This window comes from Xyrauchen texanus, chromosome 21 (assembly GCF_025860055.1).
Source record: "Xyrauchen texanus isolate HMW12.3.18 chromosome 21, RBS_HiC_50CHRs, whole genome shotgun sequence".
NCBI lineage: Eukaryota > Metazoa > Chordata > Actinopteri > Cypriniformes > Catostomidae > Xyrauchen > Xyrauchen texanus.
Window position 1 is genome coordinate 15,194,147 of NC_068296.1, and position 60,948 is coordinate 15,255,094.

The following is a 60,948-nucleotide window of genomic DNA, read 5'->3' on the forward strand; positions in this document are numbered from 1 at the left end:
CATTATCATTCTGCAAACTCACCTTGCCTTCTCTCATCATTTGAGCTCGCCGTGCAGCCCCAACAACACAAAGCAAGGGCTGCTACAAACTTCCACTCATCTCTACACTATAACACTTTCCCTCCTCCCGTCAGAAACAATGCTTCACGAAGGTAAAATCAGTCTATTATTTTATTTTACTGACAGTCTTCTCTACTTTTCCTCGAATCATTGGATTACAAACTTTTATCTTCAAGCTTGATCCTACAACTTTATTGTTGCATGATTTTAAGTGTTCAACAATCTGTCATAATTTTATGCTCCACGCAAGTTTAAAGTAACCGGTTTAAATCGACTCTGAAGGATTCAGCTTGGCACTTTACTTTATTCTCCAATATTTCTGTAGAATTTATTAAATGTCATCAATACAAACAAGTCATTTTATTCATCACACTACTGCAAATATTGCTCTTATAGTAGCAATTAAATCCAACTCTCAGGGACAAACTCTTACGATTTCATATGTACTAGTCAAACGAGACGAATCACCCCGCGCCAATAATATAGAGGTATGAAATGACTCTCATGACATTGGAAAGCAATCTACAAAGTTCCAAAACATATGCTTAAGTTATAAACATCAGACTATGGTTTTCATTTGGGCACTCGGTTTCAGGTGCCTTCAAATTTTATGACAAACCAACTTTAAATACCATGATTTCTATTGGCTCACCACATCCCTAAGCAGCGCAAATGCACCATCCAAGCACCGCAACTCTGGTGTCTTTAGGGTCACACAACAAACTCACCACTACACCACAAACATCTCAAATGTGCCGTCCAAGTGCCGCCACCATTCACGTGCCACAACCGCAACACATCTTTCAGACCATGTATCTCAGCCTCCATGGTTTCGTAACCAATATTATGCCACTCATACCAAATGAACCATCACTCACCTAGCAACTGACAACAATCGGTTGTTTCAGGTCTTCCTTAAACATTTCACCATAAGCCTGCATTGTATGCTCTTCCATTGAATGCTGTGTGACCAAATCTCCTACTGCACTGCAAACAGCGCAAATACGCTGTTCAAGCATTGCAACCGTGGCGTCTTCAGAGCCATCCGACAAACTCCAAATACACAGCAAAAAAGCACAATCGCACTGTCAAAGCGTGAAAACTGTTCATGTGCCACAACCATGGCACGTCTTTCAGACCATGCGTCTCAGCCCCCATAGCTCCATAACCTATACTGTGCCACTCATACTAAACGAACCATCACCACTTAGTGATTGCCAATTGGTCCGCTTTTGGTCTATTATTTACATCTATTATATATATTATGACCGTGACTCACAATAACCACAGCAATGTGATCAACCTGCAAGAACAAACTCAATTCAACATGCTCAATTTTGGTGTAAATCACCCAGAAGATATGAGACATTTCCTTATTCCAAATTTTTTATATTATGTTATTGCATCGCCATGACAACAACGTTCAATATATCAAAAATCCTTTCGCATCGTCAATGTGCATCATGTTGTTAAACCTCTCTCTCTCTCTGTCTGTCTGCGCGTGTGCGTGCGTGCGCGCGCGCTTGGTTGGGCGTTTGGTTGGGCGCTTGGTTGTGGATTCGGTGAAAAAATATCCATTGTGCAAGTTTGTATGACTAGCCAAGGCGACATTCCTTAGCAGACCAGACTTCTAGTGGGCGCGTAGCTCTGCAGAAATGATTTAGATATGCTGGAGCAGACCCAGTGACTGTTCCCTTTACAAAAAGCTTCACTAGGATACTGCGCTGAGAAAAGCGCTTTGGGAACAATCCTACATTGTGACCAGCTGTGAATATGTGTGTAACACTTCAATGAACATTGACCGGAATTTATAGCCTCGCTGGTGAGATCATTGGATGCACCTGTGGTCAGGCTCCCAGGAGCAGAGAAACTGGGGAAAAACACATACAGACGCATTCAGGGCCATGAATCCGCCATCGCGTCCAGACTCTTTCTCTGGAAGGGGAACATGTTCTATGGCCTCTTAGACCAGGAGATTTTGCAGTTCTTTTCACAGTAGAAATGTCTGCTCCGGTTTACGGTAGTGGGGACCACGCCATTGAAACACGGTGGCCGAAGGACCCGCCCCCTGAGTGCGGCGAGGGAGGAACTGCTCGAAGGCCTCCTCGTGGCTTTTCGTCTCTTGGAACCTGGAGATAACCGTGCTCATGGCGTCTCCGAATAGGCCAGTAGCCGAAACCGGGGCATCAAGGAGGAAAACTTTATCCTTGTTTCTGATGCCCGAAAGGTTGAGCCAAAGGTGCCTCTCTGCGCTGACCAAGGCAGACATAGACCGGCCAATAGCACAAGCTGTTTGCTTGGTCGCACGGAGAGAAAGATCTGTGGCTCGACGAAGCTCAGAAAAAACTTGCATGCTGAGCGCAGCACCCACACTCAGGTCGTCCCGCAGGTCAGCCTGGTAAGCCTGTAATACAGACATTGTGTGCAGAGCAGCACCAGCCTGACCTGCTGCTTGATAAGCCCTCCCCACTAAAGTGGAGGTCATCCTGTAAGGTTTTGTGGGGAGAGAGGGCTTTTTAAATGACGATGCTGAGCCTGGCGAGAGATAGCCCGCAAGCGTCTCTTCGACCGGCGGCATCATTGAAGATCATCAAAGAAGGAAGGGACTAATATAGCGTTCCGTTTTTTTTTATTTATTTTTTTAGCCACCAGTTTTGGGGGGGGTCTCTTGTTCGCGTCTAGTTGTAGTCTGGCCACAGCCCGAGTAACCACCTCGAGTAATTTCTCAGCCGCTTTATTATTATGCTTGGAATGTACAGAGGTTCAACGCCCCCCTCGTGAAACGAAGAGGCGTCGAGAGGGACCCCTCTAGCCAAGACTTTAGAGGAGGCGACCCCTCTGGTGGAAGAGGCGCTGAGGCGCGAGAGCCCCACGATGAAATAGTGGCCGTTGATTCCCGGAAATAAGCGAGCGCGAAGCATTTCGCCCGAAAGCAGATCGCAATGCTCGCACCCGAACAGGAAGGACCTTCTTTCTCAGGCATAGCGCAATGTCTCCTCTACTTCTCCCTGTGTCACCCAGCCCCCCCTGGGGCTGGAAGCGGTGGCGCATACATGGCCCAGAATGCGCCTGTATGCGTTTCCCTCTATTAAAAGTTCATATGCAGATCCTGTTAACTGCCAGATTGCTTCAGTTCTGGACATTCTGCAGGAAGAACTGTCAGCAGGCACACCACTCTCTAGGTCTTTGTAGCCGCCATTTCGGCTTGCCACGCCTTGATGGACGGGGTGCCCTTTGAGAGGCAGACTTCTAACTCTCAAAATGTTTTTTCTTATGGCGATTACCTCTCTAAAGAGAATTGAGGAATGCTGCTGTGTCCAATCTGTGCCCTTTAGACTTATGTCCACCGCACTAGCCAGTGGCATAAGTCAGGGCAACTATTTGTTTGCCATGGGAGCCGCAACCGGGGGGCGGCCACCTCCAAGCAGACTATGTCGTATTGGGTGAGGGATGTTATTGCCCTGGCCTACGAGGCACGCAGTCAAGCTTCGCCAGTAGGTGTCAGGGCTCACTCCACCAGAGGGGTCGCCTCCTCTAAAGCCTTGGCTACAGGGGTCCCTCTGCAGCAAGTTTGTGATGCGGCAGGCTGGTCCTCTCCGCACACATTCATAAAATTTCATAGTTTGGATGTTCATGCTACTCTTATGTCCTTGAGTCGACATCTCAAGCTCATGTCTGAGACCTCTCGCATTCTTTTGAGCACACTTCACATCTGTAGGGGTCCGGACAGCCTCAGTGCGGCGGCGTGGGTATTCTCGTTCCCAAAGCGCTTTTCTCAGCGCAGCATCCTAGTGAAGCTTTTTGTAAAGGGAACGTCTCGAGTTACGAAGTGTAACCCTTGTTCCCTAAAAAAAGCGGAACGAGATGCTGCGCTTCTTTGCCACACTGGGATGTCCCGGGACTGCTTTTCAGAAAAAAATATAGCTGACGACATGCTGGTGACACGTCTATTTATAGCCTGCCAACAGGTGCATCCAATGATCTCACCAGCCAAGCTATAAATTCCAGTCAATGTTCATTGACGTGTTACACACATATTCACAGCTGGTCACAATGTAGGATTGTTCCTAAAGCGCTTTTCTCAGCGCAGCATCTCGTTCCACTTTTTTCAGGGAACAAGGCTTACACTTCGTAACCTGAGACGTTCTGTATGCCAGCATCAGAGCCATTTTGAGAAATATGATAAACTTGCGTGCCCCGCAGATGTGCACAGCTAGACCAAGCGCTAGACGGAAAAAAAAACAGAAATAGCACGCTGCTCTTAAAGGGGTGGTACCAAATTACACCTGTTACATGTAAATAGATTATGCTGTTTGGATATGAATCACCGGTTATCCAAGTCTCTCTCTCTCTCTCTCTCTGTGTGTGTGTGTGTGTGTGTGCGTGCGTGTGTGCGTCTGTTGGGTGCTTGGTTGTGGAAAAGATTATCCATTGGGCAAGTTTGTATGTCTAGCCATGACTGCGTTTCCTAAAAGCATTGCAAGCTTATGCTGATCATAGAGATCATGAAAAATGTGTTATAAAAGCCCCAGGTGACTTCTGTCAGAAGATCCCAAAAATTAATGTAACTGAAAGGGTTCAGAAAGTACAAACATTTTAGTTAGGGTATTCCATTTGCATACTGTGCTCCAAAATGTGGTAAGGCTCAACAGGTTGCATTTTGGGTGATCTGATCATAAATGTACAAGTGAGACACATCACTGTTACATCTGGTCATCTCTTTTTTTTTAAACTTAATTTTTTTTTAATTCTTTTTCCTTTTGAAAAACAAAAACAAAAAACAACAACAAAAAAAAAAAAACAGCCACAACAACATACAATCGTTCAGAACAATCGTTCTGTCACCAATATATTCCTACATAAAACAAAATTGATTAAAGTATATATGTCAGATGGTACATTGGTCAATAAACATGTCATGAAGTCGTAAACACAATCCATCTTTCCCAATACTGCAAATACTTATCCATCTGTAGGTTTAAAGCGAAAGTCAGCCTCTCCATATTTTGGACACTGGTCATAATGTCCAGCCATTCAGCCTTTGTTGGGGGTTCAAATTGTAGCCACTTTCATGTTACAGCTTTCTTGCTGGCTGCTAATAATATCTTTAAAAAGGTACTTGTCTTTCTTCATCAAATGAGCTGCTAAGTTGCCCAGGTAAATTGTAGAAAATGAGCAGTCAATTCCATCACCGAAAATAAAATGTATTACTTGTATTACCTCCAGCCAATATGACTGAATGGCTGGGCAGCTCCAGAATACATGAAAATGGTCTGCCAGCTGTTCCCCACATTTCCTCCAACATAGACCACTTCCCTTCTCGCAAGACTGAATAGATTTTAACTTGGGGGTTATAAAGTATCTAATAAGATTCCGCCAACAGAATTCTCTCCACATACCCGAGCTGGTAGAAGTCGCCTGTACAGAACAGATATTCAGCCAGTCTTCCTCTGAAATATCAAGACCAGATTCTTTTTCCCATTTTAATCTAACTTTATTTGTTGATTGTTTCTTTATGGATTGAATGGCTATATATAGTTTTGAAATAAGTTTCCTATTATCTTTATTTTTATACATGTCAATAAATAGATCAATTAAATTGGTGTCATGCTTCTCCATGTATCGTATCTCTTTGTTAAAATAAGTCCTAGTTTGTAAGTACCTAAAAAAATCGAGTTTTCCCAAACCATATTTATCAGAGATCTCCTGAAAGCTATCTAATTCTCCCTTTGATGAAATTGAACTAAAAGAGGTGATGCCAAGCCTATACCAGAGCTGAAACCTCCCATCAGCCCTTGCTGGTTTAAAGTCGGGGTCGAAAGCAACCCATTTTAATATTCTAGATTGTCTTTCAAGTAACGGAGATTTGCATTCTTTAAACCAGATTTTAAAAGGAACCTTAGTCCATTGATTTAAACTTTTAGAATACTGTTCATATAGTGGTCTGCTACCCAGCACTGCTTGCAATGGTACAGTCAACTGCGAGATCTCCAAATCCTTCCACTTTGCTGTATACTCTGGGTTACAGCAGCATGCTAAAGGTTTTAGCTGGGCTGCTTTGAAATAATCTGATAAACATGGCAGTGATCTGCCCCCTTTCTCTTTCGGAAGCTGCAGTGTTTTAAATTGAATTCTTGGCCTCCTACCCCCCCATACGAATCTTGAAGTCCACTTATCCCATTCATTAAATTGTTTTAAAGGGACTTCGACTGGTAAGGATTGGAAGAGGTACAAGAGTCGGGGGAGCATGTTCATTATTACTGTATCTATCCTGTTATGCATCTCTAAGGGCAGTTGGGACCACCTATCTATATCTGATTTAATGTTCTTACTTATAGGACCATAATTGCTGTCAAACAATTTAGAAATATCCTTTGTTATTATAATCCCCAGGTACTTAATACTTGATGAATTCCAATTAAATTTTAATCTACTCAGCATGTCATTCTGAGGGGTGTAGTTATAACTTAAGATTTGTGTTTTCTGAACATTTAATTTATATCCCGAGTAAGTGCTGAATTTTTTTAAGATGGACATCAACCTAGGGATACTAACCTCTGGTGCAGCAACAAACCTGTACGCATTTGTCTGCGTACAGACAAATCTTTTGTTCGAAACCTCGAACCGTAATTCCTTTTATCTCCTGTTCATCTCTAACTGACTGTGCTATGGGCTCAATAAATAAAGCGAAAAGGGCAGGGCTGAGAGGGCATCCCTGGCGGCAGCCTCTTTCCAAGTTAATACTCTGAGTGAGATGCCCATTAATCCTTAATCTAGCCTTTGGTGACGAATACAACATTTTAATGCATCTAATAAAATCATCCTTAAAACCAAATCTTCTCAATGCCAAATACAGGTACTCCCAGCGAACCGAGTCAAATGCCTTCTCGGCGTCTAAACTGATTACTACTGCTCTGATGTTTTCTTTAGTGACATGATCAATTACATGCAGCACCCGCCTAATATTATCTTGTGTCTGTCGTTCACGTACAAATCCTGTCTGGTCTGAATCCACTAATTCTGGTATTATATCTTCCAATCTTTTAGCTAATATTGATGCATATAATTTATAATCCATGTTTAATACAGAAATTGGCCTAAATGCACTACACTCCTTTTTGTCTTTACCCTCTTTAGGAATAATTGAAATTATTGCCTCACTCCATGTTCTTGGTGGTTCACCTCCTTTAAGTGTATAGTTAAAGCAATCAAAAAGTATAGGGACTAATTGATCTTTAAAAGCCTTATACCACTCAGTTGGAAAGCCATCTGTTCCCGGCGCTTTATTAACTTTTAATCTAGAAATTGCTTTCCTTATTTCCTCCTTTGTGATCTCTGCCATTAGGGCTTTATTTTGTACTTCACCTATGGAAGGTAAGTCAAGTGATTCTAAAAATAAATGTATTTCCTGTGAGCTGGTTGTATTTGGTTCCTTGTATAGATTTTTATAGTAATTTTCAAAAATATTGTGAATATCTTCTTGCTTATGACAAATTTTTTCGGTTTTGGGATCACTAATTTCATATATTGTATTCTCAGCCTGTTGCTTCCTTAGCCTCCATGCCAACAGCTTCAAAGCCTTAGGGCCATTTTCATAATATCTCTGTCTAATGAATTTAGCTTTTTTCTCTAATTCTTCCTCATATAATTTATTTATTTCCTTTTTAACATTGTTTATTTGATTTAATATATATGGTTTCTTCTTCTCAACATGTTCTCTCTCTAAGAGGTTCAGATTTTCTTGTAGTTCAAGCAGCTTTTTACTTCTTTCCTTTTTTCTATACGATGTGAGAGCTATGAGTTTTCCCCTGATCACTGATTTTAAGGCATCCCACAGGACAATTGGTGATACTTCCCCATTATCGTTGTTATCCATATAATCTCCAAGTTCTTTTAGGACATATTCCTTACATGTACTATCATTCAAAATGCTTGTATTAAGTCGCCACAACATATCCTTCTTTTTATTATCTAAATACAGGGTCAAGTAGACAGCTGAGTGATCAGAGACATCTCTGACTCCTATCTTGCAATCTATAATTCTGTGCCTGTCTGATTTACCAATAAATCTGGTCATCTCTTTTGACAAAATTAATATGCATAATAAAAAATAAGTAAAGATATATAAATAATTCTACATGAGTTACATATTAATCATAATAAGATATATAGACAACACTATTCTATATAACAATAAGTGAAAAGTTATATAGATAAGGCACAACCACAAGCCTTCATGTAAAATTTTGGGGTATAGTCTTCTGAGCATTATGAGAGGAAGTTTTTGACCTACTATAAAGGGACATATTGTAATATTAAGAGTTTATAAGGAGTAAGATAGACACAGGAATCTCTGAATGGAACACAAGTTATAACAGTAACAGTAGTAGTTTTAGCATTAAGCCTAATTATTAACAAATCATTCTCTGTAACTGTATTTAGGGGCTAAAAAAAGTTTGAGCCACTGCCCCTCAAAATGTCTGTGCACGGCCCTGCTTAGGATGTTCTTGGTAAATTTAAATTGGTTCAAGAAATGGGGTATCTGGATGCTCGGAAACAATTAGGTAATTCTACATGAATAAAATTGAGATTCAATATCTCTTCATAAAGATTACTTGATTAAATATTTATTGTTGCTTTGTACTCATCATTAGTGAGGCAAAAACGTGTGTGAAAAATCACCTCCATTAATCGACCATTTTGTTGAAAAAGAAGCAATCAGGCCCTATTTTGTACCCTATTTGTGGAAAGTGCTAAAGAATGAGCTGTTATCTTTAGGCATGCATATTCATATTCAGGATTTTTACGTCTTTTGCTCTCAGATTGAATTGGAGTGTTCTCTGCTTCACAGCATCTTGTCACACTTTGAGTTCATCCAAATGACTATTTGCTTGAAATTGGTTTCTTTGCATCCATCACACACACATTTCTGCAAATTTACATCCAAAGTACATGTCTAATTTGTATCAATGCTATCCAAATCCAACAGATTTTTATGAAAACCAAGGAAAGATTCTAGTATATTTATGAGCCTTGGGAATTCTAAGTGGACTAAACATTTGTAAAGTCATGTTCAGGCTGACCAGCCAATTCCTGGAAACACTGGGGTACAAAAATATGGTCAGTGTTTCTAATTGGCTAATGATGAATCAATCACTTTTCCGGCAGCACTCTCCGAACCAGAAAAACACTGTGCCATTCATGTCTCCAGACGGTGGAGCGGCAGTGGGTAGCTGTAGTAGGTGGGAGAGCAAGTTGGCCAGTAATCGCAGTGTTGGCTGTTTGATTCCTGGCCCAAATGACTCCACATGCTGAAGTGTCCTTGGGCAAGACACTGAACCCCAAGTTTCTCCCAATGGCAGGCTAGCAACTTGCAGCTCTGCTGTCATTGGTGTGTGAGTGTGTGTGAATGTGTGAATGAGTCACAGTGTAAAGCGCTTGTAAAGTTATATAAGTGCAGACCATTTACTGTGTCTGTTTGAAGTTATTTGTGGCTAAATAGTTGCAAAATAAACAGTCATGTCTAGTTTTCATCCTGTTTCATCATGTATAAGGTCCGTTTTTAATGGTAAAAAAAAAATGGCATACAACTTTATTTATCCATCAAAAAGTTTGCTGTATAAGTCAGGTCTGCCAGAACCAGAAACTCTTCATATTCTAAAACTCTGCTTTAGAGTGAATGGGACCTATGCTAATATTTTTCTGTTGGTTTACCTGTCCCCATCAGGATACATATGAGCATTTTGAATGGGAGTTTGTGCACGGCCCGGTTGAAAACTCGCAAGTCCACGATCGGTCGTAAGTTGACGCCTTTCTTGGGTACGATGAAGTAAGGGCTGTAGTAACCCTTCTTCATCTAGGCTGGAGGGACAGGCTCTATTCCGTCTTTTAGTAGAAGGGTCACGATCGCCACATGCTGGGTGTTGGCGTTTTCGCCGTGCACCGAGGTAAAGCGGATGCCGGAGAAAGGGGGCGACAGCCTGGAGAACTGAATCGCGTAGCCAAGTCGGATGGTCCTGGCCAACTAGCGCGAAGGGTTGGGAAGTGAAAGCCACGCGTCCAAGCTCTGTGCGAGGGGCACTAAGGGGACGATCATTTTCGATGTAGCTGACGAGGCTTCACAGTGGGGCGGGGCAGGTAGTGTGGCGTCGGGAGGCAAAAGTGCATCCCGAGGCTCTCTTCTCTCAGCACTTACCTTGCTCAGCAAACCCGGCAGGGGACGGGTTTGTGACTGAGGAGGTGGTCCCGTGTAGGCATCCTCTGTACTCGTCAGAACCGGCCGCCCTGGGGGGCCTTCGTGGGCCCGGAGGCAGGGGGGTCCGCGTCCGGGGTGCTGGGGGTGCTGAAGTGTGGCTTGCCGGGTTGCCGCGAGGATGGTATTTGCGGGCCAGGTGGCCCAGGGAGAGAGGAAAGTGCTTTATTATTGAGAATGTGGGAATCGCAGCCTGAAGGGCTGCCGAAGCCCACTCCAATGCTTTTCCAGTAAGCAAACATATCATTAAAGCACATTTAGCTCTCTTGATTAAAGGAGTCGGGTTGGTGAGTGAAATAAATTGAACATTGCCTCAGAAATCCCTTGCATTTGTTGGCTGATCCATCAAACTCTTCTGGCAGTGCCAGTTGTAAAAATGAACCAAAACGTTATTATATTACCGAGGCAGGATTCAAAGGCAGGATTCAAAGCCAGGCCACCGGTGTGATAGCACTGTTTCTTTACCACTAGACCAGCAGGGATGCATACAAGTGTATCCGCCCTCAACATTACATCGACTCCCAGACCCACACCCTCGGAAAAAATACAAAATTAACAGTTCTATCGGGAAGACATGCAGGCTTGAGTGAAGTTTGAGATGCCATTTATTTGATAGATGTAAAACGGGAGGTGATGACTCTCTCTTTGGCGTAGGCCCCGTCCGGCAGTCCGAGGTATCTGTACCCGGAACCGTCATGTCCTGCCGGAGATTGGAGGCAGGGGCGAGGAGCCTACCCCCCTGTGGGACAGGGCTCAACTGGTGGTGGGGAGGTGGAGGTTGCAGAGTTAGCACACCGAAACAGCAATGTGATAGATTGTGAGCAGACTTATAAAGCATTGGCTTACGTGCGATTGGCTAGGAGTTACCCAGCTAATGATGTGATGATGTGCACCTGCTGGTCTTCCCGCTTGAACTACGCTCCACTTCCATTTCTATCGGGAAAACATGCAGGCTTGATTGAAGTTTGAGATGCCATTTATTTGATAGATGTAAAACGGGAGGTGATGTCTCTCTCTTTGGCGTAGGCCCCGTCCGGCAGTCCGAGGTAGTTGTACCCGGAACCGTCATATCCTGCCGGAGATAGGAGGCAGGGGCGAGGAGCCTACCCCCAAAAAGAGAGAAAGTAGTATACTATCCCCAAAAAAGATGATCCAAAGAGGGAGCCATGTCCGATAAATAGGGGCGTGTCATCCAGAGATTCTCGCCAGCCATCATCGATTGGTGGGTAGGAGAGGCTGGCGGAGTAGCCTAGAGGAATGATAAGCATGGCAGAATTTAGGTGGCCTGATAGGGCTGGAGATTGCGTTAGGAGACCCGAACTGACCAGGCAACGACGTGAAAATAGACCTGATCCTGTCATGTTTTTTTAGGGGGGAAGCTTGCGTGGTTAGAGAATATGTGTGATGTCTAGAATTCTAGAGACGTGGCTCGTTGTGGGTTTTTTCTCTCTCTCTCTCTCGCTCGCTCTCTCTCCTCCCTCTTATTCCTCGAGCTGGAGCAAATACGGTGAGAAGAATAATGTCTCAGCTCCATGAGAGTTTAGTTGTTGGCTGTCAAAGGAACATAAGAGTCTACATGTACTCCTGGATAGAGCCCTGAAGATGCAGTGGACAGTTAAGTTTTTGAAGGAGGTGTGCCCCAAAACATAAAAAAAATGTGTGCATGTTTGTGCAAATCATCTTGCACAAGACTGCTTTGTTAATGTGTGTTGATGTGAATCGGGATCTTCAAGAATGTAATTCTCGAGCATGGATCAGAGCTGTTCATGTCCAACCTTTACGACCTGAAGATGCAGTATCGCACTTTATATTTTGTGAATATTTGCAAATCTCCTTCCGAATGTGCTTGATAGCTGATTCGACGGCTGATGTGCCAAGTTACCATTGTCTCTGACATATTCCGGAGACCAGATACATGCACGCCTAAACATGTATGGCTGAATTCCGGCATTTACGCTGTCGATCATATTGGTTCTGATTATTTGTTGCTGTAGTGGTCTGACCACGATGAGTGAATGATTTGTGAAGACATGCCAGCAAATTTCTGCTCTTTGATGATGCCTGAATGATAATAAAATGGAAGTATGCCATGAGATGGGAATTACTCGCTGAATGACCTGATCATAGCAAAATGCCTTACGCTGGTGGTAGATAATCTGATGAATAGGGGAAGCGGTGCGGAGCCTACCGCTAGGTGTCAGAGGCGCGCCGCAACAGTTGTGCTAGCGATGAGAACATGGAAGTACGTCTGGAGTAATAAAATGCTACGTTTTATTGATCGCGTGAATGCGCCCTTGGAGGCGCTCTGGGAACCTCATCGAATGTTGTACTGAATGAAGTAAATTCTTTCACAAGGCTTGGTGAAGGCTATATTAACCCATTGATACGTATTTGTTTGCACTCGGGAGTGATGTCACTCTGCTTACGTTTAATATATTTGCATTCTGATATATGCATGCATGGATATGCGATTAATGTTAACGGATTATACGTCTTTTCAAAGGTCTAAGTGTTCGACGTTGATATCTGATCTCTGTTGCATGATAGCAGTCCTCCAGAAACAGCAATTTGTTTATTTGTGCCGGAAGTGCGGATGACAACATGCAATATCAAAAACGGGACTTCATAACTTTATTATGAAATCGCGATCGCCAGATGAATCCAGTTCAGCCTGCTTGGGTCAATTGTCCGTGACAGAGTTCATTCTATAACGTCCAGTAGCACTTGTACGTAATTATAAATCTTGATATGTTCTCCATTGTTTACATGAGATCTCACCTGGAAGAATTACACTTCATCGTCGTTCTTCGACAGACTATTCAATCTGAGCAGCATTCCTGTTGTAAAACTGTATATTATCTTATATATGAAGTCTTCTAAACAGAATGAGCCCATCTCAAAGTCCAAAATTTTTTTTTTTTTTTTTGAGATTGTAGTTTTTTGCTTTAAAATAACAACATATATTAATTCTGAAGCCCAAAGTGTCTTCTTTCAAAAGATGCCACAACTGTGTCCATACTCCAAGGGGGCTAGTAGATACAGCCATTTAAGTTGGGTATGTAATTTGCATGGTTTGTGCTCAAGAAGGGGTGGGGGGGGGGGGCGCACATCAACAGGTGAAACTGTGATGTCATGCTCCCTCGGAATGCTCACATCATGGGCTCGGTCTTCCTAGTGAGTAGGGCATAGGGATGATAAATTGGATTGGACGCACCCGTTACGTGATTTGGGCGAAGGCGGCCGCAAAATGGGGGAATCTTACTGAATGAAGAAATGAGAGCCCGTATGATAAGCGTTGACTGTACATGATGATATGCCTGAATAATCTTAATTCCCCGATGGGGAACGCTCGGGCATGCAGACTGTGAATGACAAGTGAATGAACCTTGATCGAGTTGCCCTCATGAGATTGCGCGATTGCCTGCCATACTATGGGTTGCCCTCTATGGAGATTGCGCTGTTGACGTGAAATACTGGTTTTTGATATTGATGCAAATGTGTTATTTTGAACAGGCAGCGTTGCAACTTTGTGATGAACAGGTAGCATGGCAACGGAAGGTCTAGACCCATGACTAGATCTGAATGCATTTGATGGATATGAAAATGACTTAGCTTATTTCTGATGGAAGCCGGCTGTTGCCTGAGCCGATGATTTTGCAGGATTCGCATTGTTTACTCCCCATGGGTTTGATGCTTGAGATGAAGTGGCGACGTCGTTGGAAAGGGAAGGCGGGCTTCCAGAGATGGAGAGGTTGAAACGCATCTAGTTGCAGTGTTAGCACACCGAAACAGCAATGTGATAGATTGTGAGCAGACTTAAAAAGCATTGGCTTACGTGCGAGTGGCTAGGAGTTACCCAGCTAATGATGTGATGATGTGCACCTGCTGGTCTTCCCGCTAGAACTATGCTCCACTTCCATTTCTGTAAGATCGGAGCCAGCCAGGTATGACAAAGTGATTTACATATTATTCCCAGATATCTAAATAGACCATCTGTTACATACAATGAGAGACAAAAGATAAAACTATAAGAGGTTGTATGCAATTTTCCTTATTTTGATTTAGCACACATGAAAAAAACTAATTCTTAACTCATCTGGGAATATAGTTCAATACAGAATAAGGAGAAAAAACAAACCAACAAAACAAACAAAAAAACATCATAGCTCATCAATTTGTGCAAAATAAGTTCTTCACTTATTAATCCAATTTTGCTTGTTCAATTTGAACTTCCCTCGAAGCCACCACTTTTGGGAATACGGTGCAAAGTTCCAATTTAGTCCCGAACTCAACAATGACATGTTAGCTGTCGGAGGGAAAACAGCTCGTTAGCATAGGCTAATCAGAAAGCATCACATCCTCTCCAGATTCCCCAGTATCACACACTCGTCCTATGACCCACTCGCAAAGACTACTTACTTTACTTAATTACTTAATAATAAGTGCACTGTAAGTCGCTTTGGATAAAAGCGCTTGCCAAATGCATAAATGTAATGTAATGTAACCTCTGCTGGATTCTGGTCTGGCAAAGTCGTAACAAACCCATTACTGGAGGCTGATTAGAATCCATGTTGCAGAGGTTCTTATTGTGAAGACAATCAACAGTCATATATAAAACATTTTTCCCAGAATAAATGTACTTCTTTATCATTTGTTATTGAACTAGTGATTTAAGCAACCCAAAGTTGATTTGTAGACATTTGTTTGTGTTTTCTGCAGAACGTGCATTAATTTATTCTCTCAATGTGTTTGTGTTTGTGTGTACCTAGAACTCAGTCTTCAAGTACAATTACAAGTAAGGCCCTAGGCATCCTCAATGGAGAGGCTGAATTGAATGAATGAATGAATGAATGACAAAATCTTACTACGAGTCCTCTGCCAGAAATATTGCATATGCTTCCACTTCTAACTGGGCTCTTAGCATTGCAAAGCATGATAATTCGACTTATTTATTGGACCTGTTTATGTATGTATAATTTGTATTACTATTACTGTTATTAACAATTTGATTTGATTAATCAATCAGTATACACCCACTACCACTTTTATTGTCTCACACTATCATTCATTCTTTTCTGTCTAGAAATGATTTGTCTACAATTACAAACACTACAATTCAACAAATATCTGTTGCTCAGGGATACTGTATAAGAGGCAATCAGGTGTTACTCAGGTTAGTACACTGAAAATAAGATGTAACCTGCATTTGTTACCTCGAGGATATGTTTCCACTGTAATCCTTAAAAATTATTTTTGTTGTTGTAACCCAATTTTTTCAGGTTGTTTTAGTCAGATTAACAGCAGATTATCAGTTTATAAACACAATTTTGTTTTGTGCTGTTCTTCACACAATGCTATCTTATGACATCTAAACACTTTTATAGCACATGACAATTTAATGTTTGCATTACATAACCAACATACACTCACCTAAAGGATTATTAGGAACACCTGTTCAATTTCTCATTAATGCAATTATCTAATCAACCAATCACATGGCAGTTGCTTCAATGCATTTAGGGGTGTGGTCCTGGTCAAGACAATCTCCTGAACTCCAAACTGAATGTCAGAATGGGAAAGAAAGGTGATTTAAGCAATTTTGAGCGTGGCATGGTTGTTGGTGCCAGACGGGCCAGTCTGAGTATTTCACAATCTGCTCAGTTACTGGGATTTTCACGCACAACCATTTCTAGGGTTTACAAAGAATGGTGTGAAAAGGGAAAAACATCCAGTATGCGGCAGTCCTGTGGGCGAAAATGCCTTGTTGATGCTAGAGGTCAGAGGAGAATGGGCCGCGACTGATTCAAGCTGATAGAAGAGCAACTTTGCTGATAGAAGAGCAACTTTTTTGAAATAACCACTCGTTACAACCGAGGTATGCAGCAAAGCATTTGTGAAGCCACAACATGCACAACCTTGAGGCGGATGGGCTACAACAGCAGAAGACCCCACCGGGTACCACTCATCTCCACTACAAATAGGAAAAAGAGGCTACAATTTGCAAGAGCTCACCAAAATTGGACAGTTGAAGACTGGAAAAATGTTGCCTGGTCTGATGAGTCTCGATTTCTGTTGAGACATTCAGATGGTAGAGTCAGAATTTGGCATAAACAGAATGAGAACATGGATCCATCATGCCTTGTTACCACTGTGCAGGCTGGTGGTGGTGGTGTAATGGTGTGGGGATGTTTTCTTGGCACACTTTAGGCCCCTTAGTGCCAATTGGGCATCGTTTAAATGCCACGGCCTACCTGAGCATTGTTTCTGACCATGTCCATCCCTTTATGGCCACCGTGTACCCATCCTCTGATGGCTACTTCCAGCAGGATAATGCACCATGTCACAAAGCTCGAATCATTTCAAATTGGTTTCTTGAACATGACAATGAGTTCACTGTACTAAAATGGCCCCCACAGTCACCAGATCTCAACCCAATAGAGCATCTTTGGGATGTGGTGGAACGGGAGCTTTGTGCCCTGGATGTGCATCCCACAAATCTCCATCAACTGCAAGATGCTATCCTATCAATATGGGCCAACATTTCTAAAGAATGCTTTCAGCACCTTGTTGAATCAATGCCACGTAGAATTAAGGCAGTTCTGAAGGCGAAAGGGGGTCAAACACAGTATTAGTATGGTGTTCCTAATAATCCTTTAGGTGAGTGTACATTGACAAGCTTATTCAAGTGCAATCAAATTGCATAGAAGCTCAACTGATAGAGCATTGCAAGTAATCAAATAGTGTCATAGAAGCAGCACAAAATTATGTTTTTTTTTTTTATCTTTATCTGCTTTTTATGACACAATTGGTTAGGTTGAAATTTTAGGTTTTGGGTAGGGAGTATTTGTTGATTTAAAACTCAATAGCGTATTAACCTTAACCTTATCTATTTGGGAGAACATTTAACTTGGTTGTATCTCCACACAGTGGACATTTCATCTTGAAACTGACGGAATTTGTGCACTGAATCACATGATTACATTTTTTTAAATGTTGCTACATTCACATAATTTGCATAAAATCAGGATCAATTTAGATGTTACCACATGAAAAAAGGCAAACAGACTAAGTCTATATGTCTATAAGATCCCAAAGAACACAATGTAAGGAAGATCAATTTCCAAGCAATGAAGCAAATTTTCTGTAGACCTAAGGCTATACATTATTTTCAATACACTTAATGTTTGTAGTACTCAGAAGTATATAAAAACTAGTGTTTTGATATTCTCAGGAGCAAAGTGAAATTGAATGGGCAATATAGGATGTTGTATCATGTTAGATGAAAGCCGTTATGGAGCAGATTGCAAATGGATTATTTTATGCATTGAATTGACATCATCAATTGTGGAAGAAACCAGATATTGGTGTGAAACAAGTATGGGGAACGTAATCTGAAAATAGCAAACAGTAATGTTAAGGTACCGGTATATACTAGACAAAGAAATGAAATACTAGGCAATAACAGATGAGCACAATGTATAATGTATATGGATTTATTGCTATCATGTGCAGTATGCACAGTAAACCTATTTGTCTTTTAGTGCTGTGGTCAATATCTCTACAGTCTATCAGATGAGAAGGTGCTGTGCTGCAATGGAGTCCTTCATCACAACTTGCCTGGACAGTCAGAGAGTGTTGGAGGTGTTATATATACTCAAGACAAGATGAAGATGAGTTGTAGCTCTACAGTCTACGACCACAACAACAATTTATTAAAGTGTTGCTCGGGTCATCTTCACAACATCATATCTTTCCCACCTTTTATTTTTGCAAGATTCAGCCTTGTACACATAACAGTATACAACTGAGGTAGTTCCTGTAATAAACAATCAAACAGAAATAAATAACTTGTCTACATAAATACATACTGTTATGATTCAACAGTTTATTACCAATAAACAATATCAATATATATATATATATGTATCTCATATGCTTAGATAAAGAAAGCAAGGGATATAAACTATGGAAAGGACTTAATAACATGGATCACGTTATGCAGCGTTATCATATTAAAAGATAACAAACTGTAGAATATAGTATTATGCACATATGGAAATAAATGAACATATAGAATCATATTGCAGATATTAGCAATATAAGCAGCCGTGCTAGCCGCACAAGCAGATCGCAAACAGCAGCAATACTGGCTTAACAACTGCCACCTGGAGAGCAGCTTTAATGGAGCGGACCTCTCGCTCCCAGACACCACCAAATGAGGAGCGTTAGGTGGATTGAACTTGAAGAGGATCTGGTAATCAGCTAACTGCTCTTTTAATTTGAATTCCATAGATGCAAAGGTTTCACGCAGTACTCGATCTGCACCACGAAATTTTGTGCCACAATCTGACCTAATCTCCTTTGGTCTTCCACGTCTGGCCATGAATTGTTGACGAGCAAGCAGGAAAGCGTCCACATCCATGGAGTTGAGAAGCTCTATGTGTACAGCTCTTGTGGTGAGGCATTTGAAAATAACTCCCCAATGTTTCTCAATATTTCTGCCTATTTTGACATGATACGGGCCAAAAAGTTCCACTCCAGTAGAATAGAATGGTGGACAGAGAAGCCTGAGCCGCTCTGGTGGCAAATCTGCCATTTGTGGTACCTTGGGCTGAGCTTTCCATCGCTGACAGGATAAACAGTTAAGCTGGTGGTGTTTAACAGCTTGGCGACCCCGCAAGTTCCAATATTGTCTCCATATTTCTGCATACACTCGTTCTGTACCTGAGTGCAACAAGCGCTCGTCGAAGTCTGAGAAGCTTCGTTGCTGGATGCTGCGGATCAAGCACTATTGGGTGAATTTGGTCCAAATTTGGGCTTTCTAGTCTCTGTAATCGTCCTCCAACTCTGAGGACATTAGTTACTGGATCCCACTCCGGAGCAAGACACGTTAGTCGACTGTGGTTCGGTATAGCTTTGTGCTTTTTAAGAGCTGCTATTTCCTCAGGAAAGCTCTGAACTTGACACTCTCTCAGTAGGACCAATTCTGCTTCGATGGGCTGGGTGTTTGACAAATCATCTGTCGACTTTTGGCATTCTTGTCGAGTTGCCTCCACTAACTCTTTCCATGTACTGAACTGAGTGGCATCCGGAAGGGTTTGATCTAGTTCCAAAGTGGTTAGGCAACAGATAGTGAGACTCTTCAGATCAGGTATCTCATCTGGCTTTGTGTGTTCAGGTCTCTTTGGCCAGTGCTCAGATCTCAGTTTTAAAATGGTGGTCCCTGACTCCAGCGATCGGGCACAGTAAAACTTAAGAGTAGTTTACCTCTTGTGATATAATCTGCTGGATTTTTCTGCGTGTCCACGTACCGCCAAGCACTGGGTTCTGTCAACTCCTGTATTTCTGAGACTCGTGTTCCGACGAAAACTTTGAATCTACACGAGTCAGATTGAAGCCACTCCAGCACAATTGTAGAATCTGTCCACAGAATTGTCTGCTGGATAGTGAGAGTAATCTTATCTTTCAAAAGATTGGCAAGCTGTGCTCCCGCTAATGTTGCACATAGTTCCAAGCGAGGCATGGACTGTTGCCTCTTGGGAGCGACTCGCGATCTAGCCATCACAACGGAAGTATGAATTACATTTTCGGTGTACTCTACAAAGTAAGCCACTGCCCCATATGCCCTTTCGGATGTGTCGCAAAACACATGAAGGTCATACTTCCGTTGTACATCAGTAGGAACTGATGCGTAACAGCAAGGAATTGTTATGGCACTGAGATACTTTACCTCATTCTGCCATGTGTTCCAGGCAGCACGAAGATCTGGCAGCAAGTTTGGGTCATCCCAATCTCTTTTTCTTGACCATAACTGTTGAATGAGCACTTTTGCTCGTGTGGTGAAAGGCACAATGAATCCCAAGGGATCGTACTGAGTTGCTAACCTTGATTCAGTGGATAGATGTGATATCACTGATGGCTGATTGCTAGCCCATTGTCTGAGATCAAATCCACCCTCTGCTAACAGACTGCACAGTTGATCAACTGTTAGCTTGGCTTCAGATGTAGTTGGAAAGCTTGTCAGATAATTGTCCACATAAAAACTCTGCTGCACTGTTTGCAGAGCACCTAGGTACATCTCTTGCTTATTGCAAGCATGCAATTGCAAAGCAAAAATGGCACAACATGGGCTGCTGGTTGTACCAAATGGCAAAACTTGGCATTCATAGGTGTCTGTTCAGTTCTAACAGTGCAAATCTCGCCAGATGAAGCAGAGAAGAGGTCTGTCCTCAGGCAATAGGCGGACCTGATGGAACATCAGGTAGTTGAAGTGCTTGCAAATCTGCTGAATATGGATATGGGTGATGCCGGCAAGACTGCTCGATCATCTGAGCTTCAGGCAGTTTAAGACGTTCCAACAGTACATGATATTTATACTTCTCTGTTAGCTCTGGGTAAGGTTTAAGCAAATTGTCCAGTGCCAGCTTCATATTAGCAAATTCTCTTTCACTGTAACTTGTGAAGTCTGGAAATTCAGGTTTAGGGGGACTATACCATGTCCGCTGAGGTATACCACCCGGTGGAGCTACAGTCTGGGCTGGCAGCAGCTGTGGAGGAGCGACAACTGCCGCAGAGCTCACTGAAGGGAGTGGACAAGGAAATCATGTTTTAAAAGGGTAATGTTGATGGCATTATTGTTTGATAAGGAGGGCCATGACTAAATGATATGGGTGCATTCACAGGCTGTATCTTTGAATGTGTTGTTGCAAGATCGCTGTGAAGTACCATGTGATGCTGATAGGCAGGCACAGGTGACATCCGCTGCTGCTCAAAGGGCTGGAATGATCATTCAGCCTCATCAACTACAATTCGTTGGTTAAGGGGCAGGTATCTGGCAGAATAAAGTGGAAATCTACCATGATTTGGATGGATTGGAGTGAACCCAAGGTCGCTACACTCTAACTCTGTTTCCGAAACAACATCTGTCCTACGTGACTTATCTATTTGTCTCCCTGATTTGCATCCAGTAACATGCTTTTCAACATGTGACACTGTGTCATGTGAGGGTAAGTGCGGAGGGCTTACTGAACTTGAAGATGTAGAAGAAAATTGTGGTGCTGATGCCATAGCCAGTACCAGTTCATTGTCCTCATTTTCCTCTTCTTCTCTCAAGAATGATTTGATGTGTTCCATCATTTCGTTTCGGCGATGCTTACGTTTCTTAAGCTGATCCAGTTTCTTGAGAATATTGTGCATTTCAACTGTCTCCTCTTTCTCCCTCTCATTCATGGATTCCATGAGTTTCGTCAATGAGTCCATACTCAATATATCTGTTTGACTTGGACTAGGCATTGCTTGATGTCCACCTTGGCTGTAGGCTGCATCTGCTTGACTAGTATACACTGCGGCTGCTGCTCCTCTCTGCTCCCTCTGAACAGGACTGGAGGAAAGGGCAGGTCGGTGATGGAAGTCAAGGATGTAATCCTCAAGACGCTTGGGGGTCTGACATCGGCGTGATGGTCTTGCTTGAGTATCAGCATGGGGAAGGGATGCTGGTTTGCCATTTGATGACATTCTGAAGCAGTCAAGATCTGGCTCGAAGGACCATTTGTTGGGTATTGCCCCACGCAATGCCGTTTTTTTAAGGTGTTAACCACTACAGTACTCTGGTCAGGGAGTGGGAGTCATCAGATACTTTTCCCACCTTTTATTTGTGCAAGATTCAGCCTTGTACACATAACAGTATACAACTGAGGTAGTTCCTGTAATAAACAATCAAACAGAAATAAATAACTTGTCTACATAAATACATACTGTTATGATTCAACAGTAAATTACCAATAAACAATATCAATATATATATATATATATATATATATATATATATATATATATATATATATATATATATATATATATACCTCTCATATATTAGATAAAGAAAGCAAGGGATATAAACTATGGAAAGGACTTAATAACATGGATCACATTCTGCAGCGTTATCATATCATAACAAACTGCAGAATATAGTATTATGCACATATGGAAATAAATGAACATATAGAATCATATTGCAGATATTAGCAATATAAGCAGCCGTGCTAGCCGCGCTAGCGCGAGTGTTTATATGTGACAAACTAATACAGATCGCAAACAGCGGCAATACTAGTTTTAACACCAGAACTAGTTGCAACACATACAGAAACATTCCGCATCAAACATAGAATCATGATATGAACTTACATCGTTAATAACTTTAACTTGCACTTAAGGATGCTGCACGAGATTGGAAACATTACAAACTCCGGTTGCGCCACTTGCGGAATAAAGAATATGACACTTACGTTAGAATCATATCTGCGTCAAACTGTATAATGCTTGTTTTCCGTAACCCAAGACTTTAACAGTAAGTTACGGACAATAAGACAAAGAATTCACAACACTACTATTACAACAAATCATTGTGGAGCTGCTGCACTGAACATCTCAAACCAACACCATCCAAAACCAGCACCGGACAAAATTTGAAGGAAAATGTCAACTACAAGCCTCTCTCCATCCCTGTTGACCCACATTTTGACATTCACTTGGTATTTACTGTTTGTAAAATAAATCTCACAATGGCCTTAATGCAAAATGTTGCTTGAATTGATTTGCTATATGAGTAATCGAACGCATTAGGAAATCTGTTGCACTTTGTCACCCAATAGCATCTGCATACCCCGTTTTGGTAACACTTTAGAATACTGTATCTTACTTAATGCATAACTAATAAGGAATTACTCAATAGTTATTTCTCCTGAAGCTGAATAAGTAGATAATTAAAAGTAGTTCATCAGGAGGCATGACTGAATTCAATAGTTATTGATTAGCTAATTGTTACTTAACACAACTATAAAATGCTATTACATACTGATTAGTTAACACATCCCAGACAACAAATTAGATCGTGCCGACGTTGGGGCGCGTGTGCCTGCCCGACATAAAGTGCCTCGGTAAGATGTCTTATGGAGATCGGTAGCTAATCGGCAAGATGTCGGGAAGACGGTGGCATTAGAATGATCGCCGACCGTGAGCCAACGTAAACCCGACATGATCGCCGACCGTGAGCCAACGTAAACCCGATATAATTATTATGACCTATTCGGCGTGATCCCACTAGAGCGAGAAAAGCATTCAGACGCCTCGCTCCTTTTGACTTAACACCGGAACAACTGATTTTCGGCTGCATCGCTGGAAATGACACAGCATGCTTGAAAATCAGCTGTTCCAGTGTTAAGTCAAAGGGAACGAGGCGTCTGAATGCTTTTCGCCGCTCTAGTAGGTTCCCACCGTTATGTTTTATTTATTTGTTTAAGCTAACGTTAACTGCTGTCAGATTGTTCCAAGGACACAAGTTTCCTATTGTCTATCAACACTCAATAACAGTTTATGTGATGTGTTAATCATAATATTTCTTCCCTAACAATTTGTAAATTGAAAGTAAATCGAAATGAAATTGAAGTGAAAGTTAAATTGAAAGTGATTGTTTATGTGTAGGGTAGCCTATTTCACACACAATCTGACTACCTGGGAAATGTCAGTCTAACAGAAAAAATTTATGGATCAGTGATATTAAAATTAAGTTTGATGGTCATGCAAATTAGGCTACAGGAGTTTTCTGGGAGAAATAACAAAATAGGAGGGCACCGGAAGAGGACCTTGAAAATTTATTTTTTAATTTGTTTTTGCAAAAGCAGTATCATTTATTTTAACACTCAACAAATCACACAGAAAAGTACATAAGAAAAAAAGAAAAGAAAAAGAAATCCCCTCCAAAATAGTTAATCAAGAAAAATCAGCCCAATCAATTTTTTCACTTTAAAATGCTTGCTCGCCCCGCCTTTGCCGCCCCCCATTCCTGTCCCTGCTCAGCCGCAGCCAGTTTCTTACAGCCATCTCTACATCTGCCTCAGTGGAATTTTGTTGGGCAGGATTTCTTAACACAGCACCTAAACAAAAAAATAAAAAAAAGCAACAGGGGGAAAAAATAAGACAGTAGCACAAAAGTCTATATCTTCATTTGATTGTTTCTATAAAGACAATTAAGAAAAGTTAGAGCATTTTATAACAAAAAAAAAAAAAACCTTAAAAGACATTTGGTTGAGAATACTGTGAATTAGTATATAAATATCGAAAACAACTGATATAAATACAGGTGGTGTCTGTATTTATATCAGTTGTTTTAAATATTTATATATATTTATATATGGGTTGAATAGTGACAGAATGTTGCTTCAACACATTGTAGGACTTACTCAGGAGTACCTGATGAATAGGCCGTGATTTAAGGCCTGTCTTCTGACCCCTACCGCACCAGTTCAGCTGAGTTGAAAGATTCTGTTCAAATATTTTAGTGCAGACTCTCCAAACAGTTTCCTTTAAATTCTTGCCACCAGACAATGACAGTTTAGTTATCTGTGAAGTAAAAGACAAATTTGACTAATCCCATTTCACAACCTGCTGTATTACATTGTCTTTGAAGCACTGCTCTCCCATGCCCACATCCATGGCTGAAGTGCCCTTGAGTAAGTGTTCACTGTGTGCTCTGTGTTTCACTAATCATGGATGGGATAAATGCAGAGACCAAATTTCAGCCTTGAAGAAGATTTTGTAACCTGGTTCAGTGGCTAATGTTTGGAGTTAGAAATATATAACTTGCGCTGCATATTTAGTCATTTTGCCTCAGATACATTCGCTTTAACAAGCAGGTTGTTCATTACCACGGCAACCGCTTGCGTGTCATGCTGAATGCGATTTTCGTGTTTAAAAAGTAACTATACATAAGAGACGGAAAGATGCAGATAACCATACATTATTTAAGGTTATTTCTATTCCTTACAATATTGATATATGAACTGATGTTGTCAAGTAAGCTTCATGCTTTCCCCATTGCGAACGTGCACTCCTCTAAACTGTAACGTTAGCCTACGTGTGCTGCACTGCTAGTGACTGCTGCTCATTTTCCCCCGAGAATATCATGTTAACAACAACCCTTTAGAAAACGTAATTTTTCTTTGACTAACGTTAATCTCAGTGTCTCAGTCTCACGCACGCTGCACGCGAGTTAACCATGTTCTACACATTTAACTGGGAGTGGGGCTGTCCACACTGTTTTATCCATTGTAGGCACCGCTCACGTTGTGTTTTCGGCTTTGGAAATGGAAAGAACACAACTCCTCCAGACAATCTCTCAGGGTATCTAGTGTCCGATTTACAAACGCCGTGGGCGCACCGCTTCACCATCTTGCTTGGAGTCAATGTTTGACAGACCTGCTCACACAGTAACGGTTGCTATGATGTGTGATTGGACAATGGCCGTTTTGTGGGAGGGGCCTGCGAACGGTCAATTTTGTGATGCGTCTTTTTAACTCCCACATGACCTGCATCATTATGGGCGGTTGTCTACACCATTTTGCGCAGTGACGATGGCACTACCACCTGCAAGACACGTTCATCAGAAAGTCCACTGCCCAGTGGGCATTTACACATTGGAACACCATCTCTAACCAAATAACAATGCACGAGATCACAGGTTTCAATGTCATTCACTTTGGCAAATAAAGGCAGCTTGTTGTGCATCAATCAGTTTTTTTCGCAGGATCAAAAGCTTGATGACAATGAAAGCGATCCCTAAAACGAGCAAGAGCAAAGCTCTTGAATGACGTCAGCAGCGACTTTTAAAGGGGCAGACTGTCGTTATGTCCAATTGGATCACCACAACAATCAGCTGCACCAATCGGCCTATAAGACACACGCCAAGGGAACAGAAACCCAAAAATACACAGAAATGACCCTCAGGGTCGTAGCAGTAACCATAAACTACTTAGGCAGCAGTGTGCGTGGGAGAGCGCATCACAGAAGACATAGGACACAAACGGGGAATCTCAACAAACATGAATTATTACATTGCTGTGAAACAGACACACATAGTAAATGTAGGGAACAAACAGGGATATACATTTTGATTAAATAAGGGATTGATGAAGCAGTGGATTTCAGTATGTAAGGTAATGTTTGAGTAGTAGGCTAGTTAGATCCATCTGCTCATATATTGTGTTCCTGAGAAAAACTTTACATGACTGCGTCCCAAGTGAACCTCAGCTAAGAACCAAATTATAGATTAAATGTTAGGGTGATGATGGTCACTGTGTACCTGAGTTGGAGCTGTAAACTCAACAGGATCTGGATTATGAGTGGGGCTGAACATTGCCTGTGGAACAGATAATTTATAGACAATTTGACTGACCCTGCAATCAATATGTATTAGACCAAGCTGTGATCTAATATGTAACCACTGGTCCCTCAGATTCAAAAGAAAACCAGCCATATTGTCAATGTGTCGAACTTCACCTCTGCTATGACTCTGCCAGTGAAGTGGCTCTTCTCCAGCAGCATGAGCGTTCTCCTCTCCTCTACAAAGACATCAAAATGTATCATTTTTATTTAAAACATAAATAGTAGCCTAATTTCCTTTTACCTAACAGACTTGCATTAACTTGCACATGTGTGAGTAAATATTTATTTTAGTTTAATAGGCGAACAAGTTTCTTCATGCCGGTTTTGTTATGAACACCATAATTAGGACTATTATAATGATAACATATAGAGAAACAATTGACCCTTCGCAAGGAGCTTGATTGACAGGTGATCTGACCAATCATACTTAGCCATCTGCCATTTTGTCCGACAAAGCAGTCAGGGTTAGCAGATTAACATTGGAGGATTTGAACTTGAAAAGCGGAATGTACTGACGCCTTTCCGTGGTTAAAACAACATTCATTCTTATGTTCATTCATGTTTATTTGATGCTATAAATGAACTAGAAGGAAGAGATGATCGGATCACGAGCAGCTTTAACTGATGCTCTACAGCGATCTGTCACGACACATTAAAGAGCCACAAAACTGTATTTATTGTTTGAAAAGAAAAAAAGATCAAATTTCAAATTTTGTCTGTCAGCGATGTATTTTTTACTGTGTGAGAACATGGTGTGTGTGAGAGCAGCGTAGCTTGTCGGACATAGCGATAGTAACAAGGGGGGGGGGGGGGATCTTTGGGAACGGTCAATTGTCCAGGAGCTTAATGGCTGTTATTATTACTAGGGATGTCCCGATCCGATACTCAGGATCGGTATCGGCTCCGATACTGCCATTTTTGCGGGATCGGGTATCGATCAGACGAGGCCGATCCAAATCCGATATTGTGGGTATACTATTATGTGTTATTGTTAAGCCCCACAAAAGGCACAAAAACATTTATTAAGCATGATCATTATGTTTTCTTTGTTCACAGTTATGCCACCTTTAATAACACATTGTTCATCAGTGTTTAAAAGGACCTAGTCACCACTTTAGTTGAGGGGCCACACACATGATGAAGTCATTGATAGATATGCTTAGTTAACAATGAGTACTGTATTGGACAGACCCCAAAATTGACCAATCAAAGCTTATAGTACACAAATTCTGTTGACATTCAAATACAGTAGTCATCATTAACTAAGCATTATCTACTCTATCTACTATTAGCCCCTCAACTAAAGTGGTGACTAGGTCCTTTGAAACACTGATGAACAATGTGCTATTAATGGTGGCATAACTTTGAACAAAGAAAACATAATAATCAAGTGTAATAAATCATAATTCATGATGATGTACTCATCTTAGTTAATGTTTTAATTAAGATCTTGTTCATCCATGAAGTCATGAATGAAAACCGTTGAACTCGTGTTAGTTCCATGATGATTCATGAGATATTAATGAATGAATTAATGCACAATTCATGCATGAATTTATACATGAATTCATGATAATTCATGTACCCTTACCGTAAAGTGTTACCGACCAGGGTAGGGGTGGGCGGTATGACCAAAATTCTGTTTCACGGTATGACTAATTTTATTTCACGGTAAAATAGCGTTTCAGTTGTCTTTGAGGTTAATTAAAACACATACTTACTGTACAAAGGCAAAGACGCTGTGTAATATGGGCCTTGGCTCTGAAAAGAGCCTTTGGGGTGTATGTAGCTCCTGTTGAGAAAAAGAAGAAACATGAAAAGGAGTCAAATATATTGAAAATGCCTTTGTGAAATAATGTGCACTCAATTTATCTTTATTGACTAAAACAGTATGTTAAGAACATGGCAAATCAGAACTGTAGGATGACTTCTAGAATGATCACTTACAAAAATCAGATGAAAATCGATCACTGAAAAAAACAGAAAAGACAATTATTCTATTTTGTTTCAATTACAAAGGTTAATAAAGGCTCTATTTTATGAATAGGCATGTGTCCAAAAAAGTCCACTTACTTCACTTACTATCACTTTACTAAATAACCACTTCTTTGTCTGACTGTCTAGTGGCTGCGCGCTTGTACTAAACTGAGCTCTTTGATTGACAGGTCTACTTTTAACGTTACCATAGAAACGCACAACAAAAGAGCTGCTTTAATTTTAAGCATGTCACTTATGAAAAAAAATCATTAAAAATGCCTTGAGTGTAAGGGGTTAATATTATAAAAGGACAGATGTCATTTTTATGTGGAAAAAAATGTCAGTCCGTTAATTTTATTTGTTTAAACTGGCTGTTTTACCTCTCCTCTGACTGAAGAAAAACGAGTTTCCCTCGAAAATACTGTCTAAAATAACTCACTGAAAATATTTAATACACGAAAATATTAACAGTCAGTTAATAATAACGTAGTCAACAGTTAGTTAATAACAACTAACCAAGTCCAGAAACACGTAAGTTAATAACGTTAACTTAATCCTCCGGCGCCAATTTCTGTCAACCGTTTATCGAAAACATTTCTCAGAAAACTCGACGTTTTTATAACAAAATTATATTTTTCAATAAAAAATAAGTACACAAAACAAAATAAACACATAGTGGCCTGAAAATTGTGTGTTTGAAAAGGATAAATACTCACAGAGTCCGTTAATTGTATTGAGGCGATGCTGTGTAGACACTTGATCACGACGCTGAAGACTTGATCACTCACGAGCATAGCTCACGCGCATAAGTGCACGAGCCACCTAAACGCCCAGTTAAAAAATTGCAATATATATTTTGAACCGCGCTTGAAGATTCATTTATAAAAAAATTATATTAAACCTAAAAAAAAATTATCATAAAAAATACGTGAATAACATATCGGTTTTTTTTAAATTTATTTATTTTTTATCAGAACTCTCTCTTTTTTTTTGCATACATTTTTATATCTTTTTTCTGAAACGGTTTAGTTTGTTTAGAAACGTCTGTTTGTTGGGTATCATCAAATAAATTGTGGCATACGGATTTTACACATACACAAGCACCGGGGTCCGTGTACTTTTTGATCATTTCATTTCCTGTTTGGAATGGAATAACGAGAAATGAAAACCATCTCGTTTATTCGTTTTTTACTTTAGTTTAAAAAACAAAAAATGAGATTTTGGCTCGATTTTTCATTTTTCGTTTGTGGTTTACAAATCGGTTTATGGGTTTCATTTGCACACGTGGGCGGTGCTGAAACGCCCCTTGATTGGTCAAACCGCTCCGCCTTCAGTACGAGCTTTTCTTTCTGTCAGGCAGAATAAGAGTCAGTACGAGTGCGGCACTGACAAATGCACTTTAATAAAATAATGTCTGAAACTACCACTCACTGTTAACTATGCACAGTATTTGAAACAGAAATATGTTGCTGGTCACGTAATTTGTGCGGCTTGTGGACCATAGATGTGGACCAACGGTTGCGTAGATAGTGCAGCTGGCATATTTGTGCGAAAAAAAGAAGCGGGATCGGCAAAATGGATCCTCACGGTTCCTCCGCCGATCTCCGAAGTTGTGCATGAATGGAGTGGCTGCAGATTCACCCCGCCGATGGTTTACCCACCTAAGTTTGTTTGGTGTGACGGGGGAAAATACCTCCCGATCCTTTGCCGCTGGTGCCCTCCAATTGCCAACGTTGGTAAGACTGAACGTGCTGTCTGGGATCTTCCTTAGTAGTTAATAGTAGTGACTTAAGTGTTAATGAAGAATTACTTAAAGTTCTGCAGTAATTCCTTATTAGTTATGCATTAAGTAAGATACAGTATTCTAAAGTGTTACCATTGCGGTGCAGCTTTAATGCTTTACATTGCAATATGCACTGCAGGATCTAATATTTTTTATCAAGTACTGTATTTTGATCTTTCATCAATCTCAGGTGTGTTTTAATTTACTGTTCCATGTTTTTATTTTTTTCAGTCCTGCTATAGAAGCTCAAAGGTGCTTTCAAAATGGTTGGTTTGTTGATGATTTTTGTTAATTAAAAACTAAACATTGCTTCTATTCTTATTCATGATTTTAAAAAAACTGTTTCTTACAAATGTTTTATAAATATGATGCATTTCTAGTCTTATTCCATTGCTTGAAATATTTATAGATTTGCTGTACTATTACTATCATTGTATCCTTTGCAAATATATTATTTATAAACTCTGTTATATTCGCAAAGACTCTGGTACAAAATACAAACTATATTTATAAACTATATACATTTGCAAAGACAAACCACACAAATTTCTTGTGTTGCTGACAGTTTGAGTATGAGAGTTTTGGAGTGCAAACTTGGAACCGTTCAGCAGGTATATTTCCATCACTTGGAAATATATATCATATCTGTGGTTTCCAAATAAATATATGAGAGCATTGCTTTTTTTGTCTCAAGTTATTGCTCTTAATTAATCTTATCAAATACAGTGGTAATATAAAAACACATGCACTGACACCAAACAAAGAGCCAGGGTCAATGGTGTGAGTAAACTATAGGTTGTCCAATTTACAAAGATTTGAAGCAAAGACAAGAACATGCTCTAGTAAATTCATGTACATTTTTACTATCGCACAAAGATCTTTCAGCAGGACTTTAGAATTATACAACTTATCAAAAAACTACAATCATCAACCTCACACAGAACACAAAATTAATCAAAGGAATATTTTGGTTTCAAGTTTAGCTCAATAGATAGCATTTGTGGCATAATGTTGATTACCATACAAATGGTTTCGACTCATCCCTTCTTTTCTTTAAAAAAAAAAGCAGGTGTCTGGTTTCAGAAGTATATCCACAAGACGTAAACAAAATATATGTGAACATTATTTTAGTGTGATAAAATTGTGTATTTACTTTTTAAATTTTTTTTTACCACGACTTTGTAACACTGTAAACTCTGTAATCCCAGTTACTTTAAATCTTCCAAAAATTAGCCCCCATTCACTTTTATTGGAAGTGCCTTACTGTCAATTGAACCTTGATTATTGAGCAGAATTTGTTTTTGCCAAAAATGTTTTTGTTGTTGTTGTTGTTCTTGTTTGTTTGTTTTGTTTAGATTTTTTGCTTTCATCAGTAGCTTACTGTAGAACATTAATGCATCTGCACTCCAAGTCAAGATAAAGTGATGCAGGTCTGCTATTTTCTAAAGTTAAGTCAAAATACGTATACTCAAAAAAGAATATAGCCTATTTTTAAGATTTATGCATGTTAATTTCATAACGAAATTCATTTAAATAATAATAATAAAAAAAAGAATATAAAAGAAAATAAATTCTCAATTAAACTCAATGGAATTTTGCTTTGAAATTTAAGTGAATAAATCTTAAGAAAGAAAGAAAGAAAAAGAAATAGCGATTCTTCAAACAACACATTTTGTTTTACCAATACTTCTCTGTGTGAGAAGTTTAAGATAGTGACCCTCGTCCAGCCGTAACCACAGTGACCGCGTCACCGTCTCCATGGAAATGTATCAACAAACCACCCTTGTTTGACGGGTATATTGCACGTCACCGGGGTTAACACTAATGTTATCAATTTCTAGATTTTTAGCGGTGTTTTACAGATATTTTATTTTCACTTTATCGTGGCTCTGTGCGCTTCCGCGTCTAGAGTTACTGAGTCCGTCCTATAAACATAAATTTAAGCTCCAGAGAAATGGTGAGTGCGATTCTCAAGTTTAAATCTTGAAAATTTTAATTATTTCCATTTCTTCATTTTGGTATCATGTGTGATGGTGTTGGTTGTGTGTTGGTGTAATGGTCATGCGCGATGTTAATGGAATTTTTTAAGTTTTTGGAGAACATTTTAAGCTTTGGAAAAGCCTTGGACTTGCTAACAAAACTTATCTATTAGTCAATCAACGTTGAACGTTGAACAAAATAAAAAGAAATGTATTGTTTCTGTTAATACAATTCTAATAGAATAACCTGTTTGGGTATGATATCCAACAAAGCTACTCTCAGGTCATGATCTAAAAATTATGGTAATACTTTACAATTCTTTAACATTAGATAACATGAAATAACAATGAACAATACTTCTTAAGCATTTATTAATCTTAGTTCATGTTAATTTCAACATTTACTAATACAGTTTTAAAATCAAAAGTTGTATTTGTTAACATTAGTTTAATGCACAATGAACTAACATGAACAAACAATGAGCAATTGTATTTTAACAAAATTAACTAACATTAACAAAGATTAAATGTGTGGTATGTAACCAATGTGCCAATGTGTGAACAGCTTGTAATGCAACTTAAAAAATGAGCCCTCCCCAGTCTTCCTAGGTTGCCTATTAAAGCCTGTAGACTGATTTGAAGGAAGCGGGTCAGTTTTACTGGGTAAATCCAAAGGTTGTGACATTTATGCATGCTCCGAGAGCCTTGCCTCAGTGCTTCTCTTCCGCTATTCACCAACGACAACAAACTGCAACACTAGGTAACCTTATCTTAGAGATGGAATCTAGCATACGCCCAGCTCCCAGCATAACACCGACTACACAAACTCTGAGTAAGCCAAAAAATAAAGGAACAAAAAAATGATCTACTGAATCCCATCTGGCTAAGCGAGAACATGATCTTGGTGGAGCGAAGACTAGAGTGAACATAGGCAGGGCATTTGATTCCAGGAGGTACAGTATGTAAGATTTAGAAACCTGTTGCTCATGCTCGTGCTCATGCACACACTCCATTGGGACGTGAGTTAGTGAGCATCGGCCAAAACAATGAGTAACCTACAAAGAGACTGAACGTGATTCACCGGCATCATGCTGACAGATGAGTTAGCATAATTAAAATTACATTGTAAAGCAGTTCAATGGAAAGGAGGAGGCGAGAACCGGCCTGGCGATATAAACAATATTTTAATGATTAACTTAAACAAAAGACAAACTCACACACATGACGGACCTAAAAATGTCAGGTGTGAATGATTTGAATTCTGGAGAGTTTAAAGGGGAAACGAGGGGGAGGAGTCCGACGAGAGCTGACAAAGTGTTTCTTTGCACCCTGCAGCTGAGCAGTTCTGGTTGCACACAAGACAACTGACACAAAGAAAAGATTATTGAGTTGATTTGTTCATCTGTATGGATTGGTTTACCAGTTCTCAGTAGGGTTAACTTGGCCTTGAAAAATTCCTGAACACCTTATCAATAAATGAACATTTTATTTTGATAAATCATTCAGCCCTACACAACGCAATAGAAAGATGTGTTGTTTTTGTGTTATTTCACGGCATGCCCTAATTTTATCTCATCACATTCAATTCAGACTGCAAGCTCACAGCTTGAGTTTCTTCTTTTGCTGTGGCTTCACTGCTACTGAATAGCGGTGCAGGAAACACTGGTATGCTGCTTATGCTTTGTAAAATCAATGTATATAAGCTGTCTACGTCCACATTAATCCGGATACATTTGAAAACTGTTTTTTAATTTTCATTTTCACACTCTCCGTCCACACTGCCATTTTGAAGCATTTCCAAAAGTTTCTCATCCACACTGAAACATATAAAAACCCTTAAATTCCCTTACTATGCATGCAAAATGTGCCATGCAGAGTCATAAATACAATTGTCATTTTGTTCCGTCACCAGACAACAATTCCAATTAAGCTTCCCAAAGCATTTGAAGGAATGCAATGTGAAGGGTGCACAAAGGAACATTTATCATTAACAACACTATAAAAGTGAATTGCAGCCACAACAACGCCAGTACAACTTGGGCCACCATCTTGATTTTTTTGGGTTGAATGGATGTCTGCATCACATGACAACAAAAACGTCATAATTTTGAGATATCACCGTTTCCACTGCCCACACTACAACATGATATTGTTTTCAAATTATGTTTGCAAATTTTTCCACTTGGGAGAGCGTTTTCTAAAAGCTCAGTTTTCGCTGTCAAAAATGCTGTCTCATTGTGGATGGAAGGCCAAAACGTTGTGAAAATAGTGTGTTTTCAAATGAAAATGTATTATTGTGGATGTGGCCCAATTTTAAGGCTGTCTGGGGGGCCTCTCCATAGGTCCCCATCCCCCACCACACCCTGAATCACTGTGGCTTCGGGGGTGTCCCTTACAGCAGTGAGCATGAAGTATTCATTTTCTTTGCAGTCTCTAAGCGCAACATCCTCATCTGCAAAGCTGTCGGGTGGCAGCGCTTTTTCTCGCCGCTATCGCACGCGAGCCCTTACCTCTCATGTGGATGAGACCCTCTTCGGGACCCCCAAACAAGTAGCTGTAAGTTTAGTCTACTGTGCAGTCATCTAGCAAAGTCCTAACCATACACTTTATTCACAGTAGCACCATATTTGATTTCTGACATGAATTAAATGAGGCTGTGAGAGATTGGGTGGTTCTCAATGCTAAGAATGCAGAGAATGGACTTGCATTCTGATGAAGACAATTCTTGCCTAGCTACCTTGAAAGGATTATCTCGGGAGGACAGGAAGACATCTATTTGAGTTTTGATATGTGCTGCAATCTTCCTGCTTTGAAACTGCCCCTCCCACCACATTTGTAGCCAGTGAGAGTTCTTCTGGCATTATAAAACAACAGTGACAGCCTTATTTGCATCACACCAGTGAGGTTTTTCAGAACTAGAGACACATTTAAAGAGCCTGTTAATACTCTTTTGCTCCATGTGTTTATTACTTTATTAAAATAAAACAAAAAAACAACAAATGTTGTCAGAGTATGACAACTCTCATAAGCTGTCAGACTTATGCAAACTTAAAGGGAAATTCTTGAGGGAAAACACATAGTGCCACAATCATTTCTGGGACTTCAAATGGGTTCTTGCACAATTTTATGCATTATCGTTACTTGTGTTCTTGAGTATTGTAATTAAAATTCATCAGTGAATGATCATTTCAAACGATTCCACGAGAACATAACAATGCATAATGCATACTGACAAATAGCCATTGACTTACCGTCTTTTTGATGGGATCCACTGTGCAAAGCTCCTAGATCGCATCTAATTAGCCACTATTTTGTCAACTAAAATTTGGAAAATGTTTTATCAGCGGAAAAATCCAAAACAGTTTAAACAACACTATAACCCATTGAAGAGACTGTAGAATATCAAGTCAATCCCTCACAGCCTTGTTGTCATTCCCTTCAAAATTAAAGATTGCGCTACCTGTACATAACCTTCATTAGACAATAGGATTTTGAATCTTCCACAGCATTTGGCTGTTGATAAAGATGATCCTGAAGGTGGCAGCGCAAGGTCAAGGTCATGCTCCGCTCCTGCCTTCAAAGAGCCAAAATCAGAGACACTACGCATCATCACTAAAGACCTAATCAGGGACCTCAGGCAAGTAATACACATTAAGTCGAAAGCCTATATTCAGTTGATTTCTTATTTATGTATTTCTAACTAAAATGACACAAAAAATGTCCTTACCTGATGTGTAGGTTTACCTAATGTAAGTTTATTTAATCATGATAAATAATATATTTCTCTTGAACAAAACCAGTTAATTTAGATGTCCCCACATGAAGTACATGTAGAAGACAAAATGTTTTTGTACAGTGTACTGTTTTTACAGAAGTATAAAATACTAATTTTGGCCTTTTTACACCCAATTTTATGTAGCCTATAAGTCAGAGGAAAAGAAGGATGTAATCACATGTTAAAGATTAGAGGGATGAAATGCAAAACTCATTGACAAATCTGTGTTGATGAAATTTTTAGCAAAATAAGCCTACTCTATTGTCTTTTTGTTAAATCAGAATCCCTAGAATGGACCCATCAGGTCAGTCTGTCATCCTCTCCTCCGTTGACTTCAAGCGAATCTTGGCGGAGTCTCGTGTACCTAGCGAAGAGGAAAAAGCGGCTGTGCTGGAGGCTCAGCGCAAAGCCCGTGAGGAAGCCATTGTAAGAAGCCCATCATTTCAAACTGTAGTGTCTAGCTGAAGTTAGGAATAATTTTCACATTTATTTACCCATGATATTAATTCCTTTTCATTTTAGAGATATTTTAGTGTTTTACTTTCCGTGGATGGTCTCAATAAATTGTAGACAGAGTGGATGAAGGAGAAAATAATGTGCTTGTGCTTGCAGTTTGGCAAAAAATCTTGGCTGTCACATAAAAGTTTGGCTTTTCAGGTTGCCTCAAGCACATAATAAGACCACAACTTGGAACCCACAAAAAAATTACAGTCGTCTAAATGGCGTGTATTTAAATGGCAAATCAGTGAGCAACATGATCACACAGGAAATCAATGTTGCTTCTGAATGTTCACGTATCCTGAAATTGACCGCATTCAACAATCGGCATCCCCTATCTGACATTTTTTGGTCAATTCTAGTGGTCGACCGATATATCGCAGAGGACGATAAATCGGATGATATTCTGAATGTTTTAATTATCGTATTGGCTGATACATTTTGCTGTTTGGCTAATTTGTTTCTTAAGGATGTGAGGGCGCTGAGAATGTTCTGATTACACGTGAAGGAGCCGTTACGTGCAATCATGTTACTACAATAATAGGCCAGTGTGCAATACAGTCCCGTTTAATTGGTCCCGCATATCAGAGCCGCGATAGAAGCACAGGAGATCATAATGTTAAAGTGCTTACTTGTTGCACTCTCCCTCTCTCTCCTCAACAGTTCCCTGACATTTTTAACTGTGATAAAAAGGCAAATATCAACAAAATTAATTAATATCATATACTGTCTGCAAATATGCAGATATCTCATTGTGGCAGGGCGGAGAGCGGGGCCGGGTCGTGATCCTACACACCCGGTTCCGTATTAGGCTAATCAAGCCTTCGAGAGGGATAAAGGTCGACTGTAGAGGATCGTGCGGGAGACAGAGATTGTTTATGGACATGTCCATCATGTGTGTGTTTGTCTGTTTCAGTTTATAATTAAAATATGATTTACATTGTCAAGCTGGTTCTCGCCTCCTCCTTTCCATTGATTCCTTTACACTGGTGCCGAAGCCCGGTAAGGAGGAGGGATAACCATTGCGGAGTCCTCGACACTGCCCTCCACCCAGGGGAGCGCCGCTGCCATCCACCGGGGCAGGGAGTAGCCCGGACGTGGTGAACGGCCTCCGTCCACGAGGCGAGTGGGGACTGGACTCCTGGAGCGATGGTGCCGCTGCCAGGGGCGGAGGAGTGTCCCCACGAATCGCAGAGAACGCGGAGGGGCGTTCTGACCGCCGGGGGTCGTGAGTCTGACTCCGGTCCGCCCGGTGAGAAGCGCCTGAGAGGGTGGAGTAGTGATCAAGGACCATGCGATGGTGTATCGGAGAACTGGCGAGTAGGTTTTTTTTTTCATCTCTCTCTCCTCTCTCTCTCTCACTGCCGCTCTGCGTTGGCCTTTTCCCTCTCGTTTAAATTGTATAGTGTTTTTTTGGGGGGTACTACACTGTTACAGGAAGTACCCCCTATTTTAATTATTTCTGTTTCCCTCCCCTTGTCCCCTCCCTCGTCCAGGTAGATGGGGATGACCTGCCGGCAGATGGGGCTTAGGGCACGCCCTCCCCCAGGGAAAGAGCGGGGGGTGTACGTCATGCTGGGGGCACCCCAGCCTGAGAGAACGAGGGAGGAATGTAGCAGGGCGGAGGGTGGGGCCGGGTCGTGATCCTACACACCTGGTCCCGTATTAGGCTAATCAAGCCTCCTAGAGGGATAAAGGTCGACTGCAGAGGATCGTGCGGGAGAGAGAGTTCGTTTGTCTTTTAAGTTTATAATTAAACTATTATTTATATTGTCAAGCCGGTTCTTGCCTCCCCCTTTCCATTGAATACGTTACACTCATTTAAACAGATGCAAACAGATGCACAAACCTCACAAAATGTTAGCAAATCCAGTAGGGATGGGCGGATCGATACTAATATCGATACTTCCCATACTAACGTGGTATCAAGAATAGTGATAACATAAAAGTATAGAGGCTGAAGTTTTCTTTAACAAATGATCTTATTATTTGAATTGATTATTGTAACGGTTACCCTGTCTTGTCTCACTGTTGCCCTTTGTTTGTAATTTTGTCACTTTTGTTATTCCTTAGTTTTCACTTTTGTCACCCTTGTACCTCCATAGTCTTGTTTTCCCTCGTGTTCACTGTTCATTGTTTTCACCTGCCCTTGTTAATTTGCCTTTGGTTTCTGTTAATCACCTTGTCATCTAGTTTGTGTTCTGTTTGTTCATTGGCCCCTTTTTCCCATGTTTTGTATTTATATCCTGGTTTTTGGTTTAGTCCTGGTCTGTCGTTGAATGCTGTTGTACGTAGTTTGTGCTCGCTCCCATGCCTGTGTTCCCGTGTTCCAGTTCCTGTGTTTTCGTGTTTTGTTTTCATTTGCCCATCGTGGTAGTTTTGTTTATTCATGCCTGTTTGTTTCCTTTAATCAAATAAACCCGCATTTGGATCCTCATCCCTTGTCTGACTCCGACCTCATTCGTTACAATTATATATATATATATATATATATATATATATATATATATATATATATATATATATATATATATATATATTGTAACGATGAGCAGGAAGGCAGACGAGGGGCAAGGATCTAAATGCAGGGGTTTTATTATATTAATAAGATAAACAAAACAGGAACAAACAAAACATCCACGATGGGAAAAATAGAAACAAAAACACGGAAGACATTAAATGGAACAAAACACGAAAGACATAAAAAGGGTTCACGAGTAGGATAGGCACAACGGGGAGCACGGAAACAAGCATCCATAAACATCAACGATAGACAAGGGAATGGAGAACAAACAGGGTATATATACACTGGATACATGATGATGACAAACTACAATCAGGTGAGCACAATGACACAAGGCTGGCAGTGATGAGTGCTGGGGATCATGGGAAATGTAGTTTTAACACGAAGACAGTGAAACAGGGGGCGGACAACAAGGAAAACGTGACATAGATTGTGAACAGAGACGGGTGAACAGAAAACACGGGACAGACAACAGGGATCATAACATAGGCCCCCCTCAAAAGGACCGGATTCCAGACGGTCCTAGAGGGGAAAAGACCCACAAAGACAACAAAAAGAAAAAATGACCAAGGAGTGAGGGGGTAGACCCGGGGGGAAAACAGACAGATGAAGGGGGGCACAAGGGACACAGAGACAGACGAAGGAGATACAAGGGACAATTAGGCAGACCATGGGAGTACAAGGGGCAAATAGACAGACCAAAGGGACGCAAGTCAGGAAATCCAAGGGGGCACAGAGAGCAGACAGGCAGTCCAAGGAGGCACGGGGGGCAGACAGGCAGTCCAAGGAGGCACGGGGGGCAGACGGACAGTCCAAGGAGGCACGGGGGCAGACAGGCAGTCCAAGGGGTGTGCGAAGGGAACCGGGTCAGGTGGCCTGGGAGGTGGCCGTAGAGCAGGGGCCGGTTCAGGGGGCCTGGGAGGTGACCACCGGACAGAGGCCGGTTTAGATGGCCCGGGAGCTGGCCACTTGGCAAGGGCCGGTTCAGGGGGCCTGGGAGGTGGCCACAGGACAGGGACAGTTCGAGGAGGCCTGGGAGGAGGCCACAAGACAGGGACAGGTCTAGGGGGCCTGGGAGGTGGCCAACGGACAGGGACAGGTCCAGGAGGCCTGGGACGCGGCCTCAGGACAGGGACAGGTCACGGGGGCGAAGCTGAGAGGGGCTCTGGAGACGAAGCTGAGGGAGGCTCTGGAGGCTCAGGAGGCAGAGCTGAGGGAGGCTCTGGGGCCTCAGGAGGCGGAGCTGCGAGAGGCTCTGGAAGTTCAGGAGGCGGAGCTGACCGAGGCTCAGGAGACGGAGCTGAGTAAGGCTCAGGAGACAGAGCCGAGGAAGGTTCAGGAGGCGGAGCCGAGGAAGGCTCAGGAGGCAGAGCCGAGGAAGGGGGCGCCGTAGGAGGCTTTAGGGGCGGAGACCTGGAAGGCTCGGGAGGTGGAGCCGTAGGAGGCTCGGGAGGCGGAGCCGAGGGAGGCTCGGGAGCCGAGGAAGGTGCCGCCGTAGGAGGCTCTAGAGGCGAAGGCCTGGAAGGCTCTGGCGGTGGAGCCGAGGGAGGTGGCGCCATAGGAGGCTCGGGAGGCGGAGCCATAGGAGGCTCAGGGAGAAGAGCCATAGGACGCTCTAGAGGCGGAGCCCTAGAAGGCTCTGGAGTCTCAGGAGGCGGAGCCGTAGGAGGCTCAGGAGGCTCGGGAGGCGGAGCCGTAGGAGCCTCAGGAGGCTCGGGAGGCGGAGCCGTAGGAGGCTCTGGAATTTCTGGGTGAAGAGCCGTAGGAGGCTCGGGGAGAAGGGCCGTGGAAGGCTCGAGAGGCTCTGGAGGCGGAGCCCTGGAGGGCTCGAGAGGCTTGAGAGACGGAGCACTGGAAGGCTCGGGAGGAGGAGCCCTGGAAGACTCGAGAGATTTGGGAGATGGAGCCCTGGGAGGTGGAGCCCTAGGAGGCTTGGGAGGAGGAGCCCTGGGTGGCTTGGGAGACTTGAAAGGCGGAGCCCTGGGAGGCTCGAGAGACTTGAGGGGTGGAGCCCTGGGAGGCTCGAGAGACTTGAGGGGTGGAGCCCTAGAAGGCTCGAGAGACTTGAGGGGTGGAGCCCTAGAAGGCTTGAGGGGTGGAGCCCTAGAAGGCTCGAGAGGCTTGAGTAGCGGAGCACTGGAAGGCTCGAGAGACTCGAGGGGCGAAGCCCTGGAAGGCTTGAGGGACTTGAGAGGCGGAGCCCAGGGAGGCTCGGGAGGCGGAGCTCTGGAAAGCCCAGGAGGCGGAGCTCTGGAAAGCTCGGGAGGCGGAGCCCTGGGAGGCTTGAGAGACTTGAGGGGTGGAGCCCTAGAAGGCTCGAGAGGCGGAGCACTGGAAGGCTCGAGAGACTCGAGGGGGGAAGCCCTGGAAGGCTTGAGGGACTTGAGAGGCGGAGCCCTGGGAGGCTCGGGAGGAGGAGCTCTGGACTGCTCGGGAGGCGGAGCTCTGGACAGCTCGGGAGGCGGAGCACTGGACAGCTCGGGAGGCGGAGCTCTGGAAAGCTTGGGAGGCTCGGAAGGCGGAGCCCTGGAAAGCTTGGGAGGCGGAGCTCTGGAAAGCTCGGGAGGCGGAGCTCTGGAAAGCTCGGGAGGTGTTGGGTCTTGGACGGTAGAGGCCACAGGCGCTGGCTCTGGGACGGTAGAGGCTACAGGCGCTGGCTCTGGGACGGTCGAGGCTACAGGCGCTGGCTCTGGGACGGTCGAGGCTACAGGCGCTGGCTCACTGACCGTGGCAGGCGTGGGCCCTGGCTCGCTGACCGTGGCAGGCGTGGGCTCTGGCTCGCTGACCGTGGCAGACGTGGGCCCTGGCTCGCTGACCGTGGCAGGCGTGGGCTCTGGCTCGCTGACCGTGGCAGGCATGGGCTCTGGCTCGCTGATCGTGGCAGGCGTGGGCTCTGGCCTCCTTCGGGCGGACGAAGTTGGCAGCGCTGGCACGTTGGTCCGGGTAGGTAGGGGCTCAGGTTCGATGGCCGGAATCATGAGGGGTGGTTCCTCGGGCGCGAGTTTCCTCAGCACGAGACTCACGTACTCCCTCCACGGGTGGTCTCCGGGTTTCGGCGCCTCTCTCCGCCGGGATGACGGTAACCCGACCCAGTAGATGGTCCTCAGGGCCTTGTCGTCGAACCCGGTGTGGATAGCGACCGTGGAGAAGAGTCGTGAGTACTCGCGGAGGGGAAGATTTGCCTGGGCCAGTTCAAGGAAAACCGCTGCTAGATCCATAGGTGGGTCTATCGTTCTGTAACGATGAGCAGGAAGGCAGACGAGGGGCAAGGATCTAAATGCAGGGGATTTTATTATATTAATAAGATAAACAAAACAGGAACAAACAAAACATCCACGATGGGAAAAATAGAAACAAAAACACGGAAGACATTAAATGGAACAAAGCACGAAAGACATAAAAAGGGTTCACGAGTAGGATAGGCACAACGGGGAGCACGGAAACAAGCATCCATAAACATCAACGATAGACAAGGGAATGGAGAACAAACAGGGTATATATACACTGGATACATGATGATGACAAACTACAATCAGGTGAGCACAATGACACAAGGCTGGCAGTGATGAGTGCTGGGGATCATGGGAAATGTAGTTTTAACACGAAGACAGTGAAACAGGGGGCGGACAACAAGGAAAACGTGACATGGAATGTGAACAGAGACGGGTGAACAGAAAACACGGGACAGAAAACAGGGATCATAACATATATATATATATAATATTACATGAATATTAATGCATCTCATATGCTTTTAAGTGGAAAATACACTAGGAGTTAGACAGCGCTCACCTTTCAGTCATAGTGCTTGTTCAACAAGGGAGCAGTGCTTTCCTGAGGTAATGACAGAAAAACAGCATCTGGAGTTATTCACACTAAGTAAAGACAAACCTAGATGTGATATTTATTATAATGGTCTTGTGTGACTGATTTAAATTCAGAGTTGTTAAAACATTGTTAATGATCTGTAAATCTTGTTAATAAATGATACCCTTATGAAAACTTACCATGGATTTACTGTAGTAATATTATATTATCCATAGTATCCACGACTGTAGTAACCATGTTTTTTTTTTCTTTTTGGCAGTAACGTCTTGGTTACTGTCTTAACCTCCTTTCCCTGATGGAGGGATCGAGATGTATTGTTGATGTAGTGACACCAGGGGTCACTCTTGGGAGCCCCACAACATTTCAGATCTTTGAGAAAAGGCCAATAAAAATGGGTGATTGGAATTTGCATGACATATGGGTATAAAAGGAGCTGGAATGCCCACTCTCATTCAGGTTTTGTGCTGAGGAGCCGAGACATGGTCTCGGACATTTCAGCGGGTAGTACAGCATTGTGGCAAGAGGGACACAACGTTTCGTTCCCTCCATCAGGGAAAGGAGATTTCGACAGTCACCGAGACATTCCCCTTCTATCACTCACTTGACGTTGTGTCAATGTAGTGACACCAGTGGTCCCTGTACAACATGCCACAATGGCTTAACTGTGTTATGTGAACTGCCGAAGCAGGTGTAAGCAGGCTACTGCGTGTGTAAGAACGGATGAACTCGGACTGCACGTAGCCTCCCCCAACGCCCCAAAAATGTTGGTCCCGAGGGAGGCTCCTGTCAGGGCAAACCAGAGCGGATAGTGGGAGGATTCCCGGGAATCGAACTAGTCTACCTGTGCTTTGCAGAATCGACTCAAAATCAGCTGGATCACATGGGGGTGGAGTCTCCACTCTCCCCTGAGCATCACCTGCTGTGACAGTGCGTCCGCTGTGGCGTTGATGTTGCTGGGGATGTGAGTGGCCCACAGCAACCTGAGTCACCTCTGACTCCAGAGGAGGAGATGACGGGCAAGTGGCGACATGTGACAAGAGCATAGGCCACCTTGGTGGTTTATATACGCTACTGTCGCCATGTTGTCTGTCCGCACCAGCACATGCTTGCCCTGGATCAATAGCAATAGCCTCCGCAGAGTGAGCTGTATTGCCAGCAACTCGAGGCAGTTGATGTGCCAATGCAGGCATGGTCCTGTCCAGGAGCCGGTGGCTGCATGCCCATTGCACACGGCACCCCAGCCTGACATGGAGGCATCTTTCGTTACCACGACATTTATAGACACTTGCTGTTGGGGGACTCCAGCACACAGAAATACAAGGTCTGAAGGGCTGAAGAAATGCAAACCAACGTGATAGCCACCCGATGTGCACTGCCACGCCGTGCCCATCTCGGGACTCAAGTCTAAAGCCAGTGCTGTTGCAGTCTCACATGCATCAACCCGAGTGGTGTGACTACCGCTGAGGATGCCATATGCCCCAGGATATAAATAAAATTCATTTTAATATTAACAATCCCAATCATAGATAAATGTAATGAAGCCACCTGCCACCTCTCTCTAAACCTTTTTAATAAGGGGTCAAAATTAACGCTAACTAAAACAGACACATTTGCTGGCATATAATGGCCAAAAAACGTATTGCTCTGTTTGGGCCACTCGAAGGCACCCGGCTGAAAAGCCATTAATGGGCTGGAAGCTGTCAGAGCCAAAGCTTCGGATTTAGACCAATTGACTCTATCCTGAGAAATTAAGGAAGGAATTAATAATTCTGTGGAGGTAAGTCATAGATCTAGTAGGGTTGGAGATGAATAATAAAATATCTGCATAAAGCAAAAGCTTATGGACCATACCTCCCACCACCACCCCTAGAAAATCATTTTCCTTTCTTATCACAGCTGCTAATGGATCCAGGGCAATACAGAACAATAATGGGGAAAGAGGACATCCCTGATGGGTGCCCCTAACCAGAGTAAAATAATCTGAAATTAAGCAAATTATTTGTACCGCTGTTACCAGGTGACTATAAAGTAACTTAATCCATCCAATAAAAGTATTCCCAAACCCATATATTTCCAAAATCTTACAAAGATAATCCCATTCTACCATATCAATTGCCTTTTTGGTGTCAAGTGAGATGGCAGACCTGAGTCTGATAATTTGCCACTGACCACATGATATTGATGAAATGCCTAATGTTATCAGAAGAGCTGCAGCCCCGAATAAACCCTGCCTGATCTATATGTATAAAGAGATATCATAACTTTACTTAATCGGTTTGCCAGAATTTTTTATAAGATCTAAAATAATCAGCAGCAAAGCCATATGGCCCCGTAACCTTGCCTGTTGGCAAGACCTTAATTACCTTGCCAAGCTCCTCCGAGGTTATCTCAGAATCAAGATAATATTTTCCACAAAGTTTCTAATATCGTAATCAGAAGACGTGAAACCATAAAGATCAAGATATAATTCTTTAAATGGATTATTAATATCAATGACCGATGTAAAAATGTCACCACCAGATTTCACTGAAGGAATGGTAGATATCTAGCCAAAAGCTTCCCTGCTTTGTCTCCTGACTTAAAGTGTGACTGTCTTGCCCTGAATAGCCAAAACTTCACCTTCTGCTACAAAATAGTATTATATCTGTATTTGGGTTAATTCTCTGAGGCCATCAGATGACATTCGGCACTTCAGCTCTGCCTCTGCACTTTTAATATTCCCTTCCAACTACACAAGTTCTCGTGCTTTGGACTTTTTACTGATACTGATACTGAGGACCAGTTGGTATCCATTTACACATTGATTTCAGCCTTTAACATTTGTTGAAATTCAGGAGTATGCAAAAGGGATACATTAAAGCGCCAACTATACGATTGAATTTTCTTCGTATGTGGCAACACCTCTAAACTCACCAGTGCGTGATCTGATACTAAGATGTTTCCAATTGAGCAATTCAGATGAAAGGAAGGACTTAATTATAAAAACAATTAATTCTAGAATAAATCTTATGGACACAATATCAAATTTCTTACATTTAAGAAAATAAATAACTTTCCTTATTTTTATGGGGCACCCCAACCCATTCACATTCCACATGGAGAGAGACAATCCACTCTGACACTCTGAGAGACATTTTGACATATTAGAAAAAAAAAGATTGTGTGTCAAATACTAGATTAAAAAGACCACATTCCAACATTAGAGCAACAAACAAAAACTGACCTTCCCAACGCACGACACCTCCATCCCTCTAAACTCAAACAGTCCATGTACGCCTACGAAAGCGCCCGTGACAACTTTTCCATTAGATTGCTCAAGTCTGGTGCTTCTGTACAAATGTTTTGAGACAGAAATACACAACAGAAGATAATCTATAAAACAAACTCCAGCCAACAGGCGAGATAAACACAAAGAGGTGTAGATTCGTCCACATAACTATTCCGAAGGTGTGTTCCACCACAAAACAAACTCCAGCCACTAGGCAGAACCAGCACACACACACAAAAAAAGTGCTCAGTTTCCTCAGAGAGTCAAGTAAATGTTCAGTGAGTCAGGCCCACTCGGCTGTTACATGAGTGCAAAAGAAAAATGCCCTAATCACTCCAATGTTTTGCAAGAAATATTCCAAAGTAATAACAGTAAAAACAACCAATAGGAGGCGTAAGCACAAAGAACGTGCAGAATCAGTGCTTGCTGTGGGCATGTAAATATTTTGCAGCAATCCTTAGTATCTATTCTCAATTTGACCGGGAACATCAGTGCAAAAGTGAGCTTCCATTGATGTAAGAGTTTCTTGCATTCCTTGAATCGATCACGTTACTCTCTTGTCTGATTCGCAATGTCTGGGAAAAAGAGAATGCTGTGGTTCTTCCGAGAAAGCCTTCCTTATTCCTCTCCTCGAGTAACACAAGATCTTTATCGGATGATCTTAGAAATTTGGCCATAATTGATCGGGGCCTGTCTCCCTCAGCAGATCTCTGAGCCGGATCTTTGTGAGCTCGCTCGATTTCCATCTTATGGCCTGTTATGTCAAACAGACTACGCAAGAGCCCGTCTAGAAATTTCACCATATCTCTGCCTTCTATGTTCTCAGGAATTCCAAAAATGTGGACATTGTTTCGTCGGTTACGATTCTCAAGGTCTTCCAACTTTTCCCAAACGTGTTCCAAGTCTATTTTGGTCGCTAGCGGGTTAGCAGCTAATTCCCTCTCCGATGACTCCAGATTATCGATCCGTTTCTTGATGTCCAACACTCTTGTAACCACCTCAGAGAATGTCATCTCCATGGCAGTGATCGATCGATGTATTACAGCAAGATCCTCCATGTCAGCAACGACCTTCACCAGCATTGCCGGCATGTCCGACAGTTGATGCTGAATCTCTCTCACCGCACCATCCAAATTGAGTCCCTGTTCAGTGGCCCTGTCTGAGGAATCAGCTTAAGCATGTAAGTGTCTTTTAATGTCTCCAGAGCCTGAAGATTTTGAATTCTTTGACATATTGTCTTCATAGAACAGTTATGAAACAGGGTGTATAGAATCTCACCGGTTTATGACACAAAAAGTATTAAAAACTAGCAAAGTGTGCAGAGCTCACACATTCACACATCCGACCCACGCATGGCACCACGCAACTCCCAATTATGAATATTGTTAAAAGATAATAAATAAAATGCATTAAAATACAATAATATACTCCTTCAAAAACAACAAAAAATTACTGTAGTATACCTAATATATCTTTGCATTGTTTCTCCGGTGTAATCAGTCCATGGCTGCCTATAAAAATGGCTCATTATCATGCTGTAGGTCAACTTTACTGTGTTACTGTGTTCTGTAATTCATTAGCAGAGTGATATTAAATCTGACCGATCATATGGATTATTCTCCTTTTGGGTTGGCAGTCAGCAGTCTGCATCCAGTCTAGCCCAGTTTATGCACTGCACGCCACTGCCTCAGAGACTCGGGTTCTGGTCCTGTGGACTGGTGATACTCTAATGGTTTAGCACCCGGACTACTAACCAAAAGGTTGCAGATTCAATCCTAAGTAGGATCAGCTTGGGACTTGCTGTGTTATTGAGATCAAAATCTCCAATGTTCCTTTGAGCAAGGAGCTTTTTTCTTCTTTTTTTTCTCTTTTGTTTTCTTTTTGAGCAAGGGCCATTTTTAACCACCTATGCTGTACTGTACCTACTGTAATGTGTATTGTTCCCTTTAGTTATTTAGTTCATTTTTGTTATTTACTGCCTTCCTCGTGCCAAATGTTAGTACCAACAAACTGTAGCTTCACTTACACAGTAAATAGAGTGTTCTGTGCTTTTCATTGTTGCTGTGCAAGGATTCTGCTGAGCAGAGAAAGGCACAGATGCGCCAGGCTGACTTGTCTCGCCAAAAGAACCAGAAACTAAGTGATCTAGAGGCAGAAGCGAGGGACCGTGCTCAGTACCTGCTGGAACGGGCTAACACCCTGAGAATGGAACAAGAGGATGAAGTTAAGAATCTCAATGAGGTACTCTGGATGTAATAATAAACTATGTATAAATGTGCATAAAATAAATAATTCAATAGTTTATTTTTTTAGTTTATATTTTCATTGACCCCACCACAAAAACCTTTAGCAATGCATTTTTGTTATTTTAAAATTTTCTTTACCAAAAAATAAATGCATATACAGTACTATGCAAAAGTCTTAGGCACATAAGATGTTTCCCAAAAACATTTGATGGTAATTAATATCTTAGCTTTAGAGTGTCAATAGGAAATATAGAGTTTAGACTCCCAAACATTCCTTTTGCAAATAGAATAGAAGAAGAGGGAGCCCTGCAACAGATGGTATGGCCCCCACAGACCCCACCACTGAACATCAAGTCAGTCTTCGATTACATCAGGAAGAGACAGAAGCAATTGAGACAGCCTAAATAGATAGACGAACTGTGGAAAATTCTCCAAGAAGCCTGAAACATCCTATCTGCCAACAACTAAGAAAAACTGTGTCCAGGAGTACCTAGGAGATTTGTTGCTATTTTGAAGCAAAGGTGTTCACACCAAATATTTAATTAGCTTTTTTATGTTTACTGGACTTTGTATGACGTAATTGATAAATGAAAACTATTTATGGCATTTTTTTTTTAAGAAATCCTCACTATGCAACATTTTTACAAGTGCCTAAAACTTTTGCACAGAACTGTAAATTAACAGTTCATAAAGTACACATACATACACATTTAGAGATGCTTTGGGATGTTCTCAAGAGAGCCGTTCACACCAGACATCCTAAGAATATGGCTAAATTGAAACAGTTCTGTAAGGAATAATGGTCCAAAAATTCCTTCTAAACGTTGTGTAGGTCTAATCTGCAGCTACTGGAAATGCTTGGTTGAGGTTATTGCTGCCAAAGGAGGATCAACCAGTTATTAAATCTAAGGGTTCACTTACTTTTTCCATAGCACTGTGAATTTTTATTTGGATGTTTTCAATAAATACATGAAAGTTTATAATTGTTTTTGTGTTGTTAACTTAAACACATTGTGTTTGTTTATACTTGTGAGTGATGAAGATGAGACATTTTATGACCAATTAAGGCAGAAAACCAGATAATTCCAAAGGATTCACATACTTTTTCTTGCCACTGTATATCATTCTAACAATTTCAACAATACATCATCAATGTCAGCAGCTAGATCGCATCACCTTGGTAGAAATGGTAATTTTTTGGCACACTCAGTCTTTTTATTTTTTTTTCCTTTTTTTCCCATTAATCTCCTTTTTTTCTATTACTTTTATTTTCTGGCCTTTTATTTTCTCACTTTTCATCTCTCATTTCCATCTTTTTCTGTACTTCTCTGTACTCCAAAGCCTTGAACATAAGGCTTTTCTGTCATTGCCAACATACAAATGCTGTCCTTGTATTGCTGCAGTTGATCCAGGAAGTGCAGTGCCATGTGGTGCGGGATACTCAGATTCAGGAGAAGCAGCAGAATCATGCAGAGTTGCTGGAGGAGGAAAAGAGACTGGATGCCATGATGGAGGTGGAACGGCGCCGGGCCTTGGAAGCCCAGGAGCAAATTGAACAGCTTCACAAACAGCAGAAGATTCAGTAAGGATGTTCACACTCTGTATTGTATATAACAAATATCCAAAATGGGTTTGTTCTGATAGGGTCACAGACTTCATCGGGGGAAAATGCTAAATACAAATGATTAAATGCAACTGACCATACAACTCACATAGCACTTTATTAGGAACACTATAATTGTAGTGACCATCCTTAAACAAATTGTCCATTTGGTCACTCCTTGGGTCTGCTGAGTGATTTAGACTGTTCTTTTGTTTATAATCCATTGTCCACAAGGTTTATGTTGAATTCCATGCTGTTTATTCATTTCTTGAAGCAACAAACTGAATTGAAACAAGCTCTCAACAAGCTACACCTGGGCTTTTAAGGCATCACCTCACCTGCAGAGGGCACACAACTAAAGAAATACAAGTCAATACAAAAAATAATAATGAATAACTCCAATACTAATACTAGGTAGGACCTCACTTTGCTCTGAAAACAGCCTCAACTCTTCATGGCATAGATTCTACAAGATGTTGGAAACATTCCTTTGTGATTCTGGTCCATGCTGACATGATTGCATCATGCAATTTCTGCAGATTTGTCAGCTGCACATTCATGCTGTGAATCTCATGTTCTACCACATCTAGCCCAGTTCGTTGTGTTGTGCATTCTGAGATTCTATTCCTTTCACTACAATTGTACAGAGTGGTTATCTGAGATACTGTTGCCTTTCTGTCAGCTTGAACCAGTCTGGCCATTCTCTGTTGACCTCTCTCATCAACAAGGCATTTCCATCTGCAGAACTGCATCACTGGATGTCTCTTTCTTTCTTTATTTATTTTTTGCACCATTCTGAGTAAACTCTAGAGACTGTTGTGCATGAAAACCCCAGGAGATCAGCAGTTACAGAAATACTCAAATCAGCCCTTCTGGCACCAACAATCATGCCACTGTCGAAATCACTGAGATCAAATTTTTTCCCCCCCAATTTTGATTGTTGATGTGAACATTAACTGAAGCTCCTGACCTGTATCTGAATAATTTTATTCTTTGCACTGCTGCCACATGATTGGCTGATTAGATAATCGCATGAATAAGTAGGTGTACATTTGTTCCTAATAAAATGCTCAGTCAGTGTATAATCTTGTACTGATAGGATAGCTAAATAAATAGGCTTATACATTTTTAAACGGAAAGAGAAATTGTTTCCCATGTCTAACCCTAACCCTCATGTAAAAGATTGTGTTTGTACAAACACACTATGCTTTTTTTTCTTTTTTTGGTGTGCAAATTCATGGTAATATGAATAATAAAATAGTAAATTAACTTGGTAATATGGCTAGTACTAATGCAAATCGTGTCCAAGTGTTTTTTTCAATGTGCTTGGAAGCAAAATTTTAAATATTCATATTCAGTTTAATGTTTAATTTCAGTTCCCTTTGGCCTGCTATTACATAGGCAATAGGTATATCAATGGCTTCTTTACACTGGTCTAGTTAATTCATATGCACATTCTAGAGTAAAAATTATTTCGGCGATTGGTTCTTTTAATGGCAATTGGGACTTCCTGCCAAAAACTCCCATTTATTTTTCTATGAGCAGTCTGTTTCCAACACCTTGTAATGTCTCTGGTGTTATCAAAGGGGAAAAATGTGCATCCTGGACCAGATCCAGACACGTCTGGAGGAGAAAATGCTACAGTATGAGGTTAAGGAGCAGGAAAGTCAACAAATGTTGGAGAACATGGAAAGGATGCAGATGGAGGAGCTTAAGGTACATTGATTTCAATGTCTAGATCAGTTCAATTCATAAGTAGTTTGCTTTGTGACTATTCACGTAGATATGTACGTTTTTGAGTGTTTATCTTTGAATGTGTGCGTGTGTGTATGTGTGTCTTTTATGTTATCACAGGCCATTGAAAGGAAGAAAGAGGAGCAGAAGATGTTGCTGCAGGAGATTCAGAAGATAAATGAAGAGAATCTGCTTGCTAGGGAGAAAAGAAAGGAGGAGGAGAGATTAGCAGATTTACGTGCTGTAGAATATACACGCAAGAAATTGGTGAGAAAAGTATTTTTTTTTCTACCAGGGCAATGGCTACATTAAATGCCCATCAAATAGGCAGTAAAATTAAGGTGTTAGCTTAGATTAGATTAGTTTCTATAATTCATTATTGTCTATTTAAGTGGCCTATCAGCTGTGTATTAAGATACTAGGCTATTGAGTGATTTATAAGTAATTATAAAAATAGCTTTTTTCTTTATAGGCAGATACAATTACCTTTGTTTTACCTGTGAAAACGATGAATTTGACAGGAATTTTATATCTGATTACACACTGATCAACTGATTACTGTAATTATTACTTAAAATGATTACTGTAATCATTACAGATATTATAGTTTATTTTTTATTTAAAAAAAAAAAAATTATGTATTATTTCCTGTAAAGCTGCTTTGAAACAATGCATTTTGTGAAACGCTCTATACAAAAAAAATTCCTTGACTTTAGTGTAAACAAAAACTAGAAGTTGTTGATCCTTGTAAGTCTTTTTTTAAGGAATTTTTCCTTAAAGACTGCAAGGAAGTTGAGCACAAGGTCGGAGCCCTCCCTCCTCTGTTGCACTGAGTAGCAACCGAAGTGGAGAACATTCCCCTAAAAGTTCACCAAATAAAAACCAAATGACAAATAAGATATCAAGAACATGACAAGTTTTGGTTGTCATATTTGTGTTTTATTAATTTAGTTAAATGTTTGCATAATGTGATGGATGATAGTTTGACCAGTTTTGCCCCTTAGGGATTTGTGGAAGCGATTGCATCATCACACATGACTAAGCTATTATAAATTAGTCATAAGATGCAAAATATACATATTGACACAAGAATGGTTTCCTGTACGTAGTTGGCTTTCATACTTCAGTTGCTGACTCTGCAGGACTTTTAAATGGATGCTAAAAAGCAGATGTTGCGTAAATGAGCGTTGTACATTATAAACAAAGAGGGTTCTTTGATGGGCTGGTTTGAGTATTTCTCTAACTGATGATCTTTTTTCTTTATAGGCAGATACAATGACCTTTGTTTTACCTGTGAAAACTATGATTTTGACTGGAATTGAATATCTCATTACACACTGATCAACTGATTACCGTAATTTCCGGACTATAAGCCGCAACTTTTTTCCCACGCTTTGAACCTCGCGGCTTAAACAACGACGCGGCTAATATATGGATTTTTCCCGCTTTAAATTTTATAACAATTTTTAAAAAAAAAAACATTCTGTGACGTGCTCAGTTTTTTGGCGGCATGAAGCTTTCATTAGACCAATGAAATTGCAGAACGGGTTAAGGTCAAACAACATTTTTGTTTACTGTTTAGATTAAATCGAGCGCGCTCAAACTTCCCATCATTCTGATTACGGTAGTCATTTTGTCACCCTCAAGACACGGAGAAATGCATATGATGCAGCTTTCAAGTTGAAGGCGATTGATCTGGCTTTTGGCAAAGGAAATAGAGCTGCTGCACGGGAGACGTTGGAAACAGCAGCGTGATGAATTGACTCAGTGCAAAAAGACAACTAAAGCGGAGGCTATTCAACTCCGACACCGAAGGAGATGACTTCAGTGGTTTCATGTGCACAAGAGGAGGAAGATAGTGACCAATGACTTTCTTGCTAGGCTACTGTTTACTGCTAATTTTAAATTTTTTGTTACAAGCCGTGTGTGGCAGCGGGGGCGTGGTCAAGCGCCCGTCCGGCCGGGAGAGAAAAGCGGTAAGGGCGCTTACACCTGAGCTAATGTCTAACACCTGTGTCTAATTTCAGTAAGCGTGGGGAGAGCGGCATAAAAAGGCAGCAGAGAGCGTGTGAGAGAGAGTGAGTGACAGACAGACACACGTCAGTCTAGTGTTGGCGCATAGAAGAATTGAGAAACTTGAAAAATTGATTGTAAACATTGCTGTGGCCATTAAAAGCCTTACCTGGAACGTCAAGTGTCCTGCTTCACGTGTCCTTCTTGGGAAAACTGTCACAGTTTTCAGCACTTGATGTAAGCGCCCTTACCGATTTTCTCTCCCGGACGGGCGCTTGACCACGCCCCCGCTGCCACACCGTGTTTCGGTAAAGCCTATTTATTTTTGTTACAAGCCGTGTTTCGTTAAAGCCTGTGTAAAGTTCATTTGTTTCAATGTACCGGTAGGCACCTGTGGCTTATAGACAGGTGCGGCTTATTTATGTTCAAAATAATATTTTATTTAAAAATCAGTGGGTGCGGCTTATATTCAGGTGCGCTCAATAGTCTGGAAATTACGGTACTGTAATTATTACTTGAAATGATTACTGTAATCATTACAGATATTATAGTTTATTTTATTTAATTTTTTTTATTTTTTTAATGCATTATTTCCTGTAAAGCTGCTTTGAAACTATGCATTTTGTGAAAAGCTCTATACAAAAAAAATTACTTGACTTTAGTGTAACCAAAAACTAGAAGTTGTTGATCCTTGTAAGTCTTTTTTAAGGAATTTTTCCTAAGACATCACACTGAAATTAATTTGTGGTGATTCATGATAAACACTCTATAAAAATAGAAAAACATTTGCAACATCAGTAACTGCTGCTGCAGCTTCTCCACCTTAGATCAGTTGAGTCACCACATTAAACCCAGATGTGTTTGATCACATAGGAGCGAGAGGCAGAGTACGAAGTGGAGCAGATTCGAATAAAGAAAGAGAAAGAGAAAGAGGTGGCAAGACTGAGAGCTCTTCAGGAAAGGGACAGAGACCACAAGGCTGAGCAGGTAAAATGTTATGACCTCATTGGTCATGACATAACTAATGCATATAATGCCTTTGTTGAATTCTAAATATCCTTATGTACTGTATATAGTATACCCATTATGCCATTTAAACAGTATCATACAAACAAGAGTGCTGTTTTTACTCATGGCCGAATCACAGCATTATTGTGAGTTTTTCTTTTTTACAACAGTTCTAAACGAGAAGTTCATATCAAACAACTTAAAATTTTGACACAATATGGACAGTTTCTTTGTTGGTTTTCTATATTATGTATAAGTATTATTTAGATATTTTTTTCTTTTCCGGAATCCCGATACAAATAAACTATAAGGATGAGATCAGAGCACGGAGGAACCAGGAAGCAGCTGCGAGGGAATGGAGAAGAAAAGAGAAAGAGGAGGTAAAGAAAAAGTTGGAGGAGGAAGAGAGGCTGAAGGCTGCTCGTTTGGAGCAAGTGACTCATAAGGAACACATGCTGTCCATTGAGGCTGGCCGGGAGAGAGCAGAGTTTGACAGAGTCCTGAGGTAAAAATATAGTATGCAGCTGACAACAAAACTAATTAAAAAATGTCATTGGGTATTTACTGTATATGTCTACTTATCCAGGGCACAGCAGGAGCTAATTAAGAAAGAGCAAGAAAAAGAGGAGCAGCGCTATCAGCAAATACACAGGCATGCTGAGGCCGTGAGGCAGCAGGTACGGGAGAGAGAGGTGCAGGCCATTGCCCAGCGGCGAGAGCTATTCCGCGAGGGAGAGCAGCTGGAAGAGGAGGCGCGCAATCGTAGAGCCCGACTGGATGAGATTAAAGAAAAGAAGCTGAGGGAACTAAAGTATGTCAGAGCACATTTTTGCATACATCTGCGCTGTTTAAAAAAATAAATAATTCTATGTAAACATGCACTAAAAACATCTTTGACTATGTTTTATTTGTCAGTGTCTTGTGCATTTTTAGACCCTGTCTCAAATTAAAATGAATGTCTTTTCGTGTTGCTGCGTCTAACTTTTTTTTTTAGTGCAAGTGCGCATTTAGTGCAAGCAGACAGAAAAAAAATTATGACGTGGTGGGCTAAAGCATATAACTGTTAATCAGAAGGTTGCTGGTTCGATCCCCATGGCGACCACTATTGTGTACTTGAGCAAGGCACTTAACTCCAGGTTGCTCTGGGGGAATTGTCCCTGTAATAAGTGCACTGTAAGTCGCTTTGGATAAAAGCATCTGCCAAATGCATAAATGTAAATGTGCCAGCTGATAGCGCTGTTTTTTGCATGCACTGTCTGCATTGTTTTAGCGCATGATTTACCTGCGCACAAAATTAGTGATGAATGCAGGCTGGTTCTGAATGCTTAGATGCAGCAGACTACCTATCTGGCTTACTTTACTGGATGTGTACACTCCACTTCTGCACTGTATGGTGCCTTGATCCCGCCATGGAGAAATAAAGTCACAACTGTGAGATAAAAAGTCAGAATTATCTTTTGTATTTCCCTTATCCCTAGCAGGATCTGGCTTCCATTGGCACTGCACCTCTTAAAAATGTCAATAGTGTGCTCGCCTATAACATGAGTCAGAATACATGGCCAGTTACAGTATAACACTCTTTCTACATCATTTGTTGAATTACTGCCCTGCTGAATAGATGGCATAGCCATTTTGTTTAACCTGGAATGGTTTCGAAAAAATAAAATTGACATGTGTTCCTTTTTTGACCACAGGGCAGCTGGGCTTTCAGAGAAGTACTGCAAGGAAGTGGAGCGCAAGGTCGGAGCCCTCCCTCCTCTGTTGCACTGAGTAGCAACCGAAGTGGAGAATATTCCCCTGAAAGTTCACCAAATAAAAACCAAATGACAAATAAGATAACAAGAACATGACAAGTTTTGGTTGTCATGTTTGTGTTTTATTAATTTAGTTAAATGTTTGCATAATGTGATGGATGATAGTTTGACCAGTTTTGCCCCTTAGGGATTTGTGGAAGAGATTGCATCATCACACATGACTAAGTTATTATAAATTAGTCATAAGATGCAAAAAATACATATTGACACAAGAATGGTTTCCTGTACGTAGTTGGCTTTCATACTTCAGTTGCTGACTCTGCAGGACTTTTAAATGGATGCTAAAAAGCAGATGTTGCGTAAATGAGCGGTGTACATTATAAACAAAGAGGGTTCTTTGATGGGCTTGTTTGAGTATTTCTGTAACTGCTGATCTCCTGGGATTTTCATGCACAACTGTCTCTAGAGTTTACTCCGAATGGTGCCATAAACAAAAAACATCAAGTGAGCGGCGGTTTTGTGGATGGAAATGCCTTGTTGACGAGAGAGGTCAACAGAGAATGGCCAGTACCGGTGTATATATAAACCTTTGGATTTACCCTCGATATCTCCTTAAATTGTTCATCTTTTTATTCAGACAAAAACTACATTTCACAAATGATACATTTTCTGCAAAACCTCCCCCGTGCAATTATGGATCTGACCTGCACAACAGGAAGGACACATTTTAAACCATTCCTCTTTATGAAACTGTTTACTTTGAGCAATGTTTTTGGATTGTCTTGTGTATCGCTCTCTTGAGGTCAAGTCAAAGCATATCATTCGGGTTGAGTTTAGGACCCTGACTGGGCCACTTCAGAAGGCATATTTTTTTCTGTTGAAGTCATTGTGGTGTTGATTTTCTCCTGCACTTTGGGTCAAATTCCTTTCACATCACCCAATTTCTTTTGGCAGACAAATAGTTTACACGCTCTTGCAAAATAACATTTATATACTTTTTTCTTTTCTTTTCTTTTTTTTTTTAAGATACCAAGCTGTCCGGGCCCTGAGTGGGGCAACAAAGTAGCCCCGAACCACGATGTGCCCTCTACTAACCTGTTGGAATTAGGTTTTGATGTTGGTTTGCAGTGCAGTGTCTACAGAATAGTTTGCCAATAGCATTGTGGCCCATCCAGGTGCTCTTTTGCTCTTTATTTTTTTAGAACAGCAGTGGCTTGCAAGAACCATTACATTTGCACAACAGAGTCCAGTAAACTGGACAAATGTTTCCTGTTTTTCTCATCTTTTTTTCATATTTCTCAAAAATATTTATTTAAATCGTTAATATTTGGTTTCAGTTGATTTCTGACTTATTTATTTAGTTTGACACCAATTCAAAGAAGAATCCTATTCAATTCAGATCCTACTTGGCCAGATCATCATTTTAGAGGTCTTACTCTAGTTTGGATTACTGGCATAGCTATAGGTGAGTCTGGGTCACCTATTGTGTGTTAAGGCCCATGCCAAACAGTGTTGCCATGTCTACTTATAAGAAACTTTGGGCTGTTAAATACGGGATGTTGCTGCTGGTTTGGGCAGCTCCATATGTAAAAAACAAAACAAAAACATGATTACTGTTGCAGTAGACAAACTTTAGTAAGCTAAATATCTTTACATTTAGCCTACAAAAAATCTAGATACTGTTGTTGCAAAGTTGTGTATCTTTTAACAGTTATGTTTGGCATGTCCAATAAAATTGTGTGGTACCTCAGCCATCAGGCTGTAGATAAATGTGATGTTCTCTGTTCTTGCAAAATCATGGAAACTGCGTGTGGAACCATCAAAGTTAAATCAGAATACCCCACAAATTCCCTGGATGCCAGTACTGCCAGTTCAGCAGCCACCACAGCCCTCAAACAGTGTGGTAGACCTGCTGCTACTGCATCAAGTTTGGTTGAAAAATATGCCACCGGTCGCAGTCTGTATCCATGAGTCTGCAAAAGAACATTTTTCTCATTTGACCATCTGAACAAATGGTTTGTTTACATCTAGCAGGCCCAAAGTGGGAGTCAGAGCCATTTGCACTTTAATGTTAGCAAATGCCTCTTCGGCTTTGTCCAAACAAGCTTGTCACATGACTTCAGCCTTTCCCTGTCATCAGGGCTCGCAAAGGCTGTTCAAGAATGGCATAATTAGGAATAAATGTACGACAATAAGCACACATTCCTAAAAATGACAATAATTGTTTTTTTAATTGTTTTGGCACATCTTTTATGGCCTGTACACGTTTGTCACAGATGGATTTACTGTCTCATCAACCATCTGAACTTCAATCTCAAAATCACATTTTGATACAAATGCTCCTACACTTATTTTAGCCCAATTTGTTGCTTTAATGCATTTTCTCACAAAGGGGCCCAAATCTGCTCACAGCTGCTCTTTGGCCTTGGCCAAAGATAAGTGCGGCACAGCTCTCCTGCTATCAAATAGAACTGCATTTGTTTTTTCTGTCAGGCAAGCTGAGAGCGCACACTCATTTTCTGTCCAGAAAATCTTATCAAATTTCACACTCTCATTTCTGCCCCGTTAAACCACCCCTCCTCATATTGTGGTTCCCGTTCAATTACTACATGTGACGTGCAATGCAATTGGTCAGGTCATATTTTCTGTGTTAAATGACATTGTTCGATCTTTTGCCAATTTCAAGATAATTTTTGCCCAATCATCATTTTTCACACGCCATTCATATGCCCACTGTGGTTCAAATTTAGAACAACATATTTGTGGTTCTTCCTCAATGCTAATTCAAAGGAAGTAAGGGTCAAATTCAATTCACACATTAAATCTCTGGCCATTAAAGGTGAACACAGAAACGCATGTTTAAATGTTCTCCCCTTCTCCGTCTCACACTCCAAGGGCACTGTGAATTTTTTTTTTTCAGAAACCAAATGGCCCTAGGCCAAAGTGCTCTTTAGGCCAAACCTGTCAATTTTGGGACACATGGCAAGTCACATGGTCGTATAGTAAAATGGCCAGCCCCAGAATCTACCAAACAAAAAAAAACAAAAAAATCTACTAATGTCCCATCAACTAACATTTGATATCTAGGCATTTGTAAAAACCCTGAACTTTTGTACATTCTCAAACATTCATCCGAAACATTATCAAATAAAATTCATCAGTCACACTGAAAGATTTGCAAGCATTGTCTTCATTGCAGAGAGCAGTATGTAAATCAGTGTATGTGTGCGTGTTGTATGTGTGTGTGGTTAAAAAAAAATTCACTTCCCTGTTCTGTAGCAGCTGCCGATCGCCCTGTGTCCGTCCCCCACCTTCGCTGCTCTCCTCCTTTCCTCAGTCCATTCAGGAAAAAACTTTGTAAATGGCACTCCCACGACCCCGGTTGATTTCCCCTGCCAGCTGGCTCTGTCAGACCGCTGTGTTTTCGAAATGTCTCAAAAAGTCCTGGTGTAGTAGTCTCGGACAGACTCATCTCTCAGTTGGCAGCAGCCGTTGATCATTGCTGTGTCCACGCGTGCTGGGAATGCCTCTTTCACTGCTTTCGCGAGTTCCCCCACAGCCAACCGATACGTGGCGTTGGTCTCATGTCCCCAGTCTCCGTGGTTCCGCCTAATGTCCCCTCCTGCCATCTTTCCGCTTACCTTGTGCCAACTTGTGGCCCCCAGTTTCACGGCCAGCAGTCTTTTCAGTTCCTGTGTGGTGGGACTGAATTCTTGACAAAAGGTGGTTAGTTCATCTGCAAACTTGTCACCTGCATCGTCATGATTTGGCAGATGGGCCATGGCTTCTTTCATGTCAGTCACCATCCACGGTCTGAAGACCATCATCGGCCCGTCAGCCCCCGCTACCTCTACCATCGGAGCCGTGAAGCTGTGTTTTTCTTGTTTCACTTCTTGGTAGTATCTTTCCCGGTTCGCTGGTCCCTGCGCTGTCTGGATCAGGGGTGTCGGGGATCATCTCCTTCACTGTCAGAGTCAGGAGAAGCTGCTTGTGGTGCTTGTCTTCTGGGCGGAGAGCAGTCGAGGTCGGGGTTCAGTTTCAGGGCTTTCAGCTCTGCCACGGGATAGTGATGATTATATGCCGGCGGTGCCGGCACAATTGTCGTTTCATGTGGGGAAACACAAAAATACTTACAAAAATAAAATAATAATTGTTCTGGTGGTGCTGACACACAAACAGATCTTTCACACATTTTATTTTAGTTTTTTACTCACTTTTCAACCCTACATGCTAATTCTTTGTGCATTTGCTTTAGTTCTCTTCTATCTGCTTAGTTTTTTCCCCTACACTTTTCAATCCTACATGCTAATTCTTTCTGCATTTGCTTTCCTTAAGCCAACATCCCACTGTCTGTTCACATTTCTTACACATATGTTGAACACAGCCACAACTCTGTTGCGTGCGCTGCCCTGTCCCACTGATTCTCGC

The 60,948-nt window shown here is 41.5% G+C and overlaps 1 protein-coding gene across 2 annotated transcripts; it reads left to right on the forward strand.

Moving 5' to 3' along the window:
* The first annotated feature begins 32,074 nt into the window (after positions 1-32,074).
* cfap45 (cilia and flagella associated protein 45) lies at positions 32,075-59,692 on the forward strand. 2 transcript variants are annotated; one of them, XM_052152604.1, is made up of 12 exons: positions 32,075-32,247; positions 34,700-34,825; positions 35,776-35,906; positions 36,326-36,470; positions 48,233-48,403; positions 49,812-49,990; positions 51,598-51,727; positions 51,866-52,012; positions 54,632-54,745; positions 55,078-55,271; positions 55,353-55,577; positions 56,461-59,692. In XM_052152604.1, exons 1-12 carry the CDS (start codon positions 32,245-32,247, stop codon positions 56,534-56,536), a joined length of 1,641 nt encoding a protein of 546 aa, XP_052008564.1. In that variant the 5' UTR covers positions 32,075-32,244; the 3' UTR covers positions 56,537-59,692. The 2 variants fall into 2 exon arrangements, with proteins under 2 accessions (XP_052008564.1, XP_052008565.1); XM_052152605.1 differs by lacking the exon at positions 34,700-34,825.
* The last annotated feature ends 1,256 nt before the right edge of the window (positions 59,693-60,948 follow it).

Bases quoted from the DNA above. Each gene is read 5' to 3' on its own strand.
- cfap45 (XM_052152604.1), top strand. The intron at 51,728-51,865 runs GTACATTGATTT...ATGTTATCACAG, and splicing joins TGCAGATGGAGGAGCTTAAG to GCCATTGAAAGGAAGAAAGA. The intron at 55,272-55,352 runs GTAAAAATATAG...CTACTTATCCAG, and splicing joins GAGTTTGACAGAGTCCTGAG to GGCACAGCAGGAGCTAATTA.